General features: G+C 47.6%; 8 protein-coding genes and 1 pseudogene across 15 annotated transcripts in view; 4 read left to right on the top strand and 5 right to left on the bottom strand.

Moving 5' to 3' along the window:
• Window positions 1-1164: 1164 nt before the first annotated feature.
• LOC120675044 (wiskott-Aldrich syndrome protein homolog 1-like) lies at window positions 1165-1599 on the top strand. Its single transcript, XM_039956135.1, has one exon. The coding sequence runs from the start codon at window positions 1165-1167 to the stop codon at window positions 1597-1599; it is 435 nt and encodes a 144-aa protein (XP_039812069.1).
• A 2879-nt stretch (window positions 1600-4478) lies between these two features.
• LOC120674135 lies at window positions 4479-7344 on the top strand. The gene is made up of 3 exons (XM_039955265.1): window positions 4479-4844; window positions 4932-5277; window positions 6944-7344. Exons 1-3 carry the CDS (start codon window positions 4507-4509, stop codon window positions 7007-7009), a joined length of 750 nt encoding a protein of 249 aa, XP_039811199.1. The 5' UTR covers window positions 4479-4506; the 3' UTR covers window positions 7010-7344.
• Window positions 7345-8426: 1082 nt separating this feature from the next.
• On the top strand, window positions 8427-10049 carry LOC120674447 (uncharacterized protein At4g08330, chloroplastic-like). Its single transcript, XM_039955631.1, has 2 exons — window positions 8427-8721; window positions 9254-10049. Exons 1-2 carry the CDS (start codon window positions 8666-8668, stop codon window positions 9681-9683), a joined length of 486 nt encoding a protein of 161 aa, XP_039811565.1. The 5' UTR covers window positions 8427-8665; the 3' UTR covers window positions 9684-10049.
• Window positions 10050-10321: 272 nt separating this feature from the next.
• On the bottom strand, window positions 10322-14414 carry LOC120674446 (serine carboxypeptidase-like 27). The gene is made up of 9 exons (XM_039955630.1): window positions 13361-14414; window positions 13152-13247; window positions 12956-13048; window positions 12767-12852; window positions 12418-12678; window positions 11506-11633; window positions 11336-11431; window positions 10811-10916; window positions 10322-10715 (listed from the first exon to the last, which is right to left on the bottom strand). Exons 1-9 carry the CDS (start codon window positions 13722-13724, stop codon window positions 10572-10574), a joined length of 1374 nt encoding a protein of 457 aa, XP_039811564.1. The 5' UTR covers window positions 13725-14414; the 3' UTR covers window positions 10322-10571.
• An 807-nt stretch (window positions 14415-15221) lies between these two features.
• LOC120674448 (proline-rich receptor-like protein kinase PERK9) lies at window positions 15222-17755 on the top strand. The gene is made up of 2 exons (XM_039955632.1): window positions 15222-15824; window positions 16806-17755. The coding sequence occupies exons 1-2, from the start codon at window positions 15364-15366 to the stop codon at window positions 16807-16809; spliced, it is 465 nt and encodes a 154-aa protein (XP_039811566.1). The 5' UTR covers window positions 15222-15363; the 3' UTR covers window positions 16810-17755.
• Window positions 17756-18477: 722 nt separating this feature from the next.
• On the bottom strand, window positions 18478-21169 carry LOC120674449 (ATP-dependent Clp protease adapter protein ClpS-like). The gene is made up of 3 exons (XM_039955633.1): window positions 20243-21169; window positions 19984-20093; window positions 18478-19145 (listed from the first exon to the last, which is right to left on the bottom strand). The coding sequence occupies exons 1-3, from the start codon at window positions 20460-20462 to the stop codon at window positions 19038-19040; spliced, it is 438 nt and encodes a 145-aa protein (XP_039811567.1). The 5' UTR covers window positions 20463-21169; the 3' UTR covers window positions 18478-19037.
• A 3965-nt stretch (window positions 21170-25134) lies between these two features.
• LOC120674445 lies at window positions 25135-31244 on the bottom strand (annotated as a pseudogene).
• Window positions 31245-33006: 1762 nt separating this feature from the next.
• Window positions 33007-36948, bottom strand: LOC120672820 (protein IQ-DOMAIN 1-like). 4 transcript variants are annotated; one of them, XM_039953424.1, is made up of 6 exons: window positions 36688-36948; window positions 35497-35618; window positions 35023-35403; window positions 34399-34620; window positions 34066-34185; window positions 33007-33937 (listed from the first exon to the last, which is right to left on the bottom strand). In XM_039953424.1, exons 2-6 carry the CDS (start codon window positions 35572-35574, stop codon window positions 33242-33244), a joined length of 1497 nt encoding a protein of 498 aa, XP_039809358.1. In that variant the 5' UTR covers window positions 35575-35618; window positions 36688-36948; the 3' UTR covers window positions 33007-33241. The 4 variants fall into 4 exon arrangements, with proteins under 4 accessions (XP_039809358.1, XP_039809359.1, XP_039809356.1 ...); XM_039953425.1 differs by having other exon boundaries at window positions 36667-36917; XM_039953422.1 differs by lacking the exon at window positions 36688-36948 and adding an exon at window positions 36479-36683.
• A 26519-nt stretch (window positions 36949-63467) lies between these two features.
• LOC120674146 (interactor of constitutive active ROPs 2, chloroplastic-like) overlaps window positions 63468-68533 on the bottom strand; it is a 7502-nt gene continuing 2436 nt past the window's right edge. For 4 of the 5 annotated variants that reach the window (XM_039955277.1, XM_039955278.1, XM_039955280.1 and 1 more), the window contains exons 4-5: window positions 66112-66250; window positions 63468-65051 (exon numbers count right to left, since the gene is read on the bottom strand). In XM_039955277.1, coding sequence (XP_039811211.1) covers window positions 63711-65051; window positions 66112-66250 — 1480 coding nt within the window. In that variant the 3' untranslated portion in view covers window positions 63468-63710. Of the gene's footprint in view, window positions 65052-66111; window positions 66251-66357; window positions 66986-68533 lie in introns of those variants that run through there. The other variant, XM_039955279.1, reaches the window with a different exon arrangement.

Genomic DNA, 68533 nt, shown 5'->3' on the forward strand with positions numbered 1-68533 from the left:
CCGCGGCCTCGGCTGTCGACATGGAGCTTCCCTTCCTTAGAGACACGTGGCGTCTCCGGACCATCCCCAGGTGGGGAACGGGTCCGGGGCCGTTGGCCTGGTGAGGGAAGAGCCTGACCCGTGGGGCCTGGCTAGGGAAGAGCCTGACCCGTGGGGCCTGGCTACTCCGTCTTTTTCGCGCAGCTACGGATAACTACACGGGTCCTATCTTGCTGCAGTAAGAGTGGGTATCCCTGCTACAGGGTACCGACACTATCCTTGCAAAAAAAAAATTGAAAATAGATTTTATCTAATACTCCAAATCAGCAAGATTCTCTTTCAAATTTTTTTGGCAAAATCATCTAAACACAACCTTACTATTGGTGCCAAAAAAAATGGCAATTGACAAACCCACCGTTTTTCTCCAAAGTGTACCAAAACTAATGGGACAAGTTTGCAACTAATCACTCTGTTTGCTGTTTGGTTACTCCAGCCAGTCAACAGTATTTTTCTCTCACACCACTCCAATACCAGCCACCAACACCAGTACAACGAACAAAGTAACGTGACAAGTTAGCAAACTGAAAAATACTGAATTTCTTAATTTGTGGTACAGATTCTTGCTTTGATAGTTTTCTAATTGCACGAGGCTGCTTTGGTATTCTGTTTTCCCTAGAGAACTAGTACCAACTAGACGTGTCCTGCTTGTATAGGTTCTCCGACCACACGAAGTCGTAGCTGCCTTATCTATGGCTGCTATGGAGTTGGAAGAGACCATGCTGACGTCACGACTTGCTGGAGGACAGGGCGACTTGCTGGATCTCATTGGTTCTACAGTTCCGTCTACTCATCCCGTGATGGGACGCGAATAAACGGCAAGCTCTGGCCTTTGGATTGAACAGCAGAACTGTTCCCTTGGATCCGTGTTAAAAGAAGTACACTCGCTATCTCTTGTCACTTTTTATCTGTTACAGCAGATAATTTTTAGGGTTTTTTTTGTCCACAGCACATCGCCAAAACATGATTTAGTGGGCATCACACTCCACTCTTCAATTTAGGTTGGAACACACCATGAAAACATAAATTTGTATGGAGCACATTCTTCCTAATTAAAATTATATTTTCTAACCGGATAGGAGAGAGGGAACGATAAAAAGACTAAAGTACCCTTACTACGGGTCCCACATGTCATCTCCATCTCCATCCTCCCTCCCCCCTTCCGCCTCGCCATGGTGGCCTCCCGCGGCCGCCCCGCCCCACGGCCGCCGCCAGCCCCGCGCCCTCCTGCGGCGGCCTGTCGCCGGCCCGCCATCCTCCCTCCCTTCCCTTCCACCTCGCCATGGCGGCCTCCCGCGGCCGCCCGCCCCGCCCCTTCCGCCTCCTTGCTGCTGCTCTGCTTCTGCCGGCGCGAGGGTGTGGAGGCCGGCGACGGCCAAAGGCGTGGAGGAGACCGGCGGGAGGTCTAGGCCGACCGTGGCGCTGCTCAGTGCAGCCAAGACGCTCGACGACGCGGCCGGCGGGAGCGAGGTCGCCGCGGTCGTGCAGGGGAGGGACGTGGCGCCGGAGCCGTCGAACTCGTGCGGGCGTCCGGCGGCGTCGCTCACCACCGCGTGCAGCTAGTCGCCGCAGCTTTAGCCCGAGGCCGAGGAGCCTGTGCATGTTGCTGCCGCCGTGGCCGCCCTGCACGCCCCTGGCGCTAGCTGCACGGCAGCCGCCTGCTGAGACGACGCGCAGGGCGCGGGGCCGGCGCCCATGCCCAAGCGGCGGTGCGGGGCCTCGGCGGTAAGGGGTGGTGCGGGGCACGGGCCGGTGACGGGCCACCGCAGGAGGGCACGGGGCTGGCGGCGGCTGTGGGGCGGGGCGGCCGCGGGAGGCCGCCATGGCGAGGCGGAAGGGGAGGGAGGGAGGATGGGAGATGTGCCGTAGAGGGCATAGGTGAAGAGAGAAGAAGAGAGGTGAGGAAGACGACGACAAGTAGTAGCTCCCAGCAAAGGGCAAAACAGTCCTATTATCTAACCTCACAGTTGAAAATGAATAGTTTATGAGATGCAATGTGCCGTAGACTAAATGGTGCTTTGGCGGTGTGCGAGAAACAAAATCGAATTTGGTAGTGTGTTCTACATGAAATCATGTTTACGCAGTGTCCTGTGGACAAATTTCCCTAATTTTCACTGTAAAAGTGCTGCAATCACATTCGTACCAACAGAATCACTGTACTGTAGTTCATTGAGAGATGACGGTTGAGGTTTCAGAGTAGTCGAATCTTTGCTTGGATTAGGCGTTGTCAGTTACAGCTGCCGCTCTAACTGGTTTGACTTTCCAATGTTGCGTTTTGGATTCGTTGGCTATGGAAGGCCGGATTTGGAAAAAGGGCAACAACGGGGTGAGGTGGCTCTGCAAGCTTTCGCAACTGAAGAACAGCCTTAACCTTGTAGAGACTAGAGAGACAATAGCAGTTCGGTAATGACCTTTCCTGCGAACGGCAGTTAGCTGCTCTTCTGCCTTTTCAGATTGTTGATCACACATCTCTTTCTTACGATTCTTGCACCAAAAGATGGCCAACTAACATGGCCACGTCGCCGGCCGATCTCGGCCATCGGATCGAGCGCGTGGACGGCCCAGATCAGACGAAGCGCGGCCTTTTTGTAAAAAAACCCTCATAATTAAGCGAAATCAACCTGCGGTCCTACTTCTTCTCTCGGTTTATTTTTCAAAAAAACCCTCGACTTTTACCAAAATCAATCCACAGTCCGTGCCTTCTTATGGCCTTATCTTTTGTCTTGCTGGGCCGGCCTGCCTGGAATGGGCAAAAAACGGCCCGTAAGACTCTTCTCCTTTAATACGATTTTATTTTTTCTTTTTAAATTAGAGATATTTCAAAATTCATACAAAATCATAGAAAATTTATAAAAATACCAAACCAATTTTGATGAGTTTCTAATGACTAGATCTATGCATTAAACTTAAAATATCATATGATTTAGTGTACTTTATTTCGCATATGAACTAAAAAAATATCTCCAACATCTTAACAAAAAAATCTAAAATCAAATCCTATAAATCCATACCCTTTTTCTTACTCTTTGTTTCCTGACTCTTTTATTTAATGCTAATCAAATCCTATAAATCCATACCCTTTTTCTTACTCTTTGTTTCCTGACTCTTTTATTTAATGCTAACTTGTAGTACAAATACTTGAACATAAATAATCACGTATATACATATAAATAGCATAGTATTTCACTATATATGGTACATGATATTCCATACATTCGCACATACAAGTACATCATGTCACACATATAAATACTTGAAATGAAGATACACAAATAACATAACATACTTGCAATATATGCCGTAGATACAAATATATAAACACGCATAGATATATATAGCGACAACTACATGGACGCATAGCTAACCTACATACTCATCCAATTATCCTAACCCTAAAACACACACTGGCCATACACGGCAACACCGCTATTATTTCTAGTTCACACTATTTCAGGAAGCACGGCGGGGTAGCTTTCGTTGTTGAGGATTGAAACACATGACATGACCTACTGGCTACTGGCTGATCTTTATCTTAGGTCCTGTTTAATTCCAAAAAAAAATGCACAGTACCCATCACATCGAATATTCGGACATATGTATGGAGCATTAAATACAGTTGAAAAAAATAATTAATTACACAGTCTAACTGATTAGCACTAACTGAATCTTTTAAACCTAATTAGTTCATAATTGAATATTATTTGTTAAATAACAACAAAATATGGTACAATATCAAAACTCAAATTTTTTCACCAACTAAACACACCCTTAGGGTGTTACAAGGAACAACCACTCTGTACCCACTAGCTCGAGTTCGTGCCTTCTGTTTGTGTCAGTAATAAAAGGGAGGTGATGTCTGATGTTCCTGATTGGCATCGACATTCCTCCTGTATCACGCTCAGATTTTGTTTGGTTATCTTGATTCACCGTGTTCGGCAGGTTGGAGCTGGAGGCTGGAGTTGGAGTAGTGTGAGAGAAAAATACTGTTACCTGGCTGGTGGCTGGAAGCTGGAGCTGGAGTAATGTGAGAGAGAGTTACTGTAGGGCTGGAGGCTCAATCCACCAGCCGAACAGGGTGATTTATTTTAAGTCACTTCTTTTTATGTCCGTTTAAGCCAGTTGAGATCCAAATAGACCTGAATTATAGGGGCTAAAATAGATGTGATGGACTTAAATCCATAAGTCACTCAAGGGTAGTGGTTTCTGTTTGTTGTGACTTGGGAGCGGTAAAACCAGTGCTACTTCTTCGTTCTGTACCTTCCCGTTGTAATTTCGCTCAAGGGTAGTTTAAACCAGTGTAGCTTCACTTTAGTCACTACAACCAAACAGAAAGTAACTTAAAATAAGTCAGCAACATAAATTTGGAGGTGATTTATAATAACCAAACATGATCTCAGTCTTTGCAAAAGCTTAACTCGATCAAGAAAATCATGACAAAAATCACCGCTTCCGCCACCAAAAAGACCCGTGATGCAGGCGCTGGGCCTGGGCCGCGGGTCCATCCCCCTCCATGCCTGCCGCTACCGCTGCCGCCGCACCGCCGCTTACCCCTCTGCTCCGGCTCCGCCCCGTCCCCGCAACGCGACAGGGCTAAACACCCGCATCGCCGCCGTGCGCGCCAGCGCCGCGGAGCCCGCGCAGATGGAACGCACGCACGGGGAGGAGCCGGCGAGGGTGGTGAAGCTGCGGGCGGTGGACGCCACGCCCGAGTCCTTCGCGCCTTTCGGGCAGGTCATCGCCGCCTCCCCCGACGGCGACCAGTTCGGCCCCCACGACGCGCAGCTCGACCTCAGCCGCGGCGTCCCAAGGTAAACCCACGGCATCCGCACAAATCGTGTCGTCCGGACTTGTCGAGAGATTCGAGCTTTTTTTTCCCTTCCCCCTTTCCATCGCAGGTTCTACATCATGCGACTGCAGGACCGGCCGTTGAAGTTCTCGGCCATCACCCACCACGCCAGCGTGACCCAGTGCCTGGGCTCCATCGGCGGCCAGGACTGGTACCTCGGAGTGGCCAAGCCATCGATCGTGGATGAACCGTCTGAGCAGAGTGGTCAGGAGGGGAGGAAACCGCTGCAGTCTCGCGCTGGTCACTACTATCTGCCTCCCGATCCAGCCGAGGTCTGCGTGTTCCGGGTTTCCGGGCTTAAGTTTCTCAAGCTGAACAAGGGGACCTGGCATGCCGGGCCTCTGTTCAAGGCTGATGCAGTGGATTTCTATAATCTGGAGCTGAGCAACACCAACGTGAGTGCAAAATTACTGAATTAGTAGTTCATTTATTATGTTTCTGATCGTGAGAGAGCAAGGAGTGCGCATTAGTCATTTTTGGCAGTTTTCTAGTGTCAATACGCAGTAGCTAACAAGTTACATAACTGGAAACTGTGATAGATTTTTGGCAAAACACAGGAATTAGTGTCAGTACTCAGTCCTCTACTCCTTAGTAGATGTATTAGGATTTTGAAAAGTACATAGTCTTTGGTTGACAATCAGTCAAATTATATGCATGCTTAATGAGTTAGTATAAAAGTTGTATGAATAGGCTCATATTTCAAATATATCTTAATACGAAATTGCTTTTGTGGCAGTAAGAGAAATTGGTAGTCAAACATACCTCTAAAGTTTTATTTTTAAAATTCTAATACGCCTATTAGAAATGAATGGAGCTAGTACTGCACACATGAATTTTACCAAGCCTAGGCATTGGTATTCGGTAACAATGCAGCACTGCTTGGGATGCACCATCCATCGAGCTCAGTCATTGTTTAGTATGTGATAAGTCATAACAAAGTTTGTTCCAAAAGCAGCTCATACATTACTATAGATAAAAGTGAGATGGATGTCTCAGTTTCAGATATTTTGTTCTTTTGTATATTGTTCAAGCAATGTACATTTCTTCCAGCTTTTTGGACAGTTGAACAAGCATTAGGATGACTTTGCATTTCTGTATATTGTTCACTCAATATTCGGCATTTCTACCATTTCTTTCAGGCCTTCACGAATCACAAATATTCCATCCGTTCGAAATTATAATTTGTTTGACTTTTTTGACCCCAAGTTTGACCACTCGTTTTATTCAAAAAAAATTATGCAAACATAGTCAAATTTAAGTCATCTTGAAGAACATTTATCAATAAAGCCACAACAAAAGAAGTGATATTTTGCACAATTTTTTTAATAAGACGAGTGGTCAACTTGGGGTCAAACATCAAATGAATTATAATTTGGAATGGAGGGAGTATGTTTTAAGTTAGCTATGCTGGTCTCATATGTGTATGCAAGTAGTTTGGATTTGACAGGCTGAATAATAAATCAATTGAAGACAAAAAATAGCCTGTTACCAATCTATCAGTAAAAATACTTGGTTCTGTTTATAATTCACCTATCTGCATATTTGGTAGTTGTATCATAATTAAATACAGCCTTCACTTGGCTCATACCGTATTATAATGATTTTGTTTAAGTAAATTAGTGCAAGCTGTAATCTGCCACTCGTAGATTTCTTTTGTTTTTCAAGTCAGAAAACCTGATGGAGTCCCAACTATTGTGATGGCAAAGGACAGACGATCTACAACCTGGTTTGAATTATTGTTTGCTGAAGTTGGAACACAACCGAAGGTTCTGAAATACTATTCCTGGAAAATTGTAGGATAATTCGGATGTTCTTTTTGACTAAAATATCCTTATTACTAATTGGTTTAGCAATATACACCAAGAATGTGAAATCCTTATGAGACGAAATGAAATTTTGTGGCTTTACTGTTCCATTGTTTTGTGGATAATTTCGTAGCATTGCATGCCATTGTGTGTTTCTTAACACAATGGGAATTCCACATTGTATTATACTCCTACATCTGAAGTTGAGCGCAGGATCTTGCATTTGCTTCACCTAGCCGCACTCGTGCCTTTGCAGGTTGTTGATCGCACTACACACCATTTCAAGAAACGTGATGGGATAATCTTCGTGGTTGAGGACTGAGACATTTTGCAATATGCGTGGACGTTGTTGAGCAGCAGATACGAGTTTACAAGGCTGCCCACGGATCTTCTCCTAGTTTGTATGAACAACCAGTTTACAAGATTCGCCCACCGATCTTTTCCGAGTTTGTGCTGAACAGCCAGCATGTAAATGTTATGTACAAATGCACGGTGAGGTGCTTGTCCCGTTGTCCGAACCTGGAACCTGTGCCTTATGTTTCTGCCAGCACCGGAATGAAAGGGAAAAAAAAGAAAAAACTCCACCTCCCGTTTATAGATGTATGGAACTGAGACATCCGTTTTTTTTTGAAAGCAGGAACTAAGACATCTTTGAAATGATTACTATCCACCAATGATGTTGCCACTAGGGAGAAAGGGTCGAGTATCTTGACCATTCCTAATATCGAGAATTTGTTCCCATATTATAATGTTGAGCAACAATAGCGACGCTCAGAGCTTGAGAAGGAAAATCGCGAAACATGCGAATTGGCTTGTAGTCTAATGGTAGTAGGATGGTCCAGTGGGATGCTATCTATCAGGGTTTAAATTTTGATGCTCGTATTTTTTTCTGGAATTTTTCTAGAATTTACTGGTGTTATGCATTAAGTGGTGCGTCAGTGGTGACTTCGGGAATCTTCAGATCTGCCGGTGTTCAGTTCTTCGGAGGTGCTCATAGAGGTAGAATTTGCGTACGTGTGTTTATAGGGGTGAGTGTGCGTGCGTGTTGTGGATGTCTATGTTATACTGTGTAATTAAAAAAAATCGCGAAACATCGACGCGCAACATGCTCACGGGACAAAACAGAGACGCTGACCAAACCTCACCGGGCACCTCAGCTTCTCGCAACACCAACCACATCAACACAAGTCACAACCAAATCGCGCTTCCACACATGACGACGCCGATAAGCATAAGCTTGCCCCTGCGCCAACAATTGGCGGCGCACGGTCGCGCCTGTGCCGATCTGGCCGCCGTGGCCGTGGATTTCGACGAGGATAGCGCCGCGCCGTGCGGCCACGTCCCGGGGGCCGGGGCATAAGCGTGCTGCGTGCGGGCCCCCTCGATCCTCTCCTCGTTGCACTCGCGTCACGTTGTCACGCCCCCACGCCTCCACTACGCGCACGCGCGCGCGCGCTCGATATGCAGTGCAGGTGGATGCACACGGCACACGGCACACGGCCCGGCCGCGCTCTGCCCTCGGCAAGTCGGCATCCATATCCGCCCCGCCCGGCCGTCACCGCCCGCAATAGCGCACGGTGGTCAGAGCTGAGCACCAGCGCCCATGCTAAACCCAGCGCGCGCTGGCCGGTTCCGATTGGCCGCCGCTTCGTTAATCGACTAGGATACTGATTAAATAATTGATTAACTAGCACCAGGTGGAGCATACTACAAATATAAAATGAGCAGCGGCACACGGCGAAAGCAAATCGCCCGAGGAAAAGCGCGCGGCAGGGCAGGAGACGCCGATCCCCCGTGTCCGTTGGCGAGCGAGACCGAGGCCCGACCAAACAACCGCCCCGCCTTTTTAGCCAGCCGGCCGTTCGTCGCCCCCGCTCTCCCCCCCACTCGCCCCACGTCTCCTCTGTCTCTCCGATCGGCAGGAGGGAAAAGTGGACGGCTCCAGCGAAGCGAGCGCCACCGTCGCCTTCGCCTCGCCATGGAGAGGTCTCTCGACAGCAGCTACTCCGCCTCCATCAAGGACGTCACATACAGGTTCGGTGCCTCCACGATCCCCGCCCGGTTTCTCCTGCCGCGATCGCCTCTCAACTTCCTCGCTCTGGGTCAGAGAACTTGGAATCCATCATTGTTCTTGACCCTCACTAGGATACACAACTATTTTTCACTGCGGCTTCGCTGCAATCCCTTCTCTTCGCTTCCTTTTGAATTCGCTGTGCAGTTCTCCACCGAGGAACTGTATTAATTGGCGATTTACAGTGTGTGGAATCATCCGATATTGGCCTCTGCTGCTCTTGCAGGCTTGCTAAGAGCAAGCGGAAGCCCCAATTCATGTCCAACAAAGCCAATCCCAGCCTCAGTATCTCACTCTTTACTTAAGGACTAAGGTTTTTCTCGAACGCTTAAGGACTAAGATTTTTTTTTAAAAAAAAACTAAGAATTTTTTTGATTTAGGGTAAACGAGTAATGCAACTGCCTAATTCCTTGCACAAGCGACACGTGTTCCCGTTCTCTGCACCTGCAACTGCCGTTTGGTTCTCTTTCCTGACTGGCAACGTGTCACTGGCAGCTGCGGGTACTGCGGCTACGCGCTGCACCTGAGCTCCTCGGCGCGGGACACGGCGGGCATCGGCTCCAAGTACCGCAAGCAGATCAAGAAGGGCGTGGTCGCCTTCGTCGCCGTCGACGAGAGCCGCTTCACGCTCACCGACGAGGTCACCTGCATGCCCTACTTCCGCTCCAGGCGTGCCTGGGGCCTCCTCAGGAAGCGTTCGCGCCTGCTCTGCCGCAAGTGCGGCGGCCGCATCGGCGACGCCTACGAGGAGGAGGACAGGGACTCCGGCCTCAGCGACGGCGACGCCTTCTCGGACGACCTGCGCGCGAGCTTGGGCTCCGGTGGCAGCGGCAGCAGCGCGTCGAGCCAGAGGAACTACGTGATCAAGATCAGCGCGCTGCAGCCGTCGTCAGACGATTCTGACGCAGCTGCCTTCACACTATGATGAAGATAGATGGCGTCGGGTTGCTGCAAGGCGCTCTTCTTCCAGCTTGGTTGAATTCGACTTTTGTGTTATCAGGGATGCGACTTTGTAAGCGCGGGAGGAAATACAGCAAGAAAGAGCTTGGCACAGCTGAGAACTTTTCAGATGGTAACCAACTGCATGCTGTTTTCAGACATCTTGCTGTCAGTAGTGCTCTTCGTTTCCTATGTAAATTTGTGAAATGTACAGCTTGGTTATTGAATTTTTCTTTGTATTAGGAAATGATTAGGTTTGCTGTATGTTAGTTGATCCCATAGAATTTGTACTGTGTCATAACTCATGATCCACCACGGTTGCAATTTTGAGTAGTCTTGCTTCACTTGCACATGTCAACTGCTTTTGGTTTATCTTTTTAGTTATTTTCCTTTCTGGAAAAAAAAGTAAGAATTAGTATAGTGATATAATTTACTGAGCAGTTTTTGAGATTTACTGTGGCATCAAAATTATAAAATCAGATTATGTTGACCTCGAAACAAACATGTAAGTTTATTTGTTCTGTAATGATACAATGATATGCACCAGTAATGATATAAGGTAGTGCCTTAGTTGGATCACATGGTGATGATCAGCATAAGAATACAGAAACATAGAAATTGGTATAGAGCTAGCAGGAAGCCAATTATATTCTTGAGCAAATTCTAAGAGTGAGGTACTGCTTAAAATCATTATCATATACAGAGGAGCTCTTAAGCTTCTGCAGTACAAATCTCAGGTATCCCTATTTGCTAAAAGGCATACATACATTCAATCGAGATAATTGAATAATATGTTGTAACAACAAAATCAAGTAAAAATTGAAAACAATAAATTTTACTGTGATAGTTTACAATGTAACTCTGCTTCAAGTGGCTATTGTGTTGGCATTGGTTTATTCTGCAAAAAGTGTCTGAACAATATCAAAGCTTGTCGAGGCCGGTGCAACGGGACTTCATGTCCTGCACCTGCTACGGTTACTAGAGTTAATCCTTTGTAAACTTGACTCCAACCTCCTACCTGCAATATCAGATAAAATTAACAGTCAATATTATGTTGTAATATTTATTCTGCTACAAAATTTGCTTATAAACTCAAATGGTCTTGTAACTGACCTTCCCATGGTCATACCAAGGGTACCAATTTACCAGTGTTGGAAGCTTGAGAGCGTCAATCGAGTACCTTGTTGCAGTTATAGGAACTACAGCATCTGTATCCCCACTGCAAAAGATTAAAAGGAAAAACATAGCCAAGTCAATAATTCAATGTAGTTCATGATTACGCAAAGCATTATTACAGCTATGAGAAAATAATTTCGAAGGTGGGTTTAAAAGTTGTTTTTTTCCTGAAGAGAGACAAGTACAAAGGTGGATAACAAGGAGTTTTCATCTGTCTGACTCCCTTTTAATGAGTAGTTAAAATGTTCGGACAGAACATCCATTTATTCCAGTATCCCAATACCAGTATAAAATGGTAGATGATAATACAAATACAATTACAAAACATGAAAGCACCTATATAATAACTATGTTTACTGATAGAACTTATGTTGAACTGACCAAAGCATGTACCAGATGTGAGTACACAAAGTAAATCCCTCTGTAATGCAACACAATACAAGATGCTAAAACTATACTCACCTGAAAACCCATATCTTGATATCGGCTGCTATCAGTTCTTGGTAGATTGGAAGCATGGATCTTGGGGAATCTGCCCAATAGGTTCCGACAATATCGCTGTGATAGAGAGAGTAAATGAGTTAGCATGACAGAAGAGGAATATCAAATACATGGCATATTTTGTGAGCTACCTGCATGTTTGCCAAGGGTAATTAATTCCGGTTGTATTTGCATGTAATGCTTTCTGCACTTCTGGCCGATTGTAGTAAATACTTGCATATCTTTCGGTGCAAGGATCGTAAGCTCTGGACAACCAAGGCTGTGGATGGAAACATGTCACTAGACATAGAAAAGAAAGGAGCCAAACTATAGAAATATGTTAATAAACGGGAATTAGGAAAAAAATGCATATCTTCATGCACAAATTTGCAGAAATATATCCATTTGTTCCACAGGTGTATATCTAGTGTAACGGCCAACACCCCTGTTTTCCAAGTGAAGTGTCGGATGGCACAGATTTTTTTTAAGGTTGATGCCACAGTTTGATAATGGTACTGTGTGCATAAATGCAAGCTTGTCTAAAATTAAATCAGAAATCATAAACTTCATATTTCCTAGTTAGCTAATGTGCTTACTCCATCCAAGTAACTTGTTTGTCAGTGGATGTTGCCAAAAAAAATGTTTTCCTTTGTGTTGGACCAGTAACTGTTTTGCTTAAGCTTTTCCGAACCACTACAGCACAAGACTAACAGTGAACCAATTGGGTTGGCAGTAAACTAATTCAGTTTAGCTCCTTAATAATTTGATATTCACATGGAGCTACTACATCATATTGAAGTAAATTGCATCCATGCTTGATCATCTGTTGGTTTCAGTAAGCATCTGGTGATTGATATTGCATTGCTTTCTGCCGAGTGCAAATAGTACCTTAAAAGCAAATGGGATCACTACCCTCAAAAAAGAAAAAGCAAACGGGATCACTAAATTTCAGCAATTAAGACATGGGAGGGGGGGGGGGGGGGGTCCGGAACTAGATTTGTGAAATAGCATTTCAACAGGTTTACTTGATGGAAGCTCAGAAAAGGAAACAGAAAAGCACTTACATAACGTCCACCCAAGCCTAGTTTGAGAGAGGCGGTGTCATTGCATGGCTTTGTATTCAAACTGTAAGGATCAATATTGCCTTCTTCAGCACTGGCTAGATTTAGGTTCTTGAGACAGTCAGGAGAAGGGTGCTGCGAGGATTCAAGCAAGCATGTTGCCTTCAAGTTGTGATACGTTTTGTCAGAGATCAGACCATGAGTCCACCAATACTCAAACGTGCCAAGGTAGTCATGGTAGTCATCAATAACCGCATTCCCCACCTTAATTTTCAGGAATCACGAAAGTTCAAACACCAGCATAAATAAACCAGAACTAGTACAAGGAAAAAAAAAGGCTCAAAAGGTGTACCATAAATCCTTTAAAATTAATTGTGGGATTCTCAATGCCCTTGTTCTTTTCATATATGAGCTGGGCTAATTGAGGAACGTAATGTCCTGCAAAGTGCAAACATCAGGGGGCCACGCAATTGATCTCTTTCACCCTAAATGGGGTGAACCAAAACAGAATCCAGAACTTCACTTATTACAGAAACTTTACCTGCATAACTTTCTCCAGCAATATAAAACTCTCTGTACTTGTACTGTGGAAATCTCTCCAACCAATTTACCAGGAAAGCATAGGAACCCAGTGCTACAAGACAAAGGCAAGTACGAGATGTTGGTATCTGAATTCCTGATCAACAAAGGTAAGTGAGCAGCCCCAGCTCGCCGGAATGGCCATGGTTCAGTTTTACCTGTCTTTGCGTCTCCCGCGGTGTGTAGATCCAGCGACGAATTCGAGTAGGAGAAGCCAACGCCGGTCGGCGACTCCAAGAAGAGCAAATTGGCCGCTGCAATCACATCCCGAAACAAATCAGCCACTTCCAACACCAGCATTGCAGCATCGCCTGCTTTCTAAATTGAGAGTCCAAATGGAGGGAGCTCAAGAACATGTACTACCCACCCTTGTTCCAGGAATTGGGGTTGAGGTAGAGCGTCTGGCCGTCGGGCCTGATGCGGAACGGGCCGACCTCCTCGGAGGCGCCGTAGCCGACCGACGAGCACCCGGGCCCGCCGTTGAGCCAGAGGACGAGAGGCGCGATGGGCCCCGCCGCCGGCACCGCCTCCACGAGCCAGTAGAAGAGCGCGCGCCCCCGCGCCGGGTTCACCGTGACGTAGCCAGAGTACTGCGAGAAGTCCACGTTGGGCGGCTGCCCCGGGAGCTCCCGGATCCGGTCGCTCTCCTGGTCGGCGGTGCCGGTGGCCACGGCCGCCGCTGCTACTACTGAAACTACCAGCAGCAGCGCCAACGCGCGAGCCATTGCCATTGGGGACAAGCTCCAATGGCTGGGCAGAGGCAAGCTACCAGTGCAGTGCGGAGCAGGTCCCCCCGGGAGATCTTTGAGCTTCAGGCGCTGGAGACTGGACTGGAAGCAGCGGAGCTGAGCGCCTGAGCCTGGCTGCACCCAGCAGCACAGTGGTCTGCACTAGCCCACTACGCGAACGCAACGGCGCTCCAGCTACTGCTGTTGCTGACCAGGGACAGGGGGATTGCTTGCCCTGTTGCTGTCTTGATTTGAGTGGGGATTTTGGGCCCGCACGCTACTCCCATTGACCGTTGGACAGCTCATGGAGCCCGTGCGGTGTCCCCTTTTAGCGTCAAAGGGAAGAGGAGGAGGAGGAGGGAGGCAGCTGACCTCATCCGCTGGCTCTGCTCTGACCAGCGCGCGGTGCCGGCAAAGGCGGTGGTTGCGGGGAAAGTACAGGCCGAATGTGCCAAGATTTCCTCACCCGCGCTCGATGATTGATTGGCACGGGTACAGCTCAGGCGCGCCGGATCAGATCGCGCGCCTCTCGGAGAAAAAACTCGGCGTCCACAACAGCGCGGCGTCGTGGTAGGCTGCTAGGTGAATAGGTGTTACAGCGCGGCAAGTGGGGTGTCGGAGGGCGTGGTGGCGCGGTGGTGGTGGTGGTGCCGGTGGTGGCGCGTGGGTGAGCAGAGCGGAGCCGGGCCGAGCTGCGCGCCGTGGGGGAGGGCGGGCGCCGGGCGGGGCGGCGGACGCGGCTGAAATGGGGCACTTGGGGGTGGGGTTTGTTGGAGGGAAACCGGGCGGGAGGCGGCTGAAAATTCGCGGGGCCGGGGATCGCATCGCATCTGCTCGCGCACGCGTGAACGTGGAGGCTGGGGAAAGGGGGCGACCAGAGCAAAACTAATCAAAACCAAACCGAACACGTGGGCTGCTGCTCAGCAACGTGAGGGATCGTGAGCTGTTTGTCTCTCTCGTCCGACCGCCCGAGGCAGGTGGCGCTCCAGCTCCACAACAAGGAGCACGGCACGGCACGAGGCGAGCAAGAAGGGTCTTCAGGCGACCGGAGACCGGAGCAGGCAGTATAATGCAAAGCCACGAGCGAAGAAGCAAGGCGTTGGAGAGGGAGGAGAGCCGAGCAGCAGCGGTCGCCTTCCCCCTAAAGAATTGGACTGCCGCATCATTGCATCGGTCAGAAAAGGCAACGGCCGTTCAACTTTTAATGAGCCCCACGCTGGATACTTATTTCAGTTTAAGGGCTAGTTTGGCAGCCCGTTTTCTCGCCGGGTTCCCGGCCTTTTCCCGGGCGTGGATCTCCACGCGGATATTGGCCCCGGGCCGCATTGACTCGCCATTTGGAAGCCCACGCTACGGGGTTGCGATGCCCCGAGCCTCGCGTTTTCCACGGTGTAAACCGTCCCCACGGACCGAGTTCCTAATTCCTATAGCGACTGCAACTTAAGCGGTCGCCGGAGAGGGGCATCTCTGTTCACTAACTGTGGAACACTGTAGCATCACTATTCATCGGGTACTGTTTACCACTGTAGAATCACTGTATCGATCCATCTGGTCCGTTCACTGGGGGAATGGATGGATCAGATCGCGACCTCGAGACATTGGGCGCCGCTTCCCCGAGTGCGTCGCGAGGGCAAGGACAGAGATGAGCGGAGCAGCGCCGCCTCCGCCTCCACCGCACCTCCCCATCGCTCGCTCCACCTCCACTGCCCCTCCGCCAGATCTTGTTGACTCCCCCAGCTGCCGATCCTCCGTCTCCCCGTCAAGATCCGGCACCACGCCGCCGTCCTCCGTCGCAGTGGTGACGACCTGGCGCCAAGCCGCCGCCGACCGCTCCTACGCCCTACCCTGTCTCCTCTCCTCGGACCCTCCCCCACATCGGCGGTGCCAGGAGCCGCCTCACCTCGCCGGATCCGCCCCAGCTCGAGCGCGACAAGCCGACGGCCCTCCCCCTCCCCTCCGCCGCAGGCCGCACCGCGCCACCAGGACCTCTTCGGAGCTGACCCACCTCGTGCGCGACGAGCCGGGCGGCCCTCCCCTCCGCCGTCGCACCTCGCCATCACTAGAGATCCATACGCCGCGAACTGACACCGTGTGGTCTGTGTGGTATGCATTCTCGCTTCCTCAGTTCCTCACCATCCATTATGGCTCGGATTCAAGGTAGCAGTAGCAGGTACCAAAAAAACATTTTCTTACAATTAGATGCTAGCGCACCATGTTCAGAAATGAGTTAATTGTGCTGAATCAGATGCTCTACCAAAGAACTTGCATAGCGCATCAGTTCACCCCCCCTCCCTCTGTTATATTTTTGACGGCTTGGCACAACAAACACTCATGTGCATGCTGGCATTTTTATGGGTATGTGTATATACATATGTAGACTCCCTCTGTTCAGAAATTATAGTGTAGGCTAGGCAACCATGTGTGCTTTTCAATACTGGAGAATATATGATCTGTTGGCTAGGCAACTCCTAATTCATCTAAAGTAATATATTGTGTATTTGTGTAGCTTCTGGAGATGCTTATGTGCTGCATCTTGTTTAGTCTGGTTTACCAAACATTTTTGTACATAAAATAATTTACCAAACATTTTGTCTTCTGATGTGCTGCTCGGTGGTTTCCTCCTTTGTGTAAAGGTGTGCTGCTGTACTCCATGTTGATGCTTTGGGGACTGAACTTTCTCGTTATCTTGGTGTCTTCAGAGTTCAGAACCACCAAGCAAAGCAATCTGCAAATTAATTAGGGTTATGGGGAAATCTGTGTGCCTTTTGTTTTCAGTTAGTTGGCTCCACCCAATCAAGAGATCATTTTTGGAACTTTCTGTTCACCTTCCTGCCAAATGTAGTCCTGGAAAACCAAGACTATCTTAGTTTGTACTTTGCAGGCAACTAGGTACCAAATGTACAGATGCTCTGCTTGGTGGTTTCCTCCTTTGGATGTACTCCTATTTGCTAATATTTTCTTGGGCTTTTCAGAAGAATCAACTGTTCTGCTGAATATGCCATCCAGCTTATGGATTCTTGTTCAGTTATATTGAGCTTCATTTGTTCTTACTTTTTTCTTTTTTACTTTTCGATTTGGTAACAGGTGAGATGCAGAGACGCAAAGCTGTGCAGCAGCCGGGGAGTGCGGGTCGTGCTCACTGACTTCCACAGGAGCAACCGTCCCGACTTACAGTTAATTGCAATAAGAATTGTTAGGGGTTGAATCTCTCCAAATAGTTCATCAGTTATGCGATTGGATACTGAGGCTTACAGTTAATTGCAAAAAAAATTATGCCTCAAATAATCATATTTAGGTTTACAGATATTTACAGTCATTGGTGATTTGACATGAGTTGATACAAGAGTCATTACACTTTTGAATGTAGCACAAAAGTTAGTTAAAGAGAGTTCATGAAATGCCTTTCAGGGAAAGGACATACAGTGCTCTGAAGTTTTTGCAAAGAATCTAGCTAGAGAGAACTGCATACAAACACTCTAATGTCTCATGGATCTCTTGTTGGCTTGCAGAATTCCCTGCGACTGCAAGGACAAGAACCTGTCCATACTCATGGAGGAAGAGAGCAAGCGTCCAAGCAACCTGGTGCTTCCTACTGCTGTGTTCGTTACATTGAATCCGGTGCTGCCTTGTGCTAGTTATAAAATGTAGCCATGTTTCTTTGCTTCATGTCCTGCAGCAACTACTAGTGGCGCTATAGATGGCATTATCTGAAACTGAAATGAATCAGCAACTACTAGTGGTATATCCCATGCTATTTTAGAATCAAGAATATTAATTTTGATGCACACTACACATTGCATGATTGACCTTTTATACATTTTTATACATTATTTTCTGAGAGCATATTTTTGGATGGAGTGCTTGGCTTAGTTAATTTTAGTCTGCAAGGCATTGTATATGTAATCTGGATAAAGGGATGAGGATACTGGCATTGTTTTTGGTATAATGCTCCAGTGATTGTTTCCTTTTTGGTACAATACCTTTTATGCATTGTATATGTAATCTCCTAGTAATATAATTATGCTTCAGTGCTCTGTATCTTGTGATTGTTCTCTCCTGAAAGCTTGTGTATACATTGATCATAATTCTATTTTATTATTTATCTGACAGAATTAGTGACTGTTGAGGAGAACAAAGAGGGAGGATATAAGGTTTTTTTTTGGGGGGGGGGGGGAGTTTGATTGCTTTGGCTGAGAAAATCTTGACGCAGCATGTGTCTGAGCAGCTTCAGAATCTCTTCCAAACAGCTTCAGATGCGATTTTGCTAGATTTTAGATTATACGTTTGTATGAATAAGGCTTATCTGATTCCATATTTGAGATATCTGTTTGTTGAAGAGAGACATTTTTTAGGCTTTGATGATCTTGTCGTTGATCCATTATGAGATATTATATCATTTGACATTTCCTGAATTTTCTTATTTTTTCCCTGAATTTTCAAGATATTTCGTTATTTTCTGGATATCCCCAATCCCCTCGTCCCGGTTTCCAAATGGTGATAGGGAAACAAATCACGAGTGGGAGAGCCTACCCAGGGAAATAAAGATATGGAAAAATCCCCCTCGGGGGTTGCCTTCCCTGGGCTCCCCTACCCCTTGCTCCCAAACTGAGCCTAAAACTGTTTGTGTGCTAGTTTAAGTATACCTGTCTACCTTTTGAGTTACTCTGTCCTTTTCTTTTTCTGGAGCAGGGAACTACTGTGCTATGTTAGCAAATTGAGCTAAATACAGTACAGCTAGTATGTGGCTGTATGAGCATTTAACAAAATAATCAACACCACGTGTTAATGTTCGTCGGAAGTAGGGATAATCAAATATCCCATAAAAGTGTGTATAAATAATGGTTGAATAATAGCATACAACTATAACGGTCTGTTTAAAGTACACCATCCTCAATTGCTGCAACATTAAGTGACAAAATCTGCAGAACCTTGGATGTCTGAAACTGGCTGACAAAATCTTCAATTTTTGGAAGTAGATCTGACACACACCAGATATACGATTGCTTAGGTCTCTTCCTTCCAAGTACTACTGGCTACAGCAATGGAAGCTACTATAGCAGAGGACGGCGCTCAGCTCGCCAGGTCCGATCCAGGCTTCCCTCAAAAATCCCCACAAAAACATCACATTTCCATCACATCGAAACATTAAATATAGCAAATGACCATGCATGGAGTACTAAAAGTAGGTAAATAAAAAAACTAATTGCATAGTTTTGATGTACGTTGCGAGACGAATCTTTTGAGTCTACTTAGGTCATAATAGGACAATATCTACCACAAACAATCGAAACATGCTACAGTGCGCTACAGTATTTTTCACCCCGTGATACAGTGTATTTCGTGGTAACTAAACACAGCCTCAGGCTCGATGGCAGAGCGGAGCCCCTGACGAGCCATCATCTGCGCGTAGAACTCGGCGTGCTCCTGTTCAGCCATCAAAAGTACGAGTAACAATAAGAATCTCTTCACGTACTAATAAAGTAATAAGCAGGTGCAACGAGGTCAACGTTAAGCGATACTAACTCCGTTCGCTGGGCTGGAGCTGGAGCCGGTGACTAGAGTAGTGTGAGAGAAAAATACTATTAATTGGTTGGAGTTGGAGCTGGTGCCTGTAGTGGTGTGAGAGAAAAATACTGTTGGACTGGAACTTGCTGCTGAACGAGAGACTAAATCCTTGTGAGGCAGAGGCTAGAACCTCCGGGTATCGTTGGCTGTGGATAGGGCCGGGCATTCGGGTTACCCGAAATTTTCGGGTCGGGTAGTTCGGGTTTTAGGAATTTCGGGTTTCCAAAAATGATACCCGAAATCAGTTGGGAAAAAGAAGAACCCGAAAATTCGGGTTCGGGTTTTACCCGAATTACCCGAAATTCTGGAACTCCACATATGCAGTATAAAATCAAATCAAATACACCCAACCATACATCCAGTTCACACGTCCAAACTGACAGTTCAAACGAAATTAACTAACACTTCACACGTCCAAACCGTGACAGTTCACACTTCACATATCACAATTAATAAACATAGTTTTGAAGCACACAAATCAAATCATAGATGAAAAAACAAATCATTTCGGGTTGTTCGGGTATTTCGGGTACCGTGGCCCAATACCCGAACTAACTGTATTAATTTCGGGTACCGTGGATTGGAACCCGAATTAGGGTTCGGGTTTTTCGGGTTCGGACTTTTCGGGTTCGGGTTTTTCGGGTTCAGGTATCGGGTATCGGGTTTTCTGCCCAGCCATAGCTGTGGATACACATACCTTGACGGCGACGATGACAACCGCGACGCCTTTCAGGCGGGACTCGTGGAAGAGCTGCCGAGCTGCCTCGGCGGTGATGGATGGCACCACCTGCGGCGAGGCCTTCTCCACTGCACACAGACACAGGCGAGCGCGGCGGCCGGCGTCGAGAGCAGACGTGAGTCCAGGCTCAGAAGACTTGCTTGCTTGGGATAATCCTGAACGACGCGGCGGATTTGTTTCAGGACGAGGAAGGGCACGGGGGGTAGAGCGTGCTTACCGTGCTGCTCGGTGTGGCGCACGTCGTCGACGAGCAAGACCTTGTAGCTGTCGCCGCTCCCGGAGCGCCTCCCGTCCTTGAGCCTCCCGGGGTCCCCTCCTTCCTCCGCGACGGGGAGCGCCTCGAGCTGCGACTGGTCGAACGCCGGCCGCTCCAGCACCGCGCCGCCGCCGCTGTTCACGTGCGGCGCCGGGGCAACACCCGCCGGAGTCGCCTTCATCCGATGCCGGGTGTAACATCTCGAATTTTTTTGGAATGTTATAAAGTCGAAAAATATGAATTTCAAAAAATTTCCGTGGCAATGCTGTAAATATCAACTTAAATAGGATTTCTGCCTCCTAAAAAAATCCTAGTAATTAAAAACTTCTAATATAATTAAGATTGTTAATTGCTAGTGTGGAAATATTTGGAGTTATTGAATTTTAATTCGAATTCGATTTGGATTTATTTTATTGTGTGAAATTGTTTCAAGAACTAACATCTGTGTGGGATTTAATTTGAATTAAGTCATTCAAATTAAATCCAAACTCTAAACCTGACCCGCTAACCTAGCCCGTTGTGACCCATCACCAAGCCCTAACCCAGACCGAACCCAGGTCCCATCCAAACCCAACACAGTTCGGTCCAGCCCAAACCCGATCCAAACCCAGCTGCAAAACAAAAACCAAAGGTCAAATATGGCCTGCACACAACCTGACCCGGCTGGCCTTTTGGCCTTCCTCGCACCCCCTTGTGCGGCCCAACTGAGCCAGCCCACAACTGGCCCAGCACCACTCCACCCCCCACCTTTCCTTTGTCCACCGACGAGTGGGGCCGCCCTGTCAGGCGCCCCTATTCACTTTTCCCCAACCTCCCGACGCCGCCTCTGCTTTCGCCGCTCGCGTCTCGCGCTCCCGCGTGCTGCATCCCGCCTCCACGCCGCGACAGAACGCGGGCAACGGCCGCGCCTGCAGCCGCCCTACGTCACCCACGAGCCCGTGCTCCCTTTTTCGCCGCGCCCTTGACCACCTACCGCCCGCGCCAAGCCAGCGCCGCGCGGTTGGATGGCCGCCGCGTGTCCCGGCCCGGACGCCGAGATTCGCCAGCCGTCCATGCCTCCGTGAGCCCTGCAAAACCCTAGCGCCCCCTATAAAACCCCGTGGCCGCCACAAACCCTAGAACCCAGGGTACTTTTCCCTTGGGCGCCGCCACACCAAGAGCAGAGAGAGAGAGAGAGAAAGCCGAGAGGAAAGAAGGAGAAGCAGGGAAGAAAAAAGGAGCGGCAGGGAAGAAAGGAGGAGAAGAGGAGCGCCCATCGCCGGGCACGAGGAGGAGAAGGAGCACGCCGAGCAACCGCCGCCGGGTTCGCTGCCGTCATCGAGCAAAGAGGAGGAGCGCAGCCGCCGCTCGACGTCGACGCCTGCGGGAAGGGGAGGAGCTGGAACGACCACGTCGCGCCGGCGCCCACGAACGACTGAATCAGCGTCCCTGCGCGACCTGCACAGCACCGCCCCGTCACGGCGTCACCTCGTCACGGCGCCGCCCTCGTCGTCCCCAGCCTGAGCCGGTAGGCCGCTGTCCCGTCGCCCTCCACCTTGCCTTGCTGTCCGGCGTGAGCGACGCCGCCGCCGATGAACCTTCTCTAGGACACCCCTAGGATCCCTGTCCTCACGTCTTTCTGCATGAGCCTGTTGGCCGCCGCCGCCGTGACCCACACCGCTCCTGCCGACGCTGTTCGTTCGCTCTAGTGCACGCACTCGAAGCACACGTCGTACACGCACTCGAAGCATGGACCTTGGCCTTGCTACCGCCGCCGCCGTCGCGCCGTGGTCACGCCCACGCCGCGACGTCGGGGACACGCCCGCGCACACCCGCCGCGCACACCTGAAAGACTGACCATTGGGACCCACTGACTCGCGGACCCCACTGACCCGGTTGACCAGTCAACGGTCAATGTTGACTTGGTCAATGCTGACGTCAGCAGTGGGCACTGCTGACGTCAGCATAGCTGACCCACCTGGTGATGTCATGATGATGTCATGCCGACGTCATCATGATGATGTGGCGCGCTCTGGTGCTACCAGGTGTCACCTCTGTGTTTTTCCTTTTCCGATAATCATTTATTAATTCCAGAAAATGCTTTAATCTTAGTTAATTCATAATAAATCAACCGGAGCTCCGAAAAATATGAAACCAGTTTCATAATTCTTCTAAAATCATGATCTACGCATTAGAATAGGTTTTGTTGTGAGTTGGATCTCTTTTGAGCCTATTTTGTGCATTCTTGCACTTTAGCCCCTGTACTTATACGTAAATACGATTAGGTCGTGACGAGGAGTTGACCGACGTCCCGAGCGACCAGATGATCCAGAAGGACTACCCCGACAACCGGAGGACCCAGAAGGACGTACCCGAAGACCAGAAGCCCCTGGAGGGCCTGGAAGACTACGAAGACCTATCAGGTTCACGCCCATTCGCGATTGAATACCTATTAGGCATTGCTTGCTAGATACGCTACGCTCCCAAATTGAGTGATGAGATGAGCTTGCATGGCCATTTACTTTCCGTATTCCTTGTTTCCCGTACTTAGCTTTGATTGATACATGCTATTGCTACTATGAGTGAGAATTGGAGTATGAGAATATATGATGTGATAGTCCTTGCTTGCTGGAAGATGTCTCCACATATATGGGAGTTGGTGATTAGGTTACAGCGGGGGCGAGCGGGCCCTTTTCTCTGATCTTCGGATCGAGAGCCGGGGATTGTGTGTTGGGCACGATCCTGTGAGCACCTGTGATGGGTGACGGGCACCTGTGGCGGGTGCTAGACCGTTCCCGTGGGAACATAGTAGAGGTGTAGTTTCGCAGGAGATACTTGTAATGGGTATCGATTGCAGACCGTGTTGACGGAATGCCAACTTGAACGAAGACGCTCGCCTCGGCTGGATGAAGGATTTGACTTTGTGGCCCTAGTGACGGAACTATGTCAAACGTGCACACCACTTATCCTTTATGAGGGGGGACCCAGCCCGAGCTAGCTATGCGCGGCACCATTACTGCAGGAGGATAGTGTTTCAGTGTCAGGGGGAGAGGGCAGGACCCTATCGCCCCCGATCGCAGGATCCATGGAGATTCCATTCTAGATAGCTTCACATCCCCGGGCGACCTTCTGTGAGAGGACGCGCCCCAGACCGGGAGTAGGATGGTGCCGTAGCCGTTAGTTTTGTTGACTGGTGCCTCGGAGAAAGTCGACTAATCCCCGGCTGGATTCGGGGCGAGTGGGTACAGGTGTACAACTCCTGCAGGGTGAAAACTATACGTATAGCCGCGTACTCGGTCATGTACAATTCTAGATCTGGCACCACACTGTAGGTAGATCCACTTATACTTTTTTACCTCCCTCTAGTCTACTTTTCCTGCTCGGATAGCAGCTGAGGTGCGGGGAGAGGGAGTTCCCGCACCGAAACAGGGTTGAGACAGTTGTAGTGGAAGATAGGAGACCGGGAGTCCAGGTTGCTGGAGCTGTCCGTGTTGAAAGGTGTTTTGGATGACTTATACATATATTGCTTGCATTAGGAAAACATAGCTTACCCTTGGCATTACTTTTATACCGTCTGCATCCACATAAAACTTGCATACGGATGGTGACGTGAACCTATCCCATTCTTGGGGATAGCTTGATAAATGCAGGATCCGAATAAAAGAGTCGACAAGACGACAAAGGATGACGATGTGGAGGATGACCCGAGCTACACTCCAAGCTGCCTGTGGAGGAGGATCGAGAAGATTCAGTTGCCCAGAAGATTAGATATTGTTTCCGCTTTCTGTTTGTTTTCTTTTATCCCAATGGGCTTGTACTCTGAGATTTATATTACAATCCTTTGGATTATGTAATAAATAAACCCATGTGATGTTATAAACGTGAGTTATGTCTGTGATATTCAATTGAAATGAATTTTGTATGTGATAGTTACTGATGCAGGAACTATCACGACGATACAGAGGATCGGGTTCACCTTTCGGGAACCCGGTCTGTTTCACCGGGCTCTCGGGTTTGCGGAGACGGTGGAGGGCAGCCGGGTGGTCGCGGTGCTCGGGAAGACGAGCGCGGCGCACGCGGCAGCTCGGCCGCTGATAGCCATTGCCAACGTCAAGACTTCAAACCAGGAGGCGACGCCCTCGCGTTCGGGAAACTGGCAGCGATGAGGTTGAGAGGCAATGTTAGGCAGCCTAGGCAGAAAAGCTTCTTGCTCAGGGGAGATGACTTGGAGAAGCAGAAGCTCTTGCTTGACAGTGTCGAGATTTATTCAGGGTTCAACCAACACATAGTGCCAAGAAATGGCAGGTGGAGCGTTTGAGAAGACTCTAGATCCTGTGGATTGCATCGGTGAAACTGGAATTACAATTCTTCACGCCTTGCTCTCTCCGTGGCACAAGTACTGCAACTGTACAAAAAACTCACTACTACAGAACAAGGGCAAGACGCTCCTGTCTGAGTGGCCACCTGTTTGCCACGACCATAATAAGCACCACATTTGGCTGGTTAGGACCGGACCCTGATTTTTTTTCTGGCCAGAGACGACCAATCCTGAGTGAATTTCTGGGTCATGGAAAGTTCCAGAAGCCACAAGTATAGAGAACCAAACACAGAGCAGTCCCGAGCAAGTGCGAATTGTTTGGCATAGGGACTAGAATCAGATTCTGGAAAACAAATGCAACCGCTGTGTTCACTTGGCTATGGCTGGTGCTGATTTATTATAAGAGAACAGTACTATTGACTGGTGCTGATTTAGTATGGGAACAGTATAGCTGGCTGGTTGGCTGACAAGCCTAACGAACACGGCGAACGTCGTAACTCGTAAACCACTCACCCTAAAAGTTCTAGGGTTCCATCTGAGAAGAAACAGCAGCATCGAATGGAGGGGAAATCAATTTCTTTCTCAAGAAAAGAAAGGTTCCAGTGCACGGTGCTACATTTTGCAATAAATACATACAAAAATGCATTATGTATAACAAACTTTTATCCATAGTCATAGTGACTGCCCAAGGTTACAGCAGAAATCTCTAGCTTCTATATAAGCAATTACACCAGATAAATCGACTTCAGGTTTGGAAGGCGACCTCCCCTCAGGCCTCAGCATCAAATTACTGAGTAATTATCAGCAACCAATCGAATCCTCTGTGAAAATTTTGGAGGGCTACCTTCCCTTAGTGGAAGAACAGTGGTAACCTGAAACAATGATGTGGAGAAAACTATGAGAATTATACATTATATGGGTTTCAGAAATTAGCGTACACAGTCCAGAAATGATCTTTATAGTTTATCAAGTTTACAGTTGGGAAAAAAAATTACAGTGAACAACCAGAACACTGTATTGTACAAAGCATGGCGTCAAAGCAGTGGGGATTGGTAAGTGGAGATCTTTGTCTGGTGCTTAACAATGAATTCAACCTCCTCAGACCAAATTGGATGTCAAGGACCACAGCATTATTTGGGCTGTATAGGTTATGCACTTATGCAGCATTAAACATTGCAAAGTAATGGGGGGATCTGATGTAAGGTAAGGACTTTCGGGTGCTATTTTATTGAGTATTGAGTGAGTGGGTATAGACCCCCACAGTTTTTTCTGTAAAGCAAACAACTGAACTTTATAGAGCTACTAAATATGAAACCAACAAAACAAGAAGTGATGTTCTATATCCAAGGTGTAGTTCTAAACTAACCGAGTGTCTTCGCAAAATTTCTCTCATTATGCTCACTCATGCTTCATCAGGAAGGTAAAAAAGTAGATGCAAAGGAAACAAAAGGTAACCAACCTTCAAATCACTGAAGGTGCTTGACGCAGAAAAACCAACCGAGATGGGAAAAAATGATGATGGGTCAGTTGCAGGAACAGCAAATTCCATAGAACCACTGGAAATGAAAGGACAGCAAGTATTAGCAACAGCATTGGGGACAATGCATGAAACTAACAATAGTGAGATAGAATTGCGTCCTGTACCTGCGGTTGGATTGGTCAATAAGAATGATTGACCATTCCAAGACTGAGTTTCTTGAGTCATACCTGCATGGAAGAAAAGAAAGAGAAATGTAAATACCTGCAAGTACAGACCAGCTGGATAGGCAAACAAAGAGACCATCTGAGTGCTGAGCTAAATTTCAATCCAGTAAGAGCAGTTTCAAAGAGGCAAACTTTGAATTGTAAGTTTGTAACACTTCTACAAGGAATTATTATGCCATATTCAGTATGAAATATGGTAAACAGAGGCTACAGACAGTTTTGTGGACCTAAGTGTTCAATCAGCAAAAATAAAGACAGCTTCACCTTTCCAACTTATACCATAATTTCCATAAACTTATACCATATTACAAATAGGTCTTTCCAACTTCTTTTAAAACAAACAGCTTCACCTTTCTTCTATAACATAAACTCCATGTTCGCACCCAAAGGCTTGTTGGATGTGTTTTCTTTCAAATGAACAGTTTAACTTACAGCTCTTAGCATTATCTGGGTTGTACAGGTTATTCTTGAGACATACACATTACCAGAGTATTTAAAACAGGAGCATAGAAGTTTTGAAACATACTTCCATTCTCCATCTATCTGTCTAACACTTGGAGCCTCCCTGAGCGCAGGCAGAGGTATAGAAATGGCAACGTTGTGTAAATCGAACATCTCAGAAGCTTCATAGTCAATGTTTACATATGTTTCATTTCCAGAGACTGAAGGCCAGCAATTGACTGCAAGTGGCAAAAAAGGTTATACAAGTCTAAATTTGCCAGTAATTCTAGCAAACAATTGAAACATACCTGACAATGGCAGAGATGACTCATCCAACTCCTGGATTCTCCACTTCACAAGAGGGGTTTCATTTTGACCACTGGGGAAAGGTCTGTTTGGATCTTTGGCCCCCACAATTTGCTGACTATTGAACAGCTCTTTGTTAATATATGGGTGTGTCTTGAAGCTAAGTCCAGGTAGATCTTGATTCTCGATCTGTAAACCATGCAAATATAGTATGTTCCACCAATTTAAAACTACTTTATTAATTAGACAGCCTTGGAAACAGGTAATAGTGATCATAGACATGATGTTTATGATAGCAGGAATACGCAACAAGATTCAAATAAATTTGAAAGAAACTCAAGGCATATGGAACAAACAGTACGATTACTGCAACAAACATTTTATATCATACAATCACGAAGAAACAAAAAGAGAGCTTCAGCAATTAATCAAGGGGAGGATTTAACTGTCACAATAGTTTTTTATGTTAGAAGCACAGATATTTGGAAAGTAGCATAGTAGAGCAACACTTGACAATTGACTGGTATCGGGCCCTTAGTCATTTCGATAAATCTGCCAGGAACAGATTGAGTAGTAGATATCAGTATGACCAGATGTTAGCGGTGGCTCTTTTATGCCTGACTGTGAAACTTTTCTAGAAAAACAAAATTGAACATGATTAGAAGGTCCAGAAAACAAATATAGAAAATGACCTGCAACTGGATAAAACCGCCGGTGTCATTCAGAACTTGGAGAGCAAGGGTTCCTTGAATATCAAAATTATGAATCCCACCATCTCTTTTAACAGTGACATTGATTTTTTTCTTCAATTGCAACTGCGATAGGATCACTTAATGGGACAGATGACAGCCTTGACTGAATTCCACTTGGTTGAGTGTCCTCTAAAATGAGTTCTCCTTCAGCTTTCAAAGATTCTAGGAACTGATTTGACTTCTTTGCCTTGCCCAATTTCATACCACCAGCAACTTTACTAGTAGCAGGAGCAGGAGCAGAATGAAGCCCTGTACAAATGCCACAAGTGATCAACATAAAATTATAACTGCTCATAACAGAGGCATTCATTAGTGAGGATTCCTTTCCAAAATCAACTTAAAAGCTGAGAGCTTAAATTCACCTGAAAGTTCTGTGGTAGATTTGTGAGTTCACACCTTTTTTTGTTTTTGAAAGATACAAAATTCACAATCCACTATCATCAATTCTCAACAATGCAAATCCGAACTACTATATAACCATTAATGCCAACGAAAAAAATTAGCGACGCCAGAATTTCTACATACGTGTTTTCTTGGGTACTAACCTTTGGGCTTTTGAGCGAACAAGTCGGCAAATATAGGATCACCTCCTAGACCAGTGCCTCTAGTATTCATGTCACTAAAACTGTTTGAAGGCCTCAGGGGGCCAAATGCCTTTTCAGTCTTGCCCCTATCAATCTGCATAAATTCCAACACGTGTATCAGCAAATCTATGCAGGCTTTTTTGTACTACCTATCATTCAGTGCTTTATCTTGCCTTCACAGAACTGGAATAAATATCTAACAGAAGACAGTTATTATTAGATTAAATCCCATGTTATTTTGTGTGACTAAAGCTCTTTGACTAGCTTATAGATAAGTATAAATATTTTGTGTGAACTCAAATCTTTTAGAGTTGTCATGCTAATGTTTACTAAATTTCAACTTAACAGTATAACGGTCTACAAGAAGGAAAAAGATCCTCGATGTTCAAGATTTAAGAAAAGCCTGTAAGTTTTAGGAAATAGAATAGGGCAAACCTTGCTTTTCTCAATCTCATTAACTCTCCTCCTCATGTGATCCTTAGTTTCGTTTATTTTGCTCTGCATGACGAGTTTGTACAGTTTCTCTTCATGGCTCTCCATCTCACAATACTGTTTAATTTGCGCAACAGTAAAATTTTCTTTGTTTCCAAGGGAAATGGCTTCATCAAAAGCAGAAGCAAGGTCAAATGCTGCTCTACAGACACCTTCCTCATCCAAAGCGGGGGAGTATTCAGGTACCTTTGTATATGTTCAAGAAAATCACTAAATTGAATTGGCATTTTGAATATGCAGATGCAATAAGCTAATAGTTAGGTCATAAGCAAGGACACCTGGTGCTAACACACTGATTCATGCCTTGACCTTTGTTCCAAAACCAAATGGGTGGGTATGTTCATGCATAATCTTCTCTTTTCTTTTTCCAAAAGAAATACATGCATCTAATGTCAGCCGTGTAGGAAAAAATAAATGTCAGAGATGGCAAAAAAAATCCTTTTTCTGGGTTTTGACTACTGACTACACAATCTTTTAGCACTAAATTAGCCGTTGATGGTATGAATATAACACAAATTGGGGACAGGATACGAGTTTAGAGAGCAGTCTCAGTGTCTCTAGGTCTTCAAGAATGTTACTCTGCTTATTTGTGATGACTAGCAGATATAAGGCTTCAATATTCTGATAAACATAGCGGACATTTTCAGTCTCAACATAGGTGTGTTGCTTTCCAGTTCCCACCAACTTTGGAAATGCTGCGAGCAGTCCCTCAATCCTGCTCCGAGATATATCAACAAATTGTCTTGAAACAAGTGCTGCCATTGAAGAAAAACAGAGGCAGCACATTATTTGCTATTAAAAATTTGTCACGCAAACAATGCAGAGAAAATTTGTTGGCAGTAGCATGACAAAAATAACTGCATAAGAGGAAATCCATAAATCTACTGGCTAAAACCTATTGAGGGAAGGCCATTAAGTGTTGTTTTCACACAACTATAGACTCATGACTACACACATGCCAATATGCTATAGCTACCAAAAGTAAATAGAATGCTAAATGTTCAAGGAAGAAGATATATGCTACAGGTAGCAAAATTACCAACAAACGTTAAGTGTTTGAGGAACAAACATATAGCATTTATGAATCAACAGTAAATATATTAATATTCAAATTTAATAAATGGGCAATTCTAAGCCAGCTTACCTTTTCCAGATTTTGATACTATAGAGGCTGCAAGGACCACCTGTAATACATAAAAAAGAAGAAGATTGAACAATCAGACTTATGGATACCAAAACACGAGATGCAACAAAGATTATAGTTATGACGATTAATTTATCAGTGCGGTGGCCTCTCTGAATGTCTAGGCACCAGGACCAAAGTGAATTACTTATAGAAAAAGGAAAAGGCAATATAACTTTGAATCGATCATACCATTTTCAATGGTTTTGTCAGCCAGGAATAAGAAAAGCTGAATCAACGAGGAGTTGAACTGCAAAAAAGAGGGTAATTAATTCCACCAACAAAAACCCATGTACAACAATATAACAGATCGACTCATAAGAACTGCAGAAACACAATATTCAGACTACTCAGAGAACTTAGTCATAAAAAATTAATGCAATTTCCATGTAGCTACCATAACTTGGTAAAATGCAACAAGAGAAGTGAACCATTATTAACATATAAGTTAAAGCTGATACATTTTCCAGGGCCTATGTTGTTTTATGAAAGACAGGGCAGGACCTAAGAAGTTTTTAGAAATCTCAATTACAACAGTACGAGATTGGTTCCTCGAAGAAAACAGTATGAGAATAACTGACAGACATATACCTCAAAGCAATGAGGATTCGTAAGAGTAGTTTTTTCATATAGCCAATAATTTGATTTTAAGCATAACTGATTTTTCTTCTTGTTTCCCAGGTTTTAACATACCTTGACCAAGAGCAAAACTGATTTCCGTTATGTTATGCTGGTTTTACCATGACCTGACCAAATAAGGTTTTAGTTGGTCAGGCTCTAATACAATATCATCTCAATATATATAAAAAAAAAGGTCAGATACAACAGCCCCTACAAAACTAAAGCTAAATTCTGCGCACAAAACTAACATATCAAAATGTTGGAATGTCCAGGCCCAAATTCTGAAGCTACCGATAACACAACAAACAGCTCGGGCTTCAGGATCATCGGCGGAGTTAAACGTGGGGCCACTGTGGTTCAGCTCAACCCACGGAAATTACGGGATACAGACAGGCAGGCACTAGTACTCCGACGCAGCACACAAATCGAACAATCTGCATGGACTAATTCGTCCAATCAAACACATTAGAATTTCGCAAAACAAAAGGAACGAGCGATTCGTCCAAGCAAGTAGGACCGATCCTAATCAGGAGAAGAGGGAATCAACCCGAGTCCGGTTAGATCTCCACCCAACGCCGGTCAAGGGTGGACGACGACAGAAGAAAGGGGAAAGGAGCGGTTGGCGACTTGGGGCCGAAGATACCTGGGTCTAGACGGAGTTCGCGTTCGGCCGGAGGTCGGAGGAGGAGAGATTTGCCCGCGAAGTTGGCGAATGGCGAGTGGGGAATTCATCCGCGGGTGGCGAGCTGGTCGAGCCGGACCGCGTCGGTTGGCGCTGGCGCTGCCGTTCATGTTGCTTCGTTCGGAAGCTATAAATGATCAAATGATTCGTTATAGCTGCACGAGTAGGGATGACAATGGGTACCCGAAACCCGAGTACCCGACGGGTTTTACCCGATAAGAAGGCGGGTATGGAATGATTTTTCTACCCGTGGGTATATTATTGGACAAAATCCTATACCCATTGGGTATGGCGGGTACGGGTGTGGGTTTATACTACCCATACCCGCCTACCCGTGGGTAAGAAATACCCGCAGGAAAAACAAATGAGCCTAAGTATCTAACTCATTTTAGCCCATATGACCTATGAATTTAGCTCAAATCCAATTAAACTCTCCTAGTATATATATTGTTGAACCCTCTCTAACTCATGTTAACCCATATGAGCCATTAACTTGTTGAAATGAAGCTTGTAATGATTTATTTTTCATGTGAATGTCTAATATTTATATGTAATACTCGGGTATGATTTCGGGTGTAGGTTACCCGACGGGTAAAAATTACCCGACGGGTACGGGTATGGAATCATTTTCTTACCCGTATGCGGGTACGGATAACCCGACGGGTAAAATTTAATCATAACGGGTACGGGTATGGGTGGCCACTACCCGACGGGTATATACCCGTTGCCATCCCTATGCACGAGTAATCTCGGCCCAAGTTTAGTATGGGCTCTACACTACACTTGGGCTTTTCTTTTTTTCCAAAAGGGACATAGCCCGAATTTCATTACTGTAGAAGCAACGAAATTACAGTCTCGGGAGCCGCCAGGTTACAGACAGAATCCAGGTTCAGCGAAAGGATTAACACGCGTGCGTGCTCCTAACGGATTAACAGGTCTTACAGGTTCAAAGAAAAGCACCAGGCGTCCAAACAGGGACGAGCAGCAAGAACCCAAACTCTCTCCACTACTAACGATAAAAAGCAGAAACTAGCAGAGGCAAACTTTGACACAGAGGTTGACAAGTCACTGAAGGAGCACCATCCCTGTATCTTCTCCATGGGCCTGAGCATGGAAATGTAGCGCCCTCTTGAGAAGTGCCGCTGCACCAGCCTCTAGATCCTCCTACGTGTTCTTTCCGATGCGTCGTCGTCGTAGGCCCGTAGGCCGTAGCTCAGGTTTGGTTACTTGTGAACGGAATTCCTAACCTTGTGAGATCTGGGTCTGATGAATCAGACTCGCCACGATGTTCTTGCTTTCTTTGAATTAAATCCAGGGAATCGCTTGGATTCCAAATCCATAACAGGCGAAATGGCTGTCTGTAATCCACTTCAGCAGATTCAGAAGAGCGCTCGTTGCTCATGATGCTGTTAGCTTCGACCTGGCGGCTGCTGCACTTACAAAAGAAATCAGATTGGTTTCTGTTCAGGAACACATGGATTGCCACCGGCGCGCAAGTTAGTACATCGAAATCACACATTCAATATCTAACACAAAGAACATTCAGATGTAGCAATAGCAAGGGCTCTTTGGAATATATATATATATATATATATATATATATATATATATATATATATATATATATATATATATATATATATATATATTGCAATTTCGCACGTTAAGAAAGTCTGTCAAAAACCGTTATATCGTACATTGAAAGCCAAGGGCATACACTATTAGAATCACACGTATCAATCTACAGGGAGAAAACCATGACAGCAAATACAGTTAGAATTGCCTCAATTCTCAAATCAACCCGGACAGATTAGACATTACGCAGAGAAAACAATCTAACATAGAAAATACATCATGGAGTTAAAACAGCACGAAACCTAACAATCACAAGGGCCTGATCAGGCAACAGGGGCATCCTTCAGCATTGCAGGATCAACCTTCGGAGGGTCTGAATGGCGCCTCGCTCTTTCCTTTGTCTTATCTGCCGGTGGACTGCTCGGTTTGTCGATGACAGGGAAGGAGAGGCGCTTCTTAACAACCGAATGGGCCAGAGGTGCCCTCTCTGAAACCTCAAGCTTTTCAGTCAACAAGCTGCGGTATCGAGACTTTGCCCTCGCAGACTCTGTCGACTGCATATAACTGGGGAGAGGTGGTGTGCTAGTCAGGCTTGCATCATCCCGGACCGAGCCTCCGCCTATGCTTTGCCTCCTTGGGCGTTCAGAGCGTATGCTTGTGATGCTCCTCAGGTCATCTTCCTTGTACAGCCAGCTGCCCCTTGGACTTGCTGGCCTGGTCTTTCCTGAGGTAGATGGTGCCTTCGATGGCGGTGTTGAAGGTGACTGCCGGCTTGGTGGACGGCTTGACTTGTTTGGTGTTGCTGGCCTCTGGATTGAGATGGCACGGGGTACAGACATTCGAACAGCACTGCTGCTGGAATTCTTTGTCAGAGAACGCTCTTTATTATCCTTGTCTGATGCTGCCAATCGGCTCTCCCAAGGTCTTGCTGTCATCCAGCGTTCCATCCAGCTCCAGCCCCAGTTAGGATTCCCAGGTTCTGTGAAAGTTGGGGTTATAGTTCGACCAGAATTTCTCCACTGCATGGGAAGAAACAGAATGGCGAAAGAGTGAGATACAGAACTACACGTATTGAACAGGCCAATGTAGCTACAAATATTAAGAACTTGTACAAGAAATTAAATAATATAGGAAAGAGGCAACTTGCCTGGTGAGAAAATGCATATGCAAGTGCTCTTTCTCGTTTTAGTGCAGCTTCTTGTTTCATAACTAGGCTGGCCTCAATTTGTTCTTTGGATTGATGGCTGTGATCCCAGTCTTCTTCAATCTGATATGAAAGTTAAGGTGTCAGGGATCTGTTATATCAGGACTTTCCTATTCTATGATTGCAAAATTCTGATTACCATCATCTTTTTTTTAAAACAGATTACCATCATCAATTCAAAGAAAAGATCGACTTCGATGTGTCTATTAAATTTTTTACTACGGTATAACTTTAACTCTCTCCCAAAAATTTGTGGCATTAGAATGGTGTGCTCACCTTCATTTTCTCAAGTTCCCTTTGATGTTTCAATTGGAGCTGCCTTTGAAGAGCTTGTTTTTCCTCCTCCAACTTCACCCTTCTAGAGTAGATTTGAGTTTGAACTCTTGTCATCGTTTGTGTGCAATGCAAAGTGTGAGAAGTTTGGCGCTTGACAGCATTTCCATCGACAAGTGACTTCAATCTAACTAGCCCTCTTAGTGCCCGCAATGCTCTCCTTGCCTAAAAAAGGATATTTACCAAATTTAGTAACTTTTTTCAGCTGTTATATTGGTATTAACATCTCTCAAGTGCCATAAAATTGGAAATATCAAACAAATATAACTTTGAAAATGACCCGCAAGCAAAATCTTGGCTGTATTAAAAAAACAAACAAATCATACAGATACACAATGATGAATTAGATGTCCGCATAAGACACAATGATGAATTAGACAGCAACTCTTTACCAACCAAATCAGATGTCATACAAAATACTAACCCAACAGTTAGCGTGCATGGTCTCATGGGCCGATAAGTTCAAGACAGTGACCCACAGCAGCCACAAGATGTTATTTTCTTATTATATGGCTAGCCCAACAACATAGACAAGTAGTAAATGACCTACAAGTGCAGATGAATTACCAGATAACCCCTGAAGGCAGTCTGAATCTTGATGGCGGCAAGTTCTTCCCTTGAAGTTACAGGCATTTTTGGTGCTGCCGTGGTAACTGCTGTGAGGCGCACAACCTCAGCAGCGGCCTGGGCAGCAACTGCAGCAGCTTCAGCAGCAACAGCGGATGCAAGGGCAACAGAGTATGCATGCTTGTTCTGCTCACTGTCTGTTTCAACTGGCTTGACATCTTTAATCTCCTGGGAGTGTGGCTGAGTAAGTTGTATTGGTGGTGGCGGAGGCAACGGAGCTACTGGAGCAGTCCCTGACACCATTGAGGTAGAAGGATCAGAGTGCCTCGACTTTCCAAATGGCCATCTCCTCCTGGATTTTGACTTATCCGCCTTCTCAACCTTTGTAGTAGCCAAAGATCATACAGATCGAAATGGTAAGACTTTGATGAAAAGTGAATCATTTTTACTGTGAAGTAGGGAATTTTGACATACCTTTGCTTCCTTTCCATCTGGATCAGAGGAGCCGAAGACTTTCTTGACAGCACTAAACCACTTTCCCTTTTTACCCATTTTTTGTGTTCTATTACTGTGTCTTCAATGTCTCGGCGGCAAGCCTGCAAGTATAGAACATATCAAATGTTCAGTAGATTGCTCTACTAAAAAATAAGGTGGAAACTAGAATACTTGACCAGCGGAATCTAATCTTTGGAACAGAAACCAAAACATGATCGAGCACACAGCTATAGATCAGTAGTAAAACACTAAAGATCAGAAATTCAACTAAGTGCTCTTCTACTCGCTGTAGCATAATTCATGGACCAGGAGTAAAATTCAACAAAAACTCATATTACCAAAAGATATGCTAAATGAGAGAAGGTTCAACCACAAATCAACAACAAAATTTGCTTCGAGCTGCTCAGATGTCAAACAGACAAAAGAAAAAGAAAATCCAATATTCACCACGAACTAGCAGGATAACAACGGGATCTCAGTACCAACACATAGCAAAACAGACGGTATTGAGCCCACATGTTTACAAACAGAGAATGAACACAAAACATTCGCCAACGCACAATTCTTCGCCATAAATGGCAACTTCCTTACAAAAGAAAGGCGCCTGTTTTGCACACAAACCAAGCTTCCTGTGGCGCTTCTAACCCTAGGAAACTCGAACTCCATGGATCATTTAGCGGGTGCAAAAACTCACCAGAAGGTCGAATCACAAACGGGAAGAGTGGATGTTGCCCCAGACCCAGAGAAACCCTCGCAGCTGTGCCTGAGGCACCCGCCGCACCGCCCTCGACCACAATCGCGAAGAAACCAACCCAGCAAAACCCCAAAACAAAGGCGCAGGCGAAGCCAGCCAAGAAGAATCAAATAGCGGCGCGCAAAACCCCAAAAGATCCGATTTTACCGCGAGAAAGGCAAAGCAAGCAAGCAAGCAAGCAACCACCGAAAGCCCTGAGCCCCTCACCTTCCTCACCCGCCTGAATGCGCCAAGGACCTAACTCTAGCAAGCCACCGCCCACCCCACGGACCTCTACCACCGCCTCTACGTCTTGGTCAGATCAAACCCGCGACCAGCGCATCCAGGACGAAGGAAAAATAAACCGGAGACGGAAAGAAAGTACCAAAAAGCAAAGGAAGGGCAAGCAGCCCAACCTTTTTTCTCACTTTCCTCACCAGTCCAAAGGCGCCCCCTTTTATCGGCCAGCCCAACCCCGCACGCAGGATCGATTCGCCCACACCACCGCCCCGACGGTGACCCCGTCCCGCGCTGTTCACCCCCAGCCGGGCGCGTGGCCCCGCCCGCAGCCGCGGACCACGGCGGCGGGGGAGGCGGGCAGCCGGAGGTGGGGCGTGGTGTGGGGGCTATGGGCCGCTCTCGATCTCCTCTCCGGCTCTTCCCCGGGGCTTCGCCCCCTCGTTACGGTCACGCTCCCGGTGCCAGCCGAAAGGCGCTGCCCCTGCTGCCTCTTATTCGCAGCGTGGCGGGCCCCAGGGCCGGAGTATGACAGGTGGACCCGCGTGGCCGTGGACCGGTTGCGGCTAAGGCTGGGCGAAAAACTCGAAACTCGCTAGCTCGCTCGACTCGCTCGTTAGTAGCTCGGCTCGAGCTCGACTCGTTTTATAATGAGCCAGCTCGTTTTATAACAAGCCAGCTCGCTTTATAATGAGCCAGCTCGAGCTGGCTCGCGAGCTGCTCGCGAGCCATAACGAGCCAAGATAAATAACAAATATTGTATGAATTAGTTGAAACGATCAACGAATAATTGTTGATCATGGTCATGGATGATAACATACTTATATTTTTTATTATAAAATTCACATTATTTTATTTATTTCACTTTAAATATGCATGTGATGTGTTTTTTTATAGATTTACGGTTATCATCCCTATGTAAATATTTTTATACTCTGGCTCGCGAGCCAAACGAGCTAGCTCGAGCCACTAACGAGCCGAGCCGAGCTAGCTTTCTGGCTCGTTTGTATAACGAGCTATAACGAGTCGAGCCATAACGAGCCGAGCTATAACGAGCCGAGCCACTAACGAGCCGAGCTGGCTCGATATCCAGCCCTAGTTGCGGCAGAAGACGTTACCCGGTTGCGACGACTGGTAGTACGACCAGAAGACGTTGGCTTGGCCGACGGCCGCCTGGCTGTCGGCTGTGGCTCTGGCAGCTGTGGCCGGCCGCCTGCTCGTGGCCCACACGTCATGGACGCAGGCAGGGGTTGGCGGGCAACCACGTACGGTACGGAAGTACCCCCCACGCGCCCACAAGTACATAACTACTGGCAAGACCCACATGTAATGCAGGGCTACTGTACGTATTTTCATCGGTTACAGGGGCCCACCGGCACCGTTCCAACTTGCTCTGTTAAATGCCGTGTTGAATGAGGGCATTTACAACTCGGCGGCCATAAAAACGCCCCCCCGGATCGGGAAAAAGCCTGAAAAGGCTTGGTTCGGCCGTTTTTTACAGCTTTTATCAGTTTGATGCAGACATGCCAGTACCTGTAAAACGCTGCTAGCTGGCCTTTGTACGTTTCGCAGTTTTTTCTGCCTGGTTGCCCGCCATTCTTTACCCATGATTCGAGAGCCGAGTGGGGGAGGAGACGAGGACAAAGCCGATGGAACGGCCGGCGATGGCACATCGGATGATTAGAATAGCGTTGGTGTCAGTGCGGATGAGATGAGATCCGTTGCTTGCGTTGGCGTTGGGTGAGACTCCTTTTTTTTTACTCCGCCCGCCACAGCCTCTGCAGTCTGCTCGGTGTCCCGGATGCCGGATCTTGCCAAACTCGAGCGGGCGGCCGTCGCCATTTTCCCTGGGCAGCTGGGCTCCTGGTGCGCTCGCACGTGCCGAATGCCAGATTGGGTGGCGGCCGCCCGGCCACCTTTACGCTTTACCCCACGGCCGCGGGCGCCTTTTGCTTTTCACCGTTGTACGGGGCCGGTGCTGTGTCGCCGCCGCGGAGGCCGCCGGAGCGAACGCCGGTCGATACATCATCCATGGGTGCGTTCTGCGTACTCGTACGCGCGCGCGATCGTTGGGGTGGGCGGGTGGCCGGCCCCTGCCCTGCATACGCGACGCGGCCCAGTGGTTGGGGATGCCGGTCACCTACGCCGCGCGAGGGGTCCTGGGGTACCACGTGCAGGGTTAACCATTTCGTTTTTCGGTGAAATCCCGGTAGTTGCCGGAAACGAAATTTCGGCCGAAATTTCGCCGAATTTCGCTATTTCCGAACGGAGAGGGAATTTGAATTCAAAAAACGAAATTCCGATGTATACCGGCAAAATTTCGGTGATTTCGGCCGAAATTTGGTGTCCAGAGGGCGAAATTCGCTGTTTGTGAACCGGAAAATCTTGTTTTGAGAGGGAATAACAGAAAAATTGAAAATTTTGACATGTTGCGCACATCACAGCAAAGTGCATATTATATATTTCATACACAATATATCCAACACAAAACCATATAAGCATGTCCACATAGTATCCACAACACTCTAAAGGTGTTAAATAAATTTTAAACCGATATAGGTATGCATATGAAATTGAATAGGTACCTCACTAACATCATGATAAACCAAAGTCTAGTTGAAGTCGAGGGGAGAAAACAAATTTTTGCACATGAAATGACGAGTCATCCAAATTACAATTTCAAATGTTAATTTTAGCATAGTAAATGATCTTAGATTTGAGTGTGTTCTAGTCCTATTTGCTTAGAAAAACACCTAGTTTTTTATCATATTTTTTCTAATTTTTTACAATTTTTTTGAATTTTCCAAATTCAAAACAGAAAATACCGAAATATACTGAAATTTCTTTTCTCGGTAACTAGCGGAAACGAAAAATTTCCCGAAATTTCGCCGTCAGATCTGCGCACACCTCCGCGCCATCTGCTCCTGCTACTTGTGGATCCGTTCACCGGGGCGCAGCTTTCCGTTTCGGCTACTCACCAGCGAGTGATGCCTGCCGTGGTGGTATTGGTTCTGGTCAGATTCAGATCTTTTGAAATGCACCTATGAAGTAAGCACATCGGGTTTTTTTACTTTTACCCGGCTGTTCAGGATTAGAGTTTTATGGTACCAGGATCACAAGCGGCACGATAGTATGGAGATGATTGTCTGCAACGTGGCCAGGAGCTAACAGAAGCCACCTATTCGTTACCGTGACCCATTAACACTATGGGAGACTGCTGCTTTGCCGTGTGCCAAATCACACGGCAAAGCCCTATATGCACACGGCAAAAGTTTTGCCGTGTGCCGCACACGACAAAGAGCACACGGCATTCAAACGTCGGCAAAGGCGTCGTTTGCCGTGTGCCAAAGCTGACACTCGGCAAATAATTTTCCAAAAAAATAAAAAAAACATAGGCAGCCGCTGCAGTGGCAGTGCCGGCCACCACAACCACGCCGCCGGCCACCGTCACCACCACCACGCCGGCCCGCCAGGAGAGGAGGCGCCGCCGCTCGTGGTCTCGCCACCGCCGCCGCCCGCGGATGCCCCCGCCGGCCAGCCAGGAGAGCAGGCGCCACCGCTCGTGGCCACGCCGCCGCCTCCCCGGGCGTCCCAGCCGGCCGTGGCCGGGCCGCCGCCGACCCTGGGCACCCCCGCCGGTCGGCATTCAGGGCCGCGCCGCCGCCGCCCGCGGGCGCCCCTGCCAGCCGCTGTTTGGGGCCGGGCTGCCGCCTCCCGCGAGCGCCCCAGCCGGCCGTGGCCGGTCCGCCGCACGTGGCCGCGCTGCCGCCTCCCCGCGGGCGCCCCCGCCGGCCGCCGTTCGGGGCAGCGCCGCCGCAGCCCGCGGGTGCCCCCGCCGGCCGTGGCCGGGCCGCCGCCTCCCGTGGGCGCCCCCGCCACCCGTGGCCGCGTCGCCGTTCGGGGCCGCGCCGCCGTTCGGGGCCCTCGTCGCGCCGGCCACCACTCGGGGCTGCGCCGCTGCAACTGTCAGCAGAGATGGAGGGAGGGAAGGAGAGAGAGTGAGGGGTGGGAGAGAAATGAGAGGGGGCTGATCCGGTGGGGGAGGAGGGGACCAATAGGAGAGCCCCATTTGAAGGGATGGATTGATGACATGGCATCTTTGCCGTGTGCCCAATTCCAACCCACGTCAAAGTTCTATTTTTCCAAAATTGTTTGAAATGTATTTATTTAATTAAATATAGCAAATAAATACAAAAAAATTCCAAATTTTAACATAGAGTACCACATGTTGTATGTAAAGAGTAGAAAAACTTTCGAAGTCGAACTCAAATTCGACCGTCACTTTTACTCCAAACTTAACTGCATCCTTCTCAAATCTCCGAGTCTTCTCCAGAGATGTTTCCATTTGTAAGCATCGTACGTGAAAAAATTACGAAACCTACTCAATTTTTTACCACTGTCTCCACATATGATATAACGAGGTATTGACAAATATCATAATTTTCAGACTTCATTTGCTTTTTTAAAATTTTAAAATCATTCGAACACACGTTCGTTACCGTGTTTTCTAGACAAGATGTTGAGAATTTCTTTTCATTTCACGTGTAAGGCCTCAAACTGAGCTAAATAACATGAATATTATTTTTTCACTCATTTTATTCTATTATTTGAATAACTTGCAGTTCAAATATGACTTGATTCAAAAAATTGCTCGAAATGCAATTAATTAGTTATATATAGCAAAAAAATTAAAAATGTACCCAATTTTAACTTGGGGTACTACATGTTGTATGTGGTGGGTAGAAAAAGTTTCGAGGTGAGAAGAGAAAAAAAATTATAACTTTGCCGTGTGCCGAAAATAACACATGACAAACTATTTACTTTGCCGTGTGAAAAAAAAAGCACACGGCAAAGCCGTGTGTTTTCACCGTGGCACACGGCAAAGTGGCTCTTTACCATGTGCCCGACAAAAAGCACACGGCAAATAGAGAGGCACACGGCATTCTAGCAATTTCCGGCAGTGATTGCGCATGCGAGCCATGCTATGGCATTTTCGGTGTGGGAGCAAGATGAGAAAGTTTTTACGTGCCCTTGCATGTGGCTAGGGATCACGTCGCATGTGTCCCCAGTGGAGGGGCAAAGGGGAGCATTGTGCTCCAGTAGCATCAGGGGTAGCTTCACTGCACTGGCCGTCGGGCCAACACACAAGAGGTTAAGAGGAACTCCTGATTTCTTCCACCCCAATTTTTTCATATTTCATTTTTTTTTCATCCGTGCTGACTTTTTTTTTTTTGACATCTTCTTATTCAACCGATGCACGGTGACGACAGCTACAGGAAACGCGAATTTGTAGCTACAAATAAATAAATTGAACTGCATTAATTGTGTGTTGGATGTGATCTCCAGGGCCCGATCCAAAGATCGGGCCAAATCCCCTTGATTGCGCCCTGATCGGGGACGCCCAGCATATATGGTTGGTGGGCCCCCGTCGCCCGCGCTATATAGAAACGGGAAGGGGGTTGGGGCTCGTCATCCCAAGTTTGTCGCTGCCACAAACCCTTCCCACATCCCGATCCGATCCCGGAAAGCGCGAGGCCGACGGGAAGCTTCACCAGGACCGCCACAACGTTCACCGCCGCCAACTCCGTCCCCGGCCAGTGCCGGTACAGGCCCGAAGGGTACCGGTACCCTCGCCGCCCGCCGCCGCCGCCGGATCCGCGCCTCGACGACTCGGACTTCCTCGCCTCCATCCTCTACTCCATCGACGCGATGGCGCCCGCCGGCACCAGCTCGTCAGCCTTGCCACCGACCGACGGTCTGCGTCCTCCTCTCTCCCTCTTTTCCTTTGTACTAGTCTAGGGCCATGAACTCTTGATTATCTACTCAGAATGTGTACCCCTAGACCCGGTTTGTGCATCTAGTTTGATCCTGCTCAGAAACTTAGAAAGAATGAAATATAACATTGGTATCATTCACCGATCCAGATGTAGATCGAAGTTCTTGGGGTCTTTTTTGCTCAGATCTATGTCCAGAATTTAGAAGGAGGTGAAAGAATCATGACTCGATCTCGGATCAAAAAGAAAAATCAGAACCGAAACCCTAACCCTAAGAAAAGTGACCCGGGGGAGGAGAATCCTTACCTCTCCCGGCCGCCGCCGCTCGCTGGCGCGCGCACAGAGCTCCAGAACCACCTCGGGCCGCCGCTCGCCTGGGTCCATCGCGAATCGGGTGCACGGGCTCGAGCACCGCCGTCAGGCCGCTCGATGGCGGCGTGCTCCCGCTCGGGTGAGCGTGCTCGCCGGCGAGGGGGCTGGCGGCGGCGCCGCCGCTTCATCTCCGACCGGCCATGGCGGCCGCCGCTCCTCAGACTCGAGTGGAAGAAACGGAGAGGGAGAAAGAAATGAACCGCTAGGGTTTGGGCCGGACACCGGGCGGGTTTTGTTCCGCCGGAATGGACGGACGGCCATCGGATCAGATCCAACGGCCAGGATCGCTCGCCGGCAGAGCAGGCCGAATGAGGTCCAGGCGGGGGGGGGGCGCACGCGGGCCGTTTCGACGGCCCGGCCGTCGGCTGCTAGGCCGCGGGCCCAGGAGCTGGGGAGGCGCGCCGCCACGTGCCGGAAATGGCCGTGGGCCAAAAGAAGTAGAAGTTTTTTTTTATTCAGAAGCAATTTGTATATGAATTTTGATGATGAATTTGTTTAGAATTTGAATCTCTGCAAATAAATGCACCAAGGTGCATCATTTTTAGAGCAGAATCTTACAGAATTATGCTTCTGAAATTTTGGAATTTTTACATGTTTCCGCTGCAAAGAATTTATATTGTGTCTATGTTAATTTGAACCAACGAGATAATTGATATAGAGGCATATAGAATTTATTTTTTCAGAATTTTCAATATATTATGATATTGTAATTTCTGACCAAAGTTGATATTGCAATATTATAATTTTTGTTTAGAATTTTATATACATTATATCTTTTTCTGTCCAACGGTGATTTAGATTTAATGTACAGAATATCGCATGTTTTAATTTTGACCAACGTTAAATTGATATATGCATTTATTGTTGTCCTCACAAAATTTTGAATTCAAATTTCAGGCTCTAATGCTATGACTTATGTGAATGCCATGCCTGAACTGGATGGCAACAACTATGAGAAATGGTACCAGAAATTGGAGATAGCTCTGGCGATGGCCAATATAGATTTGGCCATCACAACGCCAGCTCCACAAGAACCAGAAAAGCTCGTAAGGGCACAGAATGAAGAAGCTGCTGCTTGGGCTATCCGAGAGAAGAATTATGACTCTGCTATGACCAAATATGATGCTGACAAGACACGTTGTAACGAATCCAACCGCAAGTGTCTTATGGTCGTGAAGGGTTCCACTTCAGATGCCATCAAGATGGCGATCCCAGATTGTGACACCGCTTCAGAATATTTAGCAAAGGTGAAGAGTTAGTTTACTGGTTCTTCCAAGACTTATGCTGCCATTCTTGCTGAGCAGCTTATCACCAAGAAATACACTGGCGGTGCCATCAGAGAACATATCTTAGAAATGGGCTACATGGCCAACAAGCTCAAGACAATGGACATGCCTTTGCCGGAAAAGTTCATTGTTCAGCTGGTCTTCAAGTCCCTACCAAAGGCGTTTGAGACATTTCATGTCAACTATAACGCTTTTCCAGAAGATTGGGGTATTGACAAGCTGATTGGCATGTGCGTTCAAGAAGAAGATCGCCTTAAGAACGCCAATGGTGGTGAGCTTGCTTTTCAAGTTCAGCACAAGAAAAAGAACTTTCAGAATAAGAACTTCCAGCATAACAAGTGTCGGTGCCCTGACCCAGCGGTCCGGACCCAACCAGTGATGATGTTGCGTGTTCCTCATCCCAGATGTTGATGCAAGAGGCAATACAGTAACACACGGGTTTATCCTGGTTCTGGCCGTGGGGCCGTACGTCTAGCAAAGGGGTGTGCGAGAGCACTGTACTATCTTGCACTGGAGGTGCCTGTAGTAGGGGGTACAGGCGAGGCGAGAGAGGGAGGGAAGCTCCCAGGTCTCTGCTAGAGAAGGAGTTGATTGAGGCGAGTGCCAATATCGGGTTTCAGATGAGCGTGTGTGCTCTGCTAGTAGTGCGAAACATTGTGTCCTACCGAATGGGCCGACCGCGACCCCCCTTAAAGGAAGCCCGCCTCCTCCTTTTATAGACACAAGGAGGGACGGTGTACATACGCAGGGGATCATGGAAGTCATCGTCTTTTCCCCGAATCACAGGGGTGCAGTGGTCGAGCACTGTGGGAAGTACACTGTGGGGCATGGCGTCGGGCGTGGCAGTCGTCATGGGCATCGTCCTCGGCCTTGCGGAGACCACGCCAGTGTCCTGACAGCCCCAGCAGGCGGCGTGGTCATTGTTGTAGGGTGTACCGTCTTCCAGGTGTGGCGTGGCGGCGTTCCGTGGGCCCTGCAGGCCAGGGTCTTGCGTATATATGTGCGCCAGCGGTAGTGGGGCACGTGGCGATCCCGGGCCCCCCCTGGGTGGAGTGCTAGTGTGTGCACTAAGGGGGTTCGAGAGTCACGTGGAGGTCCCGGACCCCTCGAGGGGGGAGGTCCGGGCCTCCGGATGCTAGTGCTGAGCATCCCTCTTTGGGGGACACGTGGCGACGCCGGATCCCTTCCCGAGCAGGGGACGGGTCCGGGGCCGTTGGTGTGGTGAGGTGGAGTCTGGACAGCAGGAGTTGGCAGAATAGTAACGGGAGCTGTGCCGAGCACGTCTCGCACCGCGTCGCAGGTTCCCACAGTGTTGCCACAGCACCCGGGATGGCGGAGCAGTGACCGGAGTTGGCGGACGGGACTCCAGTCGCAGCCACTGTGGGGAATGGGGAATGGCGGCCTGATACCGTCTGACCTGGGCGCTGTGGGGGGAGTGGTTGGCATTTAATGCCTCCGTACGACGGGCGGGTGAGCGGAAGGGCCGTTTGCCCTTTTTGTCGAGGGGTGGCCTCAAGCGAGACGGAGACGATTCGCCCCGCTCGAGGGTAGGTTCGCTACCCTCGAGCGAGGCGGAGACGATACGCCTCCCCGAGGGTAGGCTCGCTACCCTCGAGCGAGGCGGAGGCGTGGGGCGCCATCGAGGATCTCGATGGGAGCCCTCGAGCGAGACGGAGATCACCCCACGGGTCCGAGGGGGGTGCGGATGGGCCGCGTGCTGGGCTTCTTTGAGTCCTTTCCTTCCTTCCAGATTGGAAGGAGGCCGTAGGCCTTCGTGGGCTCAGTTGCCTAATATGTGTTTGCATCTTTAGGGTGATTTTAGTACCCCGATTAGGGTGCCCCTAATCGTGGTCCCCGACAACAAGAGACCTTTCCCACTAGACAAGAATCAGCATGAGAGTGGCCCTTCTAGACCACCTCCACAGAACCTCCAGAAAGACTGGGAAAATTTTCCAGTTGACAAAGACCAGTGCCTGAAGTGCAAAGGAAGAGGGCACTATAAGAGGGACTACCCCGAGTTCCTGAAAGAGTTATTAAGAAAGGGTGAGGACACCATTACTTATGTAGATGAATCCCTGTATTTAAGTTATGATAAATCCACTTGGTGGATTGATTCTGGAGCAACTACTCATGTTGCTAATTCTTTACAGGGATCAAGTATGAGGAGGGCCCGGCCAAGAGGCGCAAGAAGAATTAAAGTTGCAAACAGTGTAGAAGCTGAAGTCAAAGCCATTGCAGAATTTCACTTAGAATTACATAGTGGCTTTGTACTTTGTCTCAGATATGTTCTTTATGTATCGTCTTTGCAACGAAACTTAATAAGTGTGTCTAAATTAGATGATGACGCTATTGCTTGTCATTTTGGTGACGGCAAGTGTGAGATACAAGTTAATTCAGAATATGTTGGCCTTGCCTTCCGACAAGACAAATTATATTTGCTTTCATTATGTGAGAATGTGAATGTTGTATGTTCTGAGAATAAGAATGCCTCCTCATATGAGAATGTTACTAAGAAATGCAAATGAATTGATGCAATCTCATCGAAATTATGGCATTGTCGTTTAGACCATATTTCGAGGGTGAGAATTGAGCGCTCAGTGAAAGCATCAATTCTTCCACTGTTAGAATATTCAGATTTAGAACAATGTATCGATTGCATTAAAGGAAATTCTTTAAGAACATAAATAAAGGTGCCAAACGAAGTGCGAGAATTCTAGAAATATTTCACACAGATATATGTGGACCATTCCATGTCACTACTGTAGATGGTTATGTTTCTTTCATAACATTTACAGATGATTACTCGCGTTATGGCTACATTTATCCAATCAAAGAACGATCAGAAGCGTTGGATAAATTCAAGATATTCAAAGCAGAAGTAGAAAACCAACATGATTGAAAGATTAAGATAGTCAGATCCGACCGTGGGGGAGAGTACTACGGTCGACACACCCCGTATGGCCAAGTTCCTGGACCTTTTGCGATGTTCCTTATGGAAAATGGCATAGTTGCCCAGTATTCGACACCGGGCGAGACTCAGCAGAACGGAGTAGCAGAAAGAAGAAACCGTACCCTGATGGATATGGTCAGAAGTATGATGAGCTACTCCATGCTACCGATTAACTTGTGGATGGAGGCGTTAAAACCCGCCATTTACATTTTTTATCGGGTGCCAAGTAAATCGGTGCCGAAAACACCGTATGAATTGTGGACAGGAAGAGAACCCTCGCTTAATTATTTTCGCGTATGGGGCTGTCCAGGTGAGGCTAAAGTATTTAATCTGAACATTGGGAAGCTAGATCCCGAGACAGTCAGTTGCATTTTATTAGCTATCCAGAAAAGTCTAAGGGATATCGCTTTTATTGTCCTGACAGACACACAAAGTTTGTGGAAACAAGACACGCTGCCTTCTTAGAAGATCAGATGATCAGGGGGATCATGGTAGCCAGAAAAATTGACCTTGAGGAGAAGCGGGTATTCGTTCCCACTCCGATGCCTCAAGAGCCTTTTTTCTCGTTGCCTGTGGTTGTGGCACCGATAGAGCAGGAAACTGCAGTGCCAACACCCGTTGCCAGTCAACCTATCGTTGCAGTGCTGGAAACTGTAGTGCCACCACCTGTTGTCGGTCCTCCTAACGTGGCAGCAAATAGAAATGAGGGCCCTGTTCCTCAGGACCAAATAGAATCCGTTGCCATGGATGAGGGTGAGCAACAACAGCCTCCTGTGTAAGAAATACCAGTCGCGGTGGCCCCGAGAAGGTCACAAAGAACTAGAAAACCAGCTATTTCTAATGACTATAAAGTCTATAATAGCAAAGAAATACAGAATGAGGGTGATCCCACCTCTTTTGAAGAAGCCATGAAAAGCGCTAATTCATCCAAATGGTTTGCAGCCATGGAAGATGAAATAAGATCAATGAATACCAATAAAGTTTGGGACTTAGAAGAAATTCTCAGAGGAGCCAAAACAGTAGGTTGCAAATGAGTCTACAAAACAAAATGTGACTACAAAGGGAACATAGAAAGATATAAAGCGCGGCTCATGGCAAAAGGCTTCACGCAAAGAGAAGAAATAGATTACAAATATAGAAAGATATAAAGCGCGGCTCGTGGCAAAAGGCTTCACACAAAGAGAAGGAATAGATTACAATGAGACCTTCTCTCCGGTCTCATGTAAAGACTCTTTCAGAATAATAATGGACTTAGTGTCACATTATGATTTAGAATTGCATCAGATGGATGTAAAGGCGGTATTTTTAAATGGGGATCTGTATGAAGATGTCTACATGGTACAACCCAAAGGTTTTGTCGGGGAAGACAAAGAAAATTTAGGATGCCGCATAAGAAAATCGATTTATGGCTTGAAGCAAGTCTCGAGGCAGTGGTACTTAAAATTTGATGAAACAATTAGAAAATTTGGATTTAAAGAAAATGAAGAGGACAATTGCATTTATGCGAAGTTCAAGAACGGGAAATTTATTTTCCTCATCCTGTATGTGAATAACATTCTGTTAGCTAGCAGTGATGTTAATCTACTACTGGAGACAAAGAAATTCTTGTCCTCGAAATTTGATATGAAAGATCTTGGTGAAGCTTCATTCGTTTTAGGAATTGAGATTCACCGAGATAGAAGAAAAGGGGTTTTAGAATTATCACAGAAGGCATATTTAAAAAAAGTTTTAAAGAAATATGGTATGCATGCGAGCAAGTCCACACCTGCTCCAATAGTCAAGGGCGACAGTTTCGGGAAACATCAGTGTCCTAAGAACCAGTATGAGCTCGAGCAAATGAAGGCAGTGCCTTATGCTTCAGCTGTCGGAAGCTTACAGTATGCACAAGTGTGCACACACCCTGACTTAAGTTTCGTTACCGGGGTACTTGGCAGATACCAGAGTAATACAGGCATAGAGTACTGGAAAATGGTAAAGAAAACTTTGCGCTATGTGAGGGGCACAACTGGCCTCATGCTAACATATAGAAAATCAGAAACTTTAGAAATAGAAGGGTATTCGGATTCAGATTTTGCAGGAGATGCAGATGATAGAAAGTCCACATCTGGATACATTTTCACTCTTGCAAAAGAAGCAATATCGTGGAAAAACTCCAAACAGTCAGTTACAGCATCCTCCACGATGTATGCTGAATTTGTTGCATGTTATGAGACCTCCGGGCAGGTCACATGGCTAAAAAAATTCGTACCAGGATTGAAAATGGTCGACAGCATAGAAAAACCACTGAAATTATACTGCGACAACGAGCCAGCAGTATTCTATGCTCGTAACAACAAATCGAGTGGTGCTGCCAAACACATCGATACCAAGTTTTATGTTGTTAAGGAGCAAGTCCAGGATCAAACTATTTGTCTAGAACATATCAGAACGAACAAGATGTTAGCGGATCCGCTTGCAAAAGGCCTACCACCCAATGTGTTCAGAGAACACTTAGCCGGCATGGGTTTAAGGGAAAGACTATGATTCCTGGATAAAGGGGGCCCTAGAATAAGACTCTGTCTCAGACCGGAAAGGTGATTGTGACTGTTAATCTGACAGTAATAATTGTCATGACGAGGCACGCCCCATACACTGATCTGCAATGAGATGGACCAAACTCAGATAAAGAACAAGAATAAGAAAATGAGAGATAAGGGGGAGAATGTTGGATGTGATCTCCAGGGCCCGATCCAAAGATCGGGCCAAATCCCCTTGATTGCGCCCTGATCGTGGGGCGCCCAGCTTATATGGCTGGTGGGCCCCCGTCGCCCACGCTATATAGAAACGGGAAGGGGGTCGGGGCTCGTCATCCCATGTTTGTCGCTGCCACAAACCCTTCCCACATCCCGATCCGATCCTGGGAAGCGCGAGGCTGACGGGAAGCTTCACCAGGGCCGCCACGACATTCACCGCTGCCAACTCCGTCCCCGGCTAGTGCCGGTACAAGCCGAAGGGTACCGGTATCCTCGCCGCCCGCCGCCGCCGCCGGATCCGCGCCTCGACGACTCGGACTTCCTCGCCTCCATCCTCGACTCCATCGACGCGATGGCGCCCGCCGGCACCAGCTCGTCAGCCCCGCCACCGACCGACGGTCTGCGTCCTCCTCTCTCCCTCTTTTCCTTTGTACTAGTCTAGAGCCATGAACTCTTGATTATCTATTCAGAATGTGTACCCCTAGACCCGGTTTGTGCATCTAGTTTGATCCTGCTCAGAAACTTAGAAAGAATGAAATATAACATTGTGAGCTTGACACGGCTTTAGAACATTTCCGCTATTCCTCTACATTATTCTCGTGACATCGTGGCTGAAACCCTCAGATGATATTGGCTTAGTTATCGAGTGGTCCAGCTTGTTCAACGGGAGATCACGACCACTATCTCGATAACCCATGATGAACTTTCTTTCTTTCTGTTTTTTCAGATTAATTTCAAGCTAGTATTTGTTCGTCCGGAAGAGTCCAGATGTATCGTCCCTATAGAAAAATCGAAGTATTCCTGCTCTAATCAAACCGTCTCATGGTACTATTAATACTATTAACAATTCGGATCAACAGCCCAAGATCGCCAAAGCATGTGCGCCCAAAAACCACCTCTCCTGAAAAAGGTGCCCGCCCACTGATCACTGATCCGGTTGGTGTAGTACTGTAGCAGTGTAGTCGCACTGGCAGTGGATAGGGGTAGGGGGCGTAGGGCCATGGATTCCGGGCGCGTTTAGTTCCCAAATTTTTTTTGGAAAAATTAATGTAGCAATTTTCAACCAAAGATTAGGAGGATTAAATATAATCTAATTATAAATCTAATTACACGGATGTACGGGAAATCGCGAGACGAATCTATTAAGTCTAATTAATCCATCATTAAAGATTGATTATTGTAGCACGACATTATCTAATCATTACATAATTAGGTTCATTAGATTCGTCTCGCGATTTTGCCGGGGGTTGTGGAATGAGTTTTGTCAGTTATCCTTATTTAATACTCCTAATTAGTGATCAAATATTCGAAGTTACTGTAGCACACGAAAAATTTTGGGAACTAAACGGGCCTTCATGTGAGACCACATTCCTGTTTGATTTATGCTATGCTAGTCATTATATAATTTTGACCACTGATTAAATATATTAAATAAAGTCAGTTTATAAAACTAACTCCACAGCTACTTCACGAGACGAATCTAATGAGGTATTTGGCCGCATAATTAGATGATGATTATTGTAGCATTACTGTAGCTAATCATGAATTAATTACCGTCATTAGATTCACCACGTAAAGTAACACTCATCCGTGAATAAATTTTGTAAATAAACTTTATTTAGTATTTTATACATATAAGATTCTCTTGTAATGTTAGAAGTTGTAAGATTCTCTTGTAGCCCTGCAGTTGTAGCGCAAAACAAATATGCCCACTTACCGCCACCAGCGACAGCACGCCACTACGAACTGTTCGCTGTCGGGGCGTCTCCATCCACTTGGATCGATCAGAAATTCAGAAGCCGCCATCTGACAGGACGTTGCAGGTGTCGGGCGGAGCAGGGCGTCGTCCGGTACTCCGGTGGCTTCTGGCTTGGCTTCCGCTCCTGGTGCGGGGCCGAGTAGATCTGGGGCAAACGTCGGGTTAAGGTCGGGTCAAAGTCGGGTCACGGATCGCATAAGACAGTCCGCGCCCGATCCGTACTTATCACCGGGTCGGGTCGGGTTGTCCCGTGCACCCTGCGCGGGCGTGTCGGGTCGGGTTTTTTCGGGTTGGGTCGGGTTTTTTGGCCTTTGGGTCGGGTTTTTCGAGTTGGATCGGGTTTTGGATCAAAAATCACGGCCCGTGCCTGGCCCGTTGATTGTTGCGGGTCAAAAAATACGGCCCGCGCCCACCCGCCACGTAGCTCGGGTCGGGTCGGGTCGGGTTTTTTTCGGGCGGGTTGGGTCGGATTGTTCGGGTCGGGTGACCCATGCCCAGATCTAGGGCCGAGGCCTGTGGCCTGTGGGGGAGCTACTTGGGCCCGTTCACTTTCCAAAAAATTTTCTACGGTATTCGTCATATCGAATTTTTAAATATATATATAGAATATTAAATATAGTTAAAAAATAATTAGTTACAGTCTAACTGATTAATACAAGATAAATTTTTTAAATCTAATTAATTTATGATTGAACATTATTTGTCAAATAACAATGAAATATGCTACAGTAATTTTTATCACCTTTTCGCGAACTGGATGGGTGTAGATTGTTCCTATAGGTGGGCGTTCGGGTAACCCGAAAAATTCGGGTCGGGTTTTTCGAGTTTTTAGAATTTCGGGTTTTGAAAAATGATACCCGAATTTTGTCTGAAATAAAGAAAACCCGACATTTCGGGTACCCGAAAATTCGGGTTCGGGTTCGGGTAACCCGAACTACCCGACTGCTATCTGTGCAAGTAGATCACAGCGAGAAGGCGGCGCACGGTGATGCTAGCGCTGCTACCGTGGCTTGCACTGGTGGAGCAGAGCGATTTATTGCAAGTCAGACTCATCTGTGGGCTCCTTGGCGACTTGGCGTGGATCTCCCTCCCTTGCCTGATGAATGCGGCATATGAAGTGGATTGGAGCAATTAATGCATGCAGTCCGTTTTCATTCCTGCAAAGACGAACAGGGGAGCTAGAGATCTAAGCAGTCTGCAGAGGAGGAGCTGGAGAATGAGGAGGGAGGCGGAGAGGGGGAGATTGGACCTGTGGGCGTCTCGCGTAGGCTCCCAAGATCTGGCGGGGGCCCGCGAGTTGCGGCTGCAGGTTGAGGGTGGGATGCGAGTCGCGAATGGCGTCGCCATGGCCCGCAGCGGCGACGACCCGCCGCTGGGCGCCGCGGGGGTGTGCACCCGCGACGGTGGCGCAGACACCGGTGGGGATGGGGGCGTCAGCGGCGCCGACTGGTACCTCGCTGATGGCCGCCGCGCTTCGAGGTGCGTGGGGACTGGGGAGCGCTAGGGTTATCAGTGCTGGGAAGGATGGCAAGAAGGTTTGGTGGGCTTACTGGGCTGGGCTGACTCAAAATAGTTGGGCTGAGTTGTATTTCGGGTAGTTCGGGTATTTCGGGTACCGTGGCCTAATACCCGAATTACCCGTATTAATTTCGGGTACCGTGGGTTGGAACCCGGATTAGGGTTCGGGTTTTTCGGGCTCGGATTTTTCGGGTTCGGGCTCGGGTTTTTCGGGTTCGGATTTCGGGTATCGGGTTTTCTGCCCAGCCATAATTGTTCCGCTCATAGCACTGTTGCTACAGTGCACGGCTAGCACTGACCTGTTCCGTAGTGATTGCTATCCAACCAAGCTCCGCAATGAGCGGTGACCCTGTCTCTCGTCGAATCGTCGATGATTCTGCCGAAAGAACAGAAGAGACGGTCATTGATGCTCTGGTGAATCGTGCTATGATGATGGGGAAGAGTCCATTGATGCTCTGGTGAATCGTGCTATGATGATGGGGAAGAGAATGGCCTCTTGTTTAGTTGTAAAGTTCAAAATTGCAAAAAAAAATTCCAACACCTGCATGAATACTTAAATCTAGCCGAAATAAAAAATGCATTGCACAATTTGTCTGTAAATCGCGAGACGAATCTAATGAACCTAATTAGGCCGTAATTAGATGTTAAATTGCTACAGTAGTGCTATAGTAAACAATCTCTAATGATGAATTAATTAGCCTCATTAGATTCGTCTCTCGATTTACAGACGAGTTTTATAATTTATTTTATGATTAGTCTATGTTTAGTTCTTCAAATATAGAAAGATGTTTTTTTGAAAATTTTACACAGCGCAACTAAACAAGGGTGTTTGCTTTTGGTGGAAGTTGAGAGCTGGGTAGCGTTAGAGCAAGTATTATAAGAGGCTGGGAACCGACTGAGATCCTACGTGGGAAGGAGAGAGAGCGTGAGCGGGCTGCTGCCGAGTCGCCGGCTGAGAGAGCGAGCGCTCTCACTGCAACACATTAAAACGAGCGCTGCAACCTGCTGGCGCGCGGGCTCCCAGCCGGAAGCGGGCTGGGACCATAAAACATGCTCTTAGTGTAGTCTGGTAGCAGTACCATTATATCATACGCTTTCATGATGATGGCATCATGGCACGAGGGCGTCCGTGCCGTGCGTGCGTCGTCGGGGACGATACCGTCATACGATGATGATAAAAGTATTGGGCCCCTTGCTTCAGAACTGCTGGAGATGCGGAACGTAGGTAGGTAGTGGCAAATTGTAGCGATTTTTTCTTTTTTATATTTTTAAAAAATAAAAATTTTAAAAATATATATCCGTTTTGAAATATTTTAAAAATACCTCCGGTCGCCCCCTATAGGGCGACAGGGCCTAAGTGTAATTTTTTTCTTCAAATTCGCAACGAGGTCCCTGTAAACAAAAAAGAATCTGTCGCCCACCCCAGGGGCGAGGGCGACAAGGGCCTGTCACCCATTGGGGGGACGACAGGGTCCCTCCCCCCTATATAAGGCCTGGCCGCTATCTTCTTTATCATTTGAGGCTAAAAATTCAGGAAAAAAGAGAGGGGTGAGGAGAAGAAAAGCGGCGAAACTCTGCCGAATTGCGTACTTGTGATCTACTGGTAACTTCCGTATGAATCCATTGATATTGTATAACAATTTAATTTAATTAGCTGATTAGCTGAATTAGATTTGGTGCTTTAGAACACTCGTTTAGTATTAAAATTTCAGTACTATTACAGACTTGTTTTTAAATTAATTATGAATTAGAATAGAATTATGAAAGTACCTTATTGATATTGCAGCATAAGGCAATGGCTGCCCCCAATTGTGGAGGATTTTCATGGACCGAAGAAAAATCTAGTATAATACTTGATATCATGACCCATCTTGTTATCAGTAAGAAGTTGGATCCGTTAGCGGATGGTACGATAGAGATGGTGTTATCCAAAATAGTAGAGTTTAAAGATTTCACATTATTTCGAGGTATTACGACGCAAGATGTAAAGGGACACCTGCTAGAACGTCGGAAGATATACATGAGAGTATGTGAACTAGCGAATCATCCTAATATCATTGGATTTTTAGAAAGTTTTTGTAAGATATGGATGCGGCTAGAGGTGTATGAGATGCACATTAAGGTAACTCTCATTCAGTTGTAATCCCGTCCGTCATTTCGAATCCATATCTATGAAACAGTAACATTGTTTTTTAATTATATGCTAGGATTATCCGAGGACACGGAGTTGATTAACAAAACGATACCAAATTTCCGTAAATTGGTATGTATCTTCGGTGGACTTATTCCGCAAACTAGACGAAGGAGGTGGATAAGATCTTCGGGTGATAGTACTTGGCCTGCGCAAGAACAGATGCCCGGAGGTTCGTCGAGTCATGCTTCAGCACCTCAACCACCAACTTGTGTTAACTGGGATGACGATATGGATGACTTCATGCCCCCCAACCATGACCTCCAACACATGATGTTCCTCCCCCTGTACATGAACCTAGAATCAGAAAAGAGACAAAGGGAAAGGCAAGAGGGTCGTCAAGTCATGTTACACCACCTGCAGCACAAACTTGTGTTAACTGGGATGACGACATGGATGGCTTCATGCCCCCCAAACCATGGCCTCCAACACATGATGTTCCTCCCCTGTACATGAACGTAGATCCAGAAAAGAGAGAAAGGGAAAGCCAAGAGGTTCGTCGAGCCATACTACACCACCTGCAGTACCACCATCAGTCAACTGGGATGACGACCTAGATGATTTCATGCCATGATCTATAACATATGATGTTCATCGGCTTAAGATGTATTCGCATTTAGTATTGTTAATGTTGTATTATGCTTGTATGTATGTCTCGTACCTAACTTGAATTCACTGGACGTGTACATAATGTCGAGTTTGAATCGTACTTAGTCGTAATGGAGCATCGAAGTATAAACATACCATCTATTGTATGTAATGGAAAATACGAGAGTGATCAGAGGCGAACGTTGAAGTGTATAAATAAACGGTCCACAGCTATCTCATTACAAATAAACATCAGAGATTCAAACATCAGATATATCTAACCACCCCTAGGGCGTCGGACCCTCTTAGCCCTCTGCTGGGCACGGACATGGCCCTCGGAGCTTTTCATGTCACTAGAATAATAAAAAGCACACATTTAATTAATATAACGATAAGAAATAAGAACTAAGAAATACATTACATAATGTGAACCATCAAATTTTACATCATAATACTACGATAATGAAACACACATCACACATGCAGTGGTATGGCAGAACCCGTTGCAAACTACGGTAAACAGATTCCGGACTAACCTAACATGCCTTAGGTAATTTATTAAAAAAACAGAACAAACACAACGATGCAGCATTTCACTAGAACTAGGGTAGTGTAACACCCCGGGTGTTTACACAGTATTTTAATTAGGTGCCTGCACAGTAATGGTGTAGGTTTGCTATGCATCATGTGCTTGAATTACTTAAAAAGGATCTTTTTGTAATTATGAAAGGTTATATGTGTGATTATGATTTTATGCAAGGTCCTTTATATAGTTAATTGTGTTTATAGCTTTTATGGAGGGTGTTTGTGCAAAATTTCAGTGCATTTATTGCATGGCAACCAATTTTGCTTGTAAGTCTATGTTTGTAGTGAATTTACGTTGAAAAAGACAAATTTCCTAGATTTCAAAATCCCTTCAATGATTTTAATTTTAGCTCTTGAATCTTTGGTCAAATAAATTTTTGCACAACATCAAAGTTGTAGATCTTGAAAAGTTGAACAACTTTCATGTTGGGCACTTTTCCATTTGAGCTTTGGTTTAAAAGTTATTGCTTGTTTACAGAAAGGTCCCTGGAACTTTTGGAAATTGCAAAATCGCCCTTATGACCATCTCCCCCTCTCTGCTCTGCTTCTCGCCGCCGGCCACCGACAGCGTCGCCCGCCGACGCCTTCCCGGCTTTCCCGGCCATCAATTCGCCGTGCGCTGGCTCCCACGCGTCGCCGGCGAGCTCCTCCCCCTCCTGTTGCCTCGCGCTGGAGCCCCCACCCCTCGCCACGCGCCCCCGCCGAGCCCAGAACCTCCCCGGCGGCCGCCACCGCGACGCCGCCGTGGAGAGCCCAAACCCGAGGCCCAGCTCTCGATCTTTCGCGCGCCTGTGCACTACAAGAAGCCCCGCGCTCTATTCCCCTCCTCTTTTAGCCAGTTCCCTAACCCCACGCCCCAGAACGCCGCCGCCGCTCACCCCGAACGCCGGCGAGCTTCACCCCGCCGCGGAGCCGCCACCCCAGACCCGCTCTACCCCTACAGCCCCCACCTTTAGCACCGCCTCGACCTCGCGCAGCTCCCAGGCCACTTCCCCTCGCCTGAACCTCACCGGAGCACCCTCGCCGTCGCTTGCCTCCGCCGCCGACCCGCCCTGCTCCGCCGAGCCGCCGCTTCCGAGCCCCTCCGCGCAACCCTAGGCCACCCAGAGGTGCGCCTTGCACCCGTGAAGCTCACGCACCCCTCCCCTCTCGGCGCCGGTGAGCCCCTCGCCGGGAAACGGCCGGTCAACCGCCGCCTCCCCTCTCTGACCCGGCCCAGGGACCTCGGGTTGAAAGGAAAGAAAACCCAGGGGGTTATTTGCATAGGCCTAGACTCAGATGAATAGTGCCAGTAGGGGCTGCTTTGTAATATTTTCAGTGAACTTTGAAATTCTAGATCAATTCATAGAAAATTCGTAAAATAGCAAATCTTGATGTTTGGGAATCCTTTTGAAGAGCTCTATGCAGTAGAACCATAATATGTTAGGCTTTAGTTGCAAGTTTTTGCTGTATAAATGGTTTTGTGTCACTAGTTAAATAAATACTAGTTCTTTAATCTTTTTCTTATCTGATGCTTTAAAGCTTGTATTGCTCTGAAATTTTTGTGTTAGTTTACTCGTGTAACACTTGTTTTGCTATAAAAATTTCATGGTCAGTTCTCTTGTGTAGCTATTTATTTGTTTTAATCTTTGTTTAGTACACTTTATTTATGATAAATAGTTTCTGTTCTTGTTAAATCCTGAAAATATTCCTGAGTGTTCATCTAGAATATCTTAACTTGTCCAGGAAGTTTGAGCATCAGTTAATGGCTAGAACAGGAGCTAAAATTTAATCTTTCTAAACTGATGTATGTTTTGTTTATTTTCTCAGAGTTATTTCTTTATAGATAAAATCGTGAGAAATTCACAGTAGATAAATAATCCCTGTTTAGATCTCCTGTTAAATTTTGAGCTTCTACTTTGCTATATTTTAGTCTGTATAATTCAATCTTGTGCTAGGTGTTGCCTGCATAAATGATTTATTGTGATTAAATGGTTTCATGTCTTGGCATGATTTTTGTAGGGTAGGTTACTTTGTTCATGTTCTGTTTAGTGTAATTTTGGTAGATTTTATTACTATTTGTACTCTGAGTTGTTGTTTTATTTACAAACCATGACTTAGTGGTATAGTAAATCACCACCACTCATTTTATGAAGTTAATTAACTTCTTTTGTGCTGTTGATCATGATGCCTTGTGTAGTTAAATTTTTTATTTAACTACTCTATAAACGATTGCCCATGTTTGTTTATAATGTTGTTCTTGCATTGCATATAGACACGACTGCCTTATCGGACGGGACGTACGAGCTGAACCCGGAATCTGACGGAGGTAATCTCGAAGCTCAAGTGAACACTGCGGAACTAACTGAAGCCCCGAACCAAAGTTCGGAAGAGCCTAGCGCTGAAATAGTTAGCAATTACCGAGAAGGTAAGCCCCGGACATAACCTATATTTCAAATTATTATCATTTACTGTTTTTACTTACTTGTGCATTTACAGTTCTTAGGATTTGAATTGAAACCCTAGATGCATGATCCTAGGAACCTATGTACTGAACACTAGACCTGAGTTCGACTATCTGCTAAGCTTATAGGAACGGTAAAAGTCGAGTGATTGCCTGTCACTCGCGAGCTTTATAGGAATTGCTTGTTTACTTTCTGTTATCAATATAAGGACGACGGACGGGGTTGTGTTCGATATCATGTCCTATGTGAGACCCCGTCTGTGTTGATGAACTTGCTAAGGTCGCGGTGTGTGGTAGTGCTGGTTAAGTTTTTGAAAGTACTAGTCACATGCCGTAAATATGGTACGCGGCAAGCCTAGTAGCCGATTGGACCGGGGAGTGGATATACCTTTCACTCTCTCAGTAGGGATAGGTTTTATTATATGTTGCGCAACACTACGACTTCTAGGGACAAGGTTCGGCCTTGGAGCCCTGTAGTCGGGGAGAGTGACCCTATCCACAAGCCGGAAAGAAAGGTCAACGGTTGTTTGGGAATGACCCGACGGTATTCCAGACGTGTGTGCTAGGTTACCCTTGCAAGGTTGAATTTCGATTCAGAATCGTCCGCCTCTCACGATGAAATGAGACTGCTTGATCTCTTTGCCACACAGAGTAATAAGAGCAACAATATTCTTATTAATCTTGATGCTTGCTTAGAAGTTCCACCATGATTGGTTAGTAGATGCTTACATAGAATGGTTAATCAACTAGAATCTTGAAGCTAAAACTTGAAAGTAAGGACCTACTCTTTATTGCTTTTCAGCAAAGGAAAACCAGAGCCTTACAAATGCCTTGCATAGTCTAGCTAAGGTGGACTACTTATACCCGTTGTCGGTTAAGTCTTGCTGAGTATTAGAATACTCAGCCTTGCTGTTGAAACCCTTTTTCAGGTATGACTTTTGAGGATCAGGTCGCTAGCTTGACCTATCCTTGCTCGTTGCCTCCTGGCTGGTCCGTAGAATGGGATTCGTCTTCGGCCGGCAATGACTATGACGAGTGATACCAGGCTTGGGCTAGCTTGGTATACTTTTGGCGACGTGTTGTAGTGATCATGTTTCATCTTCCGTTGTTTAGACTCTGAACTTATAATTATGTTTTGTAGAACTGTTTTACTTAAGTTGGTTTTGTAATAATGGTTTGAACTATTTTGTAATCACTACTGAACTTGCCTGTGTTGTAAAATTTGTGGTTGTAATATCTCTGGACTCGCCTTCGTGCGAGGTATGCTTGTTCGATCCGAGAATCGGTGGTTGTATCGGGACGTTACCCGACAGACCAAAAATTGTTCCGTTTGAAGTGCGTTTAAGCTAATGTTGCCTTTATGGTGATGGTGTACGCACTTGAGCCGGGATAATTTAGGCGGTTCTGCCACAGGTAGTCCTAGTAGCCGTACCACAATGTAGCAAACTGCGTTGAGCCTTCTCCGCAGTATCCACCCATTGCAGGTGGTGCAGGCGGTGGTGCCGGAGGCGCAGGGCCCTTCTTCTTGTGACAAGGGTAGTTGTAGTAAGGAATAGTGCATGGTTCATCCTGTGAACCGGCAGCATTGCTGGTATCATCAACTTCGTCGTCTTTGTTACCCTCGCTCACTTCCTCATAATGGTTCACCTTGCATTCCAGATCAAAGATCTTTATCTGGAGATACTTGATGAACTCCTGAACAGAATCAATTGGTGCAGGATCGACCCACCTAGTAAAACCACAGTTTTCTGGAGCATCGGAAGACTGCAAAACAAATTTCATGTAAGGTGTCTCATTAAAGATAAAGAAATGAAAGAACAGAGTATTACCCATGCGTGTGGACATTTAAAGAAACGCCGACCGACATCCATCCCGTCGGTGCACATCTGCACTAAGCAGTCCTCACAATTTCTGCATTTTGGCCACGGTTCTCTACGATTATCGTATTGTCGAAGAGGAGTTTCATTGGTAAATTCACTCTTGTGCTGTGGCGGAAACTCAAACACTGGTTCCGGAAAGGAATCAGGTCCAAGAGGTCCCTCCTATATTATGGGGTCTCTCTTTCTTCCCCCTTTTCCTTTCCCAAAACCGTAGTAATTCTTCCCGCTAGACCCACCTCCAGACATTGGGTATACAATGAGCTTTGGTGTTTAAGTGCTGCTGGGAGTTCACAAACTTCGGAGTATTTATAGGCGCACAAAGGTCTGATACCCGGAGTGTGGAGTGTAAATGCACCTAAAAAGCCTACATGACAACACAGTGAAGAGGCTGGCTGACCTAACACTGAAAAGGCTAGATTCGATTCTCGAAATGACTACTCGATGCATCTCTGTGCATGCAGACTCACAGCGCTGCATTGCTGCCGCTCGGTCGATCACGCCTAGATGCCGCCTTCCCCACTACACGCCACAGACCTTCGCTGTAGAATGACAGGTCCGTCGTCCTCGTCAGAGAGACTGCTTTGAAGGTGAGCTGGTGTGGTTGTCGTGTTATCACATCTTTTTGAAATGGTGGAAGGGCACTGCTATTGGGTCACGTATGTCTGGGCAAAGAATGCGACATTTGGGAAACCCGTGATCGCCGTGCTGAGCAGTGATAACCTGTGATTTCGTATTCGCAGCTAGATACACTATGGTTCTTATTTTGAGCTATTCGAGCGTGTAATCGTCATCATCGTCGGCAGGATCTCGGCCGCTAACTCCTACCGCACCTAACTTGTACTTCATTAAATCACAGAAAAAATTCGCAAGAACTTCCCTTATTTCATGAGCATTATGGAACCCACAAATATAACAAGTTCACATCAATAGTATCTATAGAAACAAATGACAAGTAAACTAGCACAATCATAAACATCGGATACAAATAAGCGGTCCACAGCTATCTCACTACAAATAAACATCAGAGATACAAATATCAGATATATCTAACCACCCCTAGGGCGTCGGACCCTCTTAGCCCTCTGCTGGGCACGGACATGGCCCTCGGAGTAGGTGAGAACTTCCGGAGACCTCACCTATCGCTCAGGACGCGCAAGGGGCTGCGGTGTCTGCTGCTGAGAGATCCCAAGTGGTGCTCCTCGTAGCTGTGAATACCCCAAGACATCGAGGTCACCTTGCGCGGCAGGCTCTTCTGGAGTCAAGCTGTCGAGGTCGTCTAAGGTGAATGCCTCGTTATCTGGTCGAAAGGAGGAAGAAGAAGGTCCGGCGCCCGCATCGTAGTAGAATCCTACGCATAAAATGTGGATGTTAGCGTACGCTCGTGTATTTCGTCATGACATTTAGAAACCGAAATACGAAACATAAACTAACTTGTGTAGACCGGTATCTGTGGCCCCGGTACCTTCCCTGGATACGGTTCGCCAACTGGTGCTGTTCTTCTAAACATTCCAGTATGGCCGAACGCAGTAGCTGGATTGGATCATGTATGTGATATTAGTAAATATGTAGGAACACTTGATCTAATTTTAAAGAGATATGTACGTTACCTGCACTTGGGAAGAACTGCGACGTCGGCCCGTGCACGGTCGACGGACACGGGAACGACGACGAGGCCTGGGACCCACGCTGCAGCTACTTACATATGGAACCAAAACTTCTTTCCAGAGGTTTATCTATGGCGTTAGATGTGCACTTAAAGGCAAAAAAATCTACTCCATTTGGCCCATACAAAACATTGTAGTCACCATAAAATACTTGAAACTGCATCTTGCTCGACATATCTGTATATCACATAATACTTATCGAGTTATACTCTTTACTTCACTACCTTATTCAATAATCCGTAAAAACTAAGTATGAAATTCAACTACAACGTATATGTATTCATAACTACGTGATGACACTCAAATTCTATACTGCATATGTCAAATTCTATTCTAAATCATAATTAATTTATAAACACGTCTCTAATAATACTGCAATTGTAATAATAAATGCGTAGTACTAATTTTCTAAACTAATTTACTACTACGTAACTACAAACTAAAGTATCATTAAACTCCTATTTAAATGGTTCTACTATATCACTAATTAAATTAAATCACTCACCCCTACTTAAATTACTCCTACTTAAATGCGTAGTACTTAAATGGAAAAAAATATAAACTAAATGTACTAACCTGCAGATCACAAGTGCTGAATCCGGCAGGGCTTCGCCGCTTCCCTTCTCATCACCCCTATCTTTTTTCTGGATTTTTGGTGGAATTTTCGGGCTCAAATGAGGAGGGAATGGGGTGTGGATCCTTATATAAGGTGGGTTACCCCGGTCACCCGATGGGGGGGGGCGACAGGCCCCCCTGTCGCCCGCGGGGGGGGGGGGGGGGACGACAGGCCCCTGCCGCGCCCGTGGGCGGGGCCTAGTGGTCGCCCGAGGACAGGCCCCCCTGTCGCCCCCCTGTCGCCTGTTGGGGGGCGACATGTCCTTTTTTTCAGGGACCTCGTTGCAAATTTGAAAAAAAAATTATACTTAGGCCCTGTCGCCCTATGGGGGCGCGACCGGGGGTATTTTTGAAATATTTCAAAACGGACATATATTTTTAAAATTTTTATTTTTAAAAAATATAAAAAAGAAAAAAACGCCAAATTGTAGGGGTCATGGGCCGAGCTGCACACAAGATCTGGGCCGAAACACCCACACCTGCGCGCCACAAACTGAAAGGTCAGAGGTTCTCGACGAGCGCCATTTCTGAAAACTAAAACCAGTGAATCGATGAGGTTTCCATTTTCAAAAGGAAAAAAAATGAATTCGAGTTCTTGATGGCTAGACACTTTTGAATGCAACTATAAGAGAACCTCTACCTCGACCTGTCACACCCGGATGAATTGATCCTCCATATACCACGTTGTATAATACAGCTATGAGCACGTTTACCCCCGACAAGTACAGCACTGTACTGTGTTTTTTACACCACACGAACCGGCAAAACAATTACACCTGAGTGACCCAGGGCTCCCCGGAGCAGCAGTACAAGCCACGTCGCCGCCGCCGCCGCTGCCGCTCCCGCTCAGCTGCCGATCGCCCCTCTCATTTCTTCCACATCCCGCTGATCCTCCTCAGCACGTTGCCGTTCTTCCTCGCCGCCGCGTCGTCGTCCAAGTCCTCGCACAGGCCGGCGTACTTGCCGCCCTCCAAGGACTCGCTCCGCTCCACGACCTTGCCGTTCCCGCCCTTGCCCACCGTCAGCAGCGCCATGGCCGTCTCCGCGGCCTTGCGCCACTGCTCGGCCTGCACCCGCAGGCGGCGCAGCTCGGCCTCCATCTCCCCTTTCTTCGCCGCCTCGGCCGCGTCGGCCTCCGGCGTCCTCGCGGCCGCGGAGCCCTTCTCGGACTCGTACTGACGGAGCTCCTGCTTCAGCTGCCCGTTCTCCTGCAGCGCGCCCTGCAGCTGCTCCTTCAGAGCGTCCGCCGAGCTGTCCGTTCTTGCCTCGGCTTGTAGCTTCTTGTTCGCGTCCAGGGCGCGCCGCAGCTCGGACTCCTTGTCGAACAGGCTCGCCTTGAGGAAGATGACCTCGGACTTGGCGCTCTCGAGCGCCGCGGCGAGCTTGCCGTGCCGCAGGTCGGACTCGGTCTTGATCTGGTCCATGAGCTCGTACGCGCACTGCGTCTCCACGGTGCTAAGGATCTTCTCCTCTTGATACCTGGCCTCCGCGGCCTCCAATTCCGATCTCAGCTCGGCGGCCTCCGAGCCCGAGCAATTGCAGTGCTCGATGGCGATCCTCGATGACGCCTCCGTGACCTCCTCCTCGAGAGCCTTGACCTTGGCGCGCGACTCCTCGAGCTCCTTGACCACGAGGCTGAACGAGTCCATCAGCTTGGAGCCGTCGGTGAGCAGCGAGTCGATCGTGGCCCGGCTCGCCTCCAGCTGCTGCTTGCACTCCTCGTGCATGGCGCGCGCCTGCGCCTCGGCCTCCTCGCTCGCCTTGAGCTTGACCCTGAGCTCGTCGATGGTGGCCAGCGCCTCCGCCACGTCCTGCCGGCGGTCGGCGCGCGCCGCGGCGGCGAGCTGCACGCGCAGGCGGTGCACCTCGCCCATGGCCGCAGCCAGCGCGGCCGAGTCCGCGGCGTGCTGCTTCTGCAAGGCCTCCAGCTCCGACTGCCACGACCGATCGCGCTCCTGCGACAACCGGCGCAGCTCCAGGAGGCGGGCCTCCTCTGCCGACGAGAGCTCGGCGAGCTGGGCCTCGGAGTTGCGCACCTGCGCGGACGCCGCGGCGGCCTGCGCTCTGGCGTCGTCGGCCTCCTGCAGGGCCCGCTTCCTGGAGACCTCGGAGGAGTGGAGCTGCTCCTTGGCCTTCTTGAGCTCGTCCTGCAGCTGCGACAGCTGGGACTCCAGCTCTGACAGCTTCGTCGTCGGTGGCCTCCTTTTCTGGTGATTTCATTGCATACAAGGACAAATTAATGCCGGCAAATATCACTTATTATAGTAACAGTAGTACCCTCAGAGAACCATTTGAAAAAAAGAAGGTGATGATCTGATTTCCTCAGTGACATGTTTAGCCAGGGAGAAACTAGTGAGCTTAAACAATGCCGTGGTTGTGAGAAATGCTGCTTGTGTGCTAACTTTCTATCCCTTCGCTAGTATCTAGACAAAATCGTAGTTCCTCAAATGTTGGGAATTTGCCAAAAATCATGCTACCAGACGCTAGCTGATAATCCTGACTAGTGTTCTGTACCAGAAAAAGGACTAGCATGATGGCATATTAGCACAGATAACTGCCTACCAGTGTGCTTGAAATGAGCAACCGCCTACTTTTCCGGGCGTTTGTAGGATCATAATCAATACAGATAGAATAAACACACCGGTGTCAATTACCGGTTGCCGGTCCCAAACAAGAGTTTGCGTCAGTTCAGACGCCCGGTTCCCTGTTTTGCCGTTGGTTGCAGAGACACGATTGGTAGCAGAACTGGTAGTCTGGTACCACTATCATAATTCGCCACTTTGGTGGTAACACGAGGACGACCTTCCATTATTTCTAAGGATTTGCTAGCCATTCAATATCCTGGACCATCTGATTCAGCTAAGTACCTACTAAGCATGTCAGTTTCAGTCTAATTGACAGTTTGCTCCATCCAGAGAGAGAGAGCAAGACCCCAACTGCTCCTGATTGAGAGAGAGGGAATATCACAGATAAGAGGATACAAGTAGCAGTACTGTCTAATCAAATGAACCATGAGAAATGGATGGTATATAAATGGTCTTTCAAAAACTTGTCACGAATTTAATCGGGCGGTGCCCTGGTATGACACCACCGACGTACTACCAAACAGCAACAATTAAGCTTGCTTTATCTTTTTCCAGGCGGACTTATTACTTCTTATCAAAAAAAAATTCTCTTATAAAAAAAAGGCGGACTTATTACTGAAACCGCATTCTGAAATGGAGCAACTTCAGACTTTCAGAGCAGGGTTTTTTTTCGCCATTTTACCTCTCTCTCGGCGCTCATCGTCGAGCGGCGGTCGACCTTGGGGCTGAGCCCGGTGGGCGACTCGGCCATCCTCCCCGTCCGGCCGGCCTTGTTGCTTCCCTGGGAGGACGTCCGGGTGGGGTGTTCCGCGGAGCCATTCCTTTGCAGCCAAAAGAAAAACAACGGCGTCAGGTTGAATCACAGGGACCTCAGAAAATCACACAAGGGCAGGCAATGCAAGCTCAAAACCCGAAGCAGCAACATTACCTGGAGCTGTTGCTGCTGGAATACAACTTGAGGAAATGCATTTTGTTCAAGGATAGCATGCTTAGAACAGGGGGGACATCTCAGCGTCTCCCCTCATGTCAAATGCAAGCAAAAAAGGGGGAAACTTTTGCATTGGGAGACTCCAAAATCCAAACCCAGTAGAACCGATTCAAAGCTCTGATGGGGGGAAACCAAACCAAAGAGCGGTGGATTCTAGCTGAAGCCGCCTCCGCCGAGCAAGGCGGATCGATGCTCCAGCTCAACCCAGATGCAAAGCGAAGCAGCAGCGAGACGCAATGGGGGAGCACAACAAAGAATCCGAGGCCCGGAAAGCGCCAGAGGCCAACAAGAAGAGGAGGGGAGGAGCAAACACCGAGCCGAGGAAAGGGGGCCGCCGCATTAGCTTAACATAATCCCCTCCTCCGCAGCGTAGGCAAGCACGGGCGGGAGGGATCAAAAGGGCAGGCAGAGAGAGATGAGGGTGGAGAGGCTTTGCTTTACAGATGCGGGTGCAACAAGTGGACCTGCCTGTCCTCCTTGGCTCCGAGCTCAAGAACTGGACAGCCCTTGCCCATGGAGCTATCTGCGAACAGTCACGGTCACATGCGGCCCTGATTTGAAAACTTGCCGTGTGTTTGGTTGTGGGACTGGTAGGATGGGTTGGTTCCATCCCTCATTTTGGGGATGGAGCCGACCCGTTTTTTGTTTGGTTTCATCTCTAGTCTTGAGTACAGAACCAACCCATTTCTTGTTTGGTTGCAGGAACAAAAAAACAGGGATGAATGCCATTTTTAACCTGTTAGCACAGTAATTTTGGGTCCCACATGTCATCCTCATGGACTCCTTCCTCTTCCCACAGATACAGAAGCAGGGGTGCTTCTCCTCCATGGCCTCCTCACCTCGGCGCTCGGAACGGGGAGAGAGGCCCCTGCTCGCCGGAGAGGAGGGGCGCGCGCCGCCGGAGGCCGCCCCACGCGCCCCGGCCCGATTTGAGACACCAAACACAAGCACAGCAAACGAGCAAAGCGAAGCGACCACGAAGCAGACTTGATCCGAGAGCAAAGCTTGCTCCATTCCTCCCAACCCACCACTCGCATGAGCAGGCCGCCGACCTCCGACCGGCCGGGAGAAGCTCACAGGAGATGGCGCATCAGGAGGCGATGCCGCTGCTGACGCCGTTCCAGGCGGGGCAGCTCGAGCTCGCCCACCGGGTGGTGCTCGCGCCGCTCACGCGGTGCCGCTCCTTCGGCAACGTGCCGCAGCCGCACGCCGCCGTGTACTACTCGCAGCGCGCCACCAGGGGCGGCCTCCTCATCACGGAGGCCACGGGCGTGTCCGCCACCGCGCAGGGGTACCCGGACACCCCCGGCATCTAGACGCCGGAGCAGGTCGAGGCGTGGAGGCCCATCGTGCCCCGCCTGCCCGCCCGCCGCCCCGCCTGCCCGCCCACCGCCGAATCGCCACGCGCTCGCCGGCCGCCCCACGCGCTCGACCGCCGCTGAATTGCCACGCGCTCGCCGGTCGCGTGCTCGCATGCTCGCGCCACCGTGGGCCGACGCCGCCGTCCCGCGAGTTGCCGAGAAGATGAGGAGGCGGATCGGCCGCGACAGGGATGGAGAGGACGGGCGCGCGCGGCCGCGACAGGGACGGAGGAGGCGAATCGGCTGCGACGGGGCCGGGTCGAGCGGACGACGGAGACTTCACGGGAAGAGCGCTCAGCGACAGAGGAAATCGGGGTTGGCTCCGTCCGCCAGATTTCAACGGACGGAGCCGACCCGCGTATAGACCGAATATTCCCATCTGGGTCCGCTCCAACCCCTACTCCTCCCCATCCAAACATCCTAAAAATGGGTTCGACCCGTCCGGGTTGGATTTCTTCCACCAACCAAACACACGGTTGGTCGCTTCCTCCTCGGCTCCGTGAAAAGATAGTAAAAAATAAATGAAAAGGCCGGACAGACAGATGGTGATAAGGGGGAAAGTGTAGTTTAGAGCCGCCCAGTCGCATAATTCCATCTCGCAGCTCGCCACTGGTAAATTCAGTGCTGCAGCCGTGGCTGCTCGGAGCCTTTTTTTTTTTCTTTCCTTTCCTTTCCTTTCTTTTTTGCTATCGTTGAGCAAGGAGTATCAAGTATGAACAGTTATCCCTGAACTTTGGTGAGACGTGTACAGTCAT

Source organism: Panicum virgatum, chromosome 5N (genome assembly GCF_016808335.1).
Source record: "Panicum virgatum strain AP13 chromosome 5N, P.virgatum_v5, whole genome shotgun sequence".
Taxonomy (NCBI): Eukaryota; Viridiplantae; Streptophyta; class Magnoliopsida; order Poales; family Poaceae; genus Panicum; species Panicum virgatum.

Excerpts from the sequence above, each read along its gene's own strand:
- LOC120675044 (XM_039956135.1), top strand. The coding sequence starts at position 1,165 with ATGTCATCTCCATCTCCATCCTCCCTCCCCCCTTCCGCCTCGCCATGG.
- LOC120674135 (XM_039955265.1), top strand. The coding sequence starts at position 4,507 with ATGCAGGCGCTGGGCCTGGGCCGCGGGTCCATCCCCCTCCATGCCTGC. Across the intron at positions 4,845-4,931 it reads CTCAGCCGCGGCGTCCCAAG|GTTCTACATCATGCGACTGC; the intron begins GTAAACCCACGG and ends TTTCCATCGCAG. Across the intron at positions 5,278-6,943 it reads TGGAGCTGAGCAACACCAAC|GTTGTTGATCGCACTACACA; the intron begins GTGAGTGCAAAA and ends GTGCCTTTGCAG.
- LOC120674447 (XM_039955631.1), top strand. The coding sequence starts at position 8,666 with ATGGAGAGGTCTCTCGACAGCAGCTACTCCGCCTCCATCAAGGACGTC. Across the intron at positions 8,722-9,253 it reads ATCAAGGACGTCACATACAG|CTGCGGGTACTGCGGCTACG; the intron begins GTTCGGTGCCTC and ends TGTCACTGGCAG.
- LOC120674446 (XM_039955630.1), bottom strand. The coding sequence starts at position 13,724 with ATGGCAATGGCTCGCGCGTTGGCGCTGCTGCTGGTAGTTTCAGTAGTA. Across the intron at positions 12,679-12,766 it reads TTAATTTTAAAGGATTTATG|GTGGGGAATGCGGTTATTGA; the intron begins GTACACCTTTTG and ends CTGAAAATTAAG. Across the intron at positions 10,716-10,810 it reads CTTGGTATGACCATGGGAAG|GTAGGAGGTTGGAGTCAAGT; the intron begins GTCAGTTACAAG and ends CTGATATTGCAG.
- LOC120674448 (XM_039955632.1), top strand. The coding sequence starts at position 15,364 with ATGAGCGGAGCAGCGCCGCCTCCGCCTCCACCGCACCTCCCCATCGCT.
- LOC120674449 (XM_039955633.1), bottom strand. The coding sequence starts at position 20,462 with ATGAAGGCGACTCCGGCGGGTGTTGCCCCGGCGCCGCACGTGAACAGC. Across the intron at positions 20,094-20,242 it reads GCGCCACACCGAGCAGCACG|TGGAGAAGGCCTCGCCGCAG; the intron begins GTAAGCACGCTC and ends GTCTGTGTGCAG. Across the intron at positions 19,146-19,983 it reads TTGTCATCGTCGCCGTCAAG|GAGCACGCCGAGTTCTACGC; the intron begins GTATGTGTATCC and ends ATGGCTGAACAG.
- LOC120672820 (XM_039953424.1), bottom strand. The coding sequence starts at position 35,574 with ATGGGTAAAAAGGGAAAGTGGTTTAGTGCTGTCAAGAAAGTCTTCGGC. Across the intron at positions 35,404-35,496 it reads CAGATGGAAAGGAAGCAAAG|GTTGAGAAGGCGGATAAGTC; the intron begins GTATGTCAAAAT and ends GCTACTACAAAG. Across the intron at positions 33,938-34,065 it reads CATATGCATTTTCTCACCAG|TGGAGAAATTCTGGTCGAAC; the intron begins GCAAGTTGCCTC and ends CTTCCCATGCAG.